The 63,239-nt window shown below is 31.4% G+C and overlaps 6 protein-coding genes, 2 long non-coding RNA genes and 1 pseudogene across 8 annotated transcripts; 4 read left to right on the forward strand and 5 right to left on the reverse strand.

The window, feature by feature from the left end:
* Positions 1-18,649: 18,649 nt before the first annotated feature.
* On the reverse strand, positions 18,650-19,794 carry LOC130512709 (uncharacterized). Its single transcript, XR_008946293.1, has 3 exons — positions 19,675-19,794; positions 19,051-19,171; positions 18,650-18,968 (listed from the first exon to the last, which is right to left on the reverse strand). It is a non-coding gene; the product is annotated as an uncharacterized LOC130512709 (long non-coding RNA).
* An 814-nt stretch (positions 19,795-20,608) lies between these two features.
* On the forward strand, positions 20,609-21,413 carry LOC108859833 (auxin-responsive protein SAUR32). The gene has a single exon (XM_018633743.2). It carries the CDS (start codon positions 20,785-20,787, stop codon positions 21,142-21,144), a length of 360 nt encoding a protein of 119 aa, XP_018489245.1. The 5' UTR covers positions 20,609-20,784; the 3' UTR covers positions 21,145-21,413.
* A 4,767-nt stretch (positions 21,414-26,180) lies between these two features.
* Positions 26,181-28,209, forward strand: LOC108858686 (PTI1-like tyrosine-protein kinase At3g15890; annotated as a pseudogene).
* A 950-nt stretch (positions 28,210-29,159) lies between these two features.
* LOC130512376 (uncharacterized) lies at positions 29,160-31,066 on the forward strand. Its single transcript, XR_008945888.1, has 3 exons — positions 29,160-29,789; positions 29,869-30,596; positions 30,738-31,066. It is a non-coding gene; the product is annotated as an uncharacterized LOC130512376 (long non-coding RNA).
* Positions 31,067-34,768: 3,702 nt separating this feature from the next.
* LOC108860184 (NAC domain-containing protein 66) lies at positions 34,769-36,786 on the reverse strand. The gene is given in 3 exon segments (XM_018634088.2): positions 34,769-35,619; positions 35,622-35,726; positions 36,613-36,786. Coding segments are annotated over 3 exon segments (975 nt in total). The 5' UTR covers positions 36,785-36,786; the 3' UTR covers positions 34,769-34,921.
* Positions 36,787-42,798: 6,012 nt separating this feature from the next.
* LOC130494956 (uncharacterized) lies at positions 42,799-43,312 on the reverse strand. Its single transcript, XM_056985828.1, has 2 exons — positions 43,016-43,312; positions 42,799-42,912 (listed from the first exon to the last, which is right to left on the reverse strand). Exons 1-2 carry the CDS (start codon positions 43,310-43,312, stop codon positions 42,799-42,801), a joined length of 411 nt encoding a protein of 136 aa, XP_056841808.1.
* A 1,305-nt stretch (positions 43,313-44,617) lies between these two features.
* On the reverse strand, positions 44,618-45,238 carry LOC108858687 (uncharacterized). The gene has a single exon (XM_018632572.1). It carries the CDS (start codon positions 45,236-45,238, stop codon positions 44,618-44,620), a length of 621 nt encoding a protein of 206 aa, XP_018488074.1.
* Positions 45,239-55,506: 10,268 nt separating this feature from the next.
* On the reverse strand, positions 55,507-56,370 carry LOC108859396 (uncharacterized). The gene is made up of 2 exons (XM_057011185.1): positions 55,681-56,370; positions 55,507-55,578 (listed from the first exon to the last, which is right to left on the reverse strand). Exons 1-2 carry the CDS (start codon positions 56,241-56,243, stop codon positions 55,575-55,577), a joined length of 567 nt encoding a protein of 188 aa, XP_056867165.1. The 5' UTR covers positions 56,244-56,370; the 3' UTR covers positions 55,507-55,574.
* Positions 56,371-59,412: 3,042 nt separating this feature from the next.
* Positions 59,413-60,052, forward strand: LOC108860896 (uncharacterized). Its single transcript, XM_018634744.2, has one exon. It carries the CDS (start codon positions 59,463-59,465, stop codon positions 59,793-59,795), a length of 333 nt encoding a protein of 110 aa, XP_018490246.1. The 5' UTR covers positions 59,413-59,462; the 3' UTR covers positions 59,796-60,052.
* The last annotated feature ends 3,187 nt before the right edge of the window (positions 60,053-63,239 follow it).

A 63,239-nucleotide genomic window follows, 5' to 3' on the forward strand; every position in this document is an offset into this window, starting at 1 on the left:
TGATATACTCACTCATATAATCTCAATGGTGAAAGAGAATTCAAGTCTCGAAAGGCTAACCAAATGATTTGATGCCTACTGAGTTTTGATGAATGAGTGTGGCGCATAATTTTTTTGTGTCATGAAGGACAGATTAATGTTAGTCTTGTTCACATCCAAGATACGTTGTTGTGCTCATTCTCCTCAACTTTTTTTTTGGACAAATCACCTCAACTTTATCAACTTCAAACTTTTCTTCATCACCTCCATCTCCTCGGCCTCCATTACCAATATTCCTATTTCGTATTTCTCCCACCCTCATCAAATTATCAAAGGTCTCATCTATGTGGTTTCGGCGCCTTAACTAATTTCTCTGTTCCTCCGCCGTCAACAGAGAGAAAGAGGAAAATCAAATTCCTTCACTTCTCCTCCATAAGCAGAAATAACAACGACTGCCTCTACTCACCTATGTTTGTTTCCCATTAGCCATTGGCAACTTCCTTCGACTATAAAATTTACAAACTCTTACACGCCGTTTTCACATTCGAGGTAGGAAGAAGAAAAAAAAAATGTAAGAAAAGGGTATTTTATGGTTTTAGTGTGACTAATTATATGATCTCTTTTATGGTTTTAGTGTGACTAATTATATGAAAATGTATGCGAAACTATCCTATGAGTGAAAAATGTTCTATTGTAATATTAAATGTACATAAAATGACGTATAATTTAATACTATCACTACAAGAAAACGCATGCCTAATGACCAAACATTACGACTACCAAAAAGTGGTCGTAAATTACGGACTGGTGTACGACTACGTTACGACTAACTATATATTAGTCGTAAAGTCGATGTAAATTTACAACTAATATAATGAGTCGTACGTTAGTCGTAAAGTTACATCTAATGTACGACTAAAATTATATGCAGTCGTACATTAGATGTAACTTTACGACTAAATTACATTTAACGAATTTACATCTAATTAACGACTAAAGGAGTCATAAATTAGTTGTAATATTACGACTTAGGTACATCAAAATAGTTTACATCTAATTAACAACTGATTTACGAGAACAAAGTTGTACTTTGGTAGTTAAGTTATAATTTAAACGTAAATTAGTTGTAACATTGTACGTACCAAAATCGAAATTTCTCTATAAATATGATCTTATCCCTCATTCTTAAGATGCACAAAAAAAACAAAAAGAGCAAAAAAAAAACGGGAAACAGTTAAGAAAATGTCTGAAAATATTTATGCGCTTCGGAGTTAGATGTATCCGCATAAAGATTCAACAGGAAAAGTAACAGACGAATTTCTCAACGGAGCAGAGATATTCATGTACCAGGCCGGACAGACGCCTCTCACAAAGGAAACGGGTAAAATGTTCTGTCCATGTCGTAAATGCAAAAAATACGAAGTTTGCTGCTAGTGAAACCGTTTGGAAACATATAGTAAATAGAGGATTTACTCCACATTACTATATTTGGTTTAACCATGGAGAGGGTGATAATAGGAATGAAGCTAGTAGTAGTAATCATGTTGAAAATGTTCGTAACAGAGATGAACCACATTTGCCTTCTGAAAGTGTTATTCAAGAAGATCATATGTTAGATCATGATAGAATGCATGATATGGTTACCGATGCATTTCGTGAAACAACATCAGTAATAGAGGAGGTTGAAAATGCAGAGGGGCCTAATTTGGATGCAAAAAGATTTTATGAAATGCTAGCAGCAGCAAATGAGCCAATCTATGAAGGTTGTAGAGAAGGTTTTTCTAAATTATCTTTAGCAGTTAGGATGATGAATATCAAAACTGATCATAACTTACCTGAAGTTTGTATGGATGCATGGGCTGAGTTGTTTAAAGAGTATTTGCCTGAAGATAACTTGTGTGCTGAATCTTATTATGAGATTCAGAAACTTGTTCATAGTCTTGGCTTACCTTCGGAGATGATTGATGTGTGTATAGACAACTGTATGATATACTGGGGAAAAGATGCAGAATTGTTAGAGTGTAAATTTTGCAAGAAGCCAAGATATAAACCGCAAGGACGTGGACGAAATAGGGTGCCGTACCAGCGGATGTGGTACTTACCAATCAAGGATAGACTCAAGAGATTATATCAATCTGAAAAGACGGCAGCGTCGATGAGATGGCATGCAGAACATGATCAGAAGGAAGGAGAGATCAATCATCCCTCTGATGTCAAAGCGTGGAAACATTTGAATAATGTCTATCCTGATTTTGCAAGCAACCCCCGCAACGTTTATCTTGGGCTCTGCACAGATGGCTTTTGTCCATTTGGAATGTCTGGAAGACAATACTCTCTCTGGCCAGTCTTCTTGACGTCATACAACCTTCCACCAGAGATGTGTATGGAAAAAGAATTGCTTTTCATGAGTATATTGATACCTGGACCCAAACATCCCAAAAGATCCCTTGATGTTTTTCTACAACCTTTGATTGAAGAATTGAAGGAATTGTGGTCAACAGGCGTGCAGACATATGATTGTTCAACGAGAACAAACTTTACAATGCGAGCAGTTCTACTGTGGACTATTAGTGATTTTCCTGCATATTGACCTACAACGATGTAGAAGTTCAGATTCAGGAGGTCCAGACTCAGCTGACGCAACAAAATCCGGATGGTCCACCGGTCCAGCTTTCTGCCATCGAACAAGACCGAATTTTCGAGCAGGTAAAATATTCGACCTTTTTAATTTATATACATGCATATCTTTTTTTTACATATGTACTAATAATATCTATTTATAAATTATATATAGGTTGCTCGGAAGAGAAGGGGACGTATAATTGGGATCGGGAGTGTGAATGATGTTCCCATGGCGAGAGCTGAACACGCTGCTCAAAGGGAAGAAGACTCCTCGGTTCGGAGGGAGTTGGAAACTGCGAACCAGAAGTTAGCCGACCACAACGACAAATTTAAATCGATGGCGAACATGTTCGATATGCTTCTAGAGACAACTATAAACGTCGACCCGTCGGTTACAGCATCGTGGAAGAACCTGCGTCCGACCTTCGTCCCCAACCCGATTCCGTAAGAGCAGGAGGATTTGACTCGGCGTGCCGAGGAGAGGAGTTCTGAGCTCTTTTATGATTTTAGTGCTTAGTTTTCGGTTTTAATTATTTTGTATTTTGAAAACTTTGAATTTATGAATGTTATATTATTATGTTTTTATGAATTTAAATCAAATTCGAAAAATATTTTATTTTTTAAAAAAAATTTTTTTTGTAAAATTGAATTATTAAAATTAATTTTAATATTTAAAATCGAATAATTAAAATTACAGATTCGATGTAAGTTAGTCGTTATATTACGACTAGTTTACCTCTATTGTACAATTAATTCTTTACGACTACTTTACAACTTATACATAACATCTACTTTACGACTAAACATTTACGACCCAGGTACGACTATATTAATTACATCTACTTTACGAGTAAAGGTTAACGACCCGAGTACGACTACATTTATTACATGTAAGATACGTTGTTGTGCTCATTCTCCTCAACTTTTTTTTTGGACAAATCACCTCAACTTTATCAACTTCAAACTTTTCTTCATCACCTCCATCTCCTCGGCCTCCATTACCAATATTCCTATTTCGTCGTTTCTCCCACCCTCATCAAATTATCAAAGGTCTCATCTATGTGGTTTCGGCGCCTTAACTAATTTCTCTGTTCCTCCGCCGTCAACAGAGAGAAAGAGGAAAATCAAATTCCTTCACTTCTCCTCCATAGGCAGAAATAACAACGACTGCCTCTACTCACGGATGTTTGTTTCCCATTAGCCGTTGGCAACTTCCTTCGACTATAAAATTTACAAACTCTTACACGCCGTTTTCACATTCGAGGTAGGAAGAAGAAAAAAAATGTAAGAAAAAGGGTATTTTATGGTTTTAGTGTGACTTATTATATGATCTCTTTTATGGTTTTAGTGTGACTAATTATATGAAAATGTATGCGAAACTATCCTATGAGTGAAAAATGTTCTATTGTAATATTAAATGTACATAAAATGACGTATAATGTAATACTATATATTATATTTTAAAAAAAAACATCAATTAATAGTTGTCTTGCAGTTCCGGGTCTGACTAGAGGTTAGGTCTCCGGGGATTAGTCGGTTGGGTCACGGCCCACCGAATATCCCGGATTAACAAAAAAACCAGTTGTCTTGCAGTTTAGTCAAAAAATAGATGCATTTAGGGGTGGGCGCTCAGGTATCCATTCGAGTTCGCTTTGGGTCTATTCAGGTTTCGGGTTTTGGGGATCAAATATTTTAACCCAATTTGGGTATTTTTAAAATTTGGTTCAGGTTCGGTTTGGATCTTCGTGGGTTCGGTTCAGGTTCGGATAACCTATTTAAGTTATTTTAAAATTTTTAAAATTCATTATTTACTTTAAATTTCTCAAAATCTATGAACAAATTAATATATTACATATAAATTTGAATAACATATGTCAAAATATGTAAACTTAGCATATAAATTGGATTGGTTTGAATATTTGGATAGAGAATCAATAGATATTTCAAATATTTTTAGTGTTTTGAATATAATTTAGCTATTTTAGACATTTACTTTTAACTATTTGTATATATTTTAAAATATTTTGAGCAAATTAAAAGTATCTTATATATTTTAGATGTTTTTAATATACATTAAATCTACATATAATTAATATATTTAGGTATATAAATCAATTTTGGATACATTCGTGTACCTGAAATACTTCGGTTCAGATCGGTTTCGATTCTCTAAATACCAAATTTTTTAATTCATTCGAATCTTTAATTAATTTTGGTTCAAGTTCGATACTACTTTTTTGGGTCGAGTTTGGTTCGGTTTTTCGGATTCAGATTTTTTGTCTAGCTCTAGATGTCTTGCATTAAATTTTAGAGTTACTATTAAACTTCTTTATATGTATAGTAAGCCTTCTCTTTCCATATAAGTGCTATTTAAGACTTTTACTCACGAATTAAGAAAATATTTTCTATTTTACCTTTATTTAATAATACATTTGGTTCATTTTAGTTGTCGTTTTAGGTTTGTACATATAAATTAAAAACATTAAGTTTGTGTATTTTCTATATAAAAACATCATTATCTATACACATAATCACATTTGAACCAATGAAAAATAGAATAACATATAGAGTTAATAAATTTTGCACTGAAAGTTTATTCTATAACGCAACTAAATTGAAACGGATGTAGTACATTATTTTTTTTTATTTTACTAATTAATGAGCTAAAGTAAAACTAAAAACTAGAAAATATTTTTAATAGTTCCACTGAAATGTAAAATACACTTATACTTAAACAAATTTTAAGCTAAAGTGACAGTCAATATGACGCAAAAGAGTATATTTTTAACTATAACTTATTTGTATATTAAGGGTTATCATTATGTAGTAAACAATGTAAATACCCAAAAAAATATTATATACATGTATTGGCTAATTTGGTGATAAACTACCTAAACGATCATTTTAGTTTTAGTCTTTTAGACTATATGTAAAAATATTTATAATTTATCTGGTTATGTACTAAGTTTTATTGTTGCTGCATTGTATATATCTTTTGCTCGTGTTTATACATGGACATTGCATTCATTTTTTAGAATTAGCTACAAAAATATTGCAGCACCTGTCGCGGACGCTTTCTAGCAACAGTTTTGGTTTTAACTAAGATACAATATATATATATATGCTTGATGATATAACGAGGAAAATAAGTACATTGAACCCGGACGAGTTAGTTCAATTGGCAGCATCCCAGACATTTATCTGAGAGGTTATCGATTCGAGGTTCGGACGGAGAGGAATGTCCAGGACTATAACTTGTATAGATAAAAGCTGGCTCTTGACCTAAAAAGATTATGGCCGAAATTCTTGGTTTAGAAAAAAAAGAAGTACATTAAGACCTTTAAACTAAAAAGAAAATGGACAACAACAGTCCAAACAGATGTTTCCATATATGCCAAAATCGCCCATGTAATTTTAAATCGAAGACACCCACAACATATAACACATATTGGCCGGGCGTGTTCAAATTTCGAATCTTGTACATAAATTAAATTTCTGTTTAAATCTCCAATATTACAGCTGGCTGAACGATCGTATTGTTTAATACTCCCTCTGTTTTTAAATGATAGATGTTTTGAGATTTTCACACTTTTTAATAAAACATATTAAAACTTACTTATTAGTGCATAGTTTTTTGTTATTTTATATTTCCTATATTTCTAAACCAATAAGATTTCAAAAAATGCAATTAATTTTTTTGAGATTCACAATTATTTATAATTAGTTGACAAAAATTACATTGAAAATATGAAAAATATATCTTTTTGAAACAAAAAAATTTTCTAGAACATACATCTTTTAAAAACAGAGGGAGTACGTTTTTCTCTATGCATTATATTTCTACACAGATACAACACATGTATTGATTGGTATTTGGTTGACAAAAGGAAAGACTTTTTGGTCTCGCAAAGGAGTTCTTCGAAAAGCACTTTCTCTCGTTCCCATTTTCGAGAATAATTACAATTATCACAGGGAAGAGGGTTTTAAAATAGATTTTCTGACTTTTGACCGAAAAAATAGATTTTGTGACTGTGGTTAACTTATTCATGATATGAACTGGCAGATTTAGTTTTAATAACGTGGGGTTTTGGGCTGGATTCGTTCTTTATTGACTACACGTCTACCATCTTAATATTGTAATTCTTTTTTTTGGTCTAAATGTTAAGGTATTTAAGCTAAAAAACATCTGTTAAAATATCATATAAAATGAAACAGAGAGAATATTAACTAATACTGTCAATAATCAATTTCACCGTAAAATACAAATGAAAAAACGCAGTAATAATAAATATAATAACATTATAAATAAAAGAAAATATTAAAGATACACTTTCGCCAAAACCAAGTAAAAACATCGCTGTAGAATACACTAGGTGTGATATTCGTGTGACCCCATAAGGTCCAAATTGAAGTTTCTCTACATGACATTATTTACTATTTTTCTACTCTTAAAAGATAAATACTTTAAAAATATTTGTGCCAAAGAAAAATATTTTATGTATATGTATTTTTATTAGTTAATAATTAATATTATAAACTTAACACACAGAAAATAATATATTTACATCAAATTTTAATATATTTTAAGATGTGTAAAAACATATAAACATACATTTTTAGGAATAGAAAAAATATTAATCAATCAAATAACTAGTCCAATTGGAGTTAAAACCAGCTAGTGTCCAAATATATTTAAACTCATTTATTCTCATGTGTTTGCATTTTTAATGCATGTTTAAAATATATTCTCTAAATAGTGTTGAATATTTAGAAATCCTCATTATCACTAAATAGAAAATACACTGAAAACATTAAAAAAAAAATATTTCTTCTAAAATATCTATATCTCAAAGAAAAACTGATGGAGTGTTAGATATATATGATGTCTTTTATTCAACACTATGCATCTGCCCGTTTTTTTTTTGTTGAATTAAGAGCATCTTCAATGTAAAACTCCATTTTTTCCTCTAAAATGGAGTAAAAATGGATATGGAGTAAAATCGCTCCAACCCTACTCCATTTTTCATTCCATAATGGAGTCATGAACAAACAAAAAATAGATTACTCCATTTATGGAGTAAACTTCAAAATGGAGTGAGATATGAAGTTGGGTTGGAGCATATGTTACTCCATAATCACTTTTGTTTCATTTTGGAGTTAAAAATAGAATTGAGTTGGAGATGCCCTAAGAACCTCGAATCTATAATAGTTTATCTTTTTAAAATGGCATGTCAATTACTTACAGTGAACTTTTTTGCATTTCATATAATTTGAGTGTACAGTTTTTTCTATAAAAAAAAATGTTGATCGGAAATTGATTGAAAGAGGAAATTATATACTACTATAATTTAAAAGAATTAGAAAGCAGAAATAAAATGAGAAAAAGGTTGGAGACAATAAATGAAGAATGGTAATATTGGGCAGATCAATAACCCAACTACTCCTCTGACTAACTTTTATAGACAACCCTCCTTTCTCTTTTTGATTCCCTTCCATTTTTTCATCTAAAATTTTACTACAAATATTATTATTATTATTATCTGTTATAATATTCATTGTGTGGATGAACCATAACCAAGTACTTAACCAAGTACTAGACAAGTCCAACAAGTACAAGAGGAAGTGCAAGGAGGTTTACATCCGGTCTACATCGGTTCATCTACAAACCGGTCCGAGATTAGAAGACTCAGTCAACCTCGTTATCATCACCTTGACCAAGTCTTCATGTATGACATCAATGTAGTCAATGTAATCAATGTATAGATTTAATTCCTTGTAAAGCATTTGTAAACCCTTGTACAAACCACTATATAATGTGGTGTTGGCTAATGAGAAAACACACAACATTTCTCACAAATCACTCTCCACATTCTCTTTAGTTTATAACACGTTATCAGCACGAATGTGCTCTCCACCTGAGAAGTCTCTCTCCACCTGAGCTCTCTTTTCCGGCCACAAAATTCTAAATCCAGGCGCAACTTTAAACCGCCGTATCTCTCAAACCCTGTGGAGCCAGAAGACGATCCACCTATCAATCTGAAGCCCAAAACGATAAGAATCCGTTGCCGAAGACGGCTTGTCGATACGATCTCTGACGCGTCGTCAATCGCATAAACACTCCGCACCGCCGACTGATGGTTTTCCGGCCAGCTCCTCCACCTCTCTATCAACCAGCTCATCTGTGGATCAGCTCTTTCTCATGGTGGTCCATTCAGATTCTTGTGGTATAAAATGGTAAACTAATCTATCCATAAAATCTAAGAACACCATTATATATGAAAAGAAATCTAAGGATCTATATGAATCCATAATATTAATCTTGTTTCTATGATCCATTGATCCATAAGAAACTTGATTCTGAATTATTTTGAATCCATAAAAGTTATAATTCTCTAAGGTTCTAAGTATCTCAAAATTAGATTAAAATACCTAAAGATCTATATGAATCTTGTTTATAAAAACTTATGAACCATAAACTATTTGAGATAGCTTAAACCTATGGATGCTTTGGCCAATTTACCAGATGTGATAAACATGAATGTATAATCTGGCCAAGAACAAAAATCCATGAATCCTTTTCTGTGCCACTTTCGGCCAGATCTCTCAAATTCAGTCAACCCAAAATAAAATCGAAATTAAAATCATTCATTGCATATCCTTGACCAATAATATTTATTTTGTATCTGTCAAGATTTTTAAAACTTTTCTAAATGCAAAATCAGATTTTATAAACTGAAAATCGATTTTATAAATGCTTGCTTGATTTTATTAATTGCATATCTTTGACTGAAAATGTTTATAAAGTTTTATAACATATAGTCTTGTTTTAAATTGATATGTCATAGAATAAAATCTGTCTTGAAATCATTTGATCATATTGTTGCATATCAATCCAACCTTGAATAGATTTCATATCATGTTGAATATTGATCATATAGGTTGATAGTTAATCTTGATCTTTTACCATGCTTGAAATTGATGATTAAATTATATAGTAATCTTGTTGCATACTTGATTGCATCTGTTCATCTTGAATCATCTTGAACCAACTTTAAATGCAATTGTCATATTGTTTAAAATCTGACCATGCATAATTGTCATATTGCTAAGACTGATTTTATGTTTGCATATCATTGACAATCCTGATAATAGTTCATATAAATTAAAATGGTTCATATTGCTTGCATCTAAATGATTCTCACTGCTTGCATATAATTAGACCAAATCGGTTTTCATTTAAACTTAGCATGTTTGCTTTGATTGAAATTATAAACCTGTTTAAACCGATCAAACATGGATAAGTAAATTGTTAGATCATTCCCATATCATGAACTGATCATTTCCATGCATCTTCTTATCATATAGTTTTATTAAGAACTAAGCATGATTGTCTTTATTAAAATATAACCAGCTTTGAAACCAATTGATTTAAAATCTAATTGAATTTGGTTTAGTCATTTCCTGAAAATTATTAATTTTCTTGTCTTGGTTTATCCGGTAAAGGGGGGAAGGAATCAGTTATTATTTTATGATCTTTGAAAACCAAATATCCTTCGGTTTTAGTTTCATTTTATGATCTTTGAAAATCAAGTATTCTCTTGCATTAAGAATCACATTTATATTATTTTGGTCCAATGCTTAGGACAGAACATCCGATTAGTTCTTGATCCATGCATTTATCATTGGACCATTGTGATTGATTTTCATCCATATTGCTTGATCTCATTTAAAAAAAATAATAATAATAATAATGATTGATCCTTATTCAAAATTCTAAAGGGCTTGGAAACCCTATATGAAATTATATACATATATATAATCAATCCAAATATGAATTATAATTAAAAGGATCACTAGATGCAGTGATCAATTGATCATTGTCATACTAGAAATGCTTAAAGCAAATAGATTATATGATTTGGGGGGAAGCATTATTGAAAATCATATACATTTGCTTGCATAAATTCTTGATGCTTGAAAGCAATGTTAAATATTCAGATGTTGAAAATCATCTTGAAATCTAAATCTTGGTGACTATATCTAAATTTCTCACTTTTGAGATAGATACAAGGCGATTTTCTTAATCATACGCCATCACCTTACTGAAAGTCTCAATGATCAATATCTCACTATTGAGAATCCTCTGGACCTTTGGATAGAACTGAAATCCAAATATGATCACCATAGTACGGTGCTATTACCAAATGCCCTATATGATTTGAGGGACCTAAAGACCCAAGACTATAAGTCTGTGGATGAATATAACTCGGCTCTATTCATGATAGTCTCAAAGTTGAAACTGTGTGGAGAGACTATCACATATGCTGACATGTTAGAGAAGAAATTCTCTACATTCCACAAGCAATGCTTTGCTTCAGCAATAATACCGAGAAATGGGTTCCTCCACATATGCAAATTTAATCTCTTGTTTGTTGCTAAGCAAAACAATGAGTTACTCATGAGGAATAGTGAGATGAGGCCTCCTGGATTTTAAGGCATTGCCTAAGGCACATACGGCCACAGAGCCATATGAAAGAGTCAAACCATGGCCATGCGAAAGGCCATGGAAAGATGACAAGGGTGTGCGTGGATATCACCCACAGCATTAGTCGAGGCCGAGGCCAAGGTTATCAACCTAGCCGTGGGTATAATTCCGTGGGAATAAGTCCGATTTTAAAAACCCAGGCCTCGACCAAAATCTGCTTGCCATCAGTGTGGGATGAATAATCATTGGGCCAACCGATGTAAAACTCCCAAACACCTTATTGAACTCTACCAGGAGAGCATAAAGGGAAAGAACCCTATGGCCCATTGGGTCCATCTAGATGGTGCGAATAATTTCGACCATAAGAATGATGATCAGCTTGAATACGAGACCTCATATTGCCTTAATAAAGGCCAATTAGATTTCGAGATCATTTTACTTTGTGTTTGTTCTCTATAGTGGACCAAGCCACATTACATTAAGAGACAAAATATATTCTTCAAGGTCATGGCTAGTCCAACCTCATGATGCTTAAAGGCACACATCTAAAAATCTCTGATGCATTACATTCCCCATAAATTAAAGTGGAATTTATCAAAGTTTCAAAGACATTCATATGAATGGTCTACATATTGAAACTATGGGCAAAGGAAAGAAAGAATTCCTTATGATTTATGAAAATGCCCAAGGCCAAAGGAAAGTCCTAGAGACTATGCCTACTATATCTATAGGCCTTCTTTGAGCCAAGATAAATATGATTGTGGGTTAATACCCCAAATCACTTTCCAAAGAGTTCAGAGAAGCCTTTAACATATGGCACGACATGCTCGGCCATCTAGGCTCTATTATGATGTGTAATATACTCTTGAACTCAACTGGACATTCCTTGAAAGAAAGGAAAAATGGTCCGACCAAGGCATTGCCTTAAAGGCATTATATTCACCCTATAAGACCCATTGAATTAAAAAGAAAATATGGTTTCCAACAATGGGCAAAAGAGAATAAGAGTACCTAAATTAAAATCGCCTAAGTGGTCGAGACTACACTCTCTATTGATCTAACGATCAATATGATAATAAGCAAATAGCCAGGGCAATCATAATCATGTTTGATTGACCTACGAAAATTATCACTTAGATGGCATTTCCATACTTAGCCATCTGAATTATGATGCAGAGATTTAAAAGGGCACAAAAGCTATCCCATAAGATCTCACGTTTGTGCAATTTATATCTATGCACAAGGGAATTTATTGTCCCAAGCACTACGAATTAGAGTATGTTCATGAGGGGGAGAGGTAAAATCCCATGATACATGACCATACTAAAATTCGTGAAACATGGTCCACAACCATATTTCATATTGGTTGAATTTATCATATTATGACAATTACCTATAAGGTTCAAAATCTAAAAGTCCATATGCTTGGGGATATCATGAGTTATAAAAGATTAACTTGCATCAGGTCATAGATATTATATCAGGCCATATAAGTGATAATAAATATTCCCACCTCAGACTAATACGGGTCATGAGTCCAGACATATATCATATTAAGATATTATGAATAAATCCACCACAAATATATGTGCCATCTAAGATCATATTATCTTAGAATCTCATAAGGAGGATTGGGAATATATATGTTGGATATATATTATGAATATACTTTCTCCATAAGTTTAAAAGAAACCTTGAGCCAAAATGGGTGATTTAATCATAGGCCAAGGAACAAGGATTACATAGAGTTTATGAAATCCCAAGGATTACATAGAGTTTATGAATCCCAATATCCAACATTTGAAAGGAGAAGTAGTAAGCTGGTAAAGAATGGTATCAACCATCATTGTCTTGGCAAAGATCCTCGGACTAGAAAAAGATTTATAGACGTCTATATGCTACAATGATAGCAAAATAAAATGCCAGACACATTGACCCGAGAAAGAATGACTATGTCATCCCAGCTTAGCACCACACGGTTTTGATGTCTTAAAGACACAACCAAGTTGCTACAGAGTCTAAGATAAGACCAAATATATGTTCCAAAAGGAACCTCGGAAATTAAAGAAAGGTGCAAAAAGAAACCGAGGTCATATATTTTCCAGACTAGCCCGGGATGGCTATGGCTGAGGTGCCTACTGATGTGGTTCGGGACGCTGAGCCTCTTGGTACCGAGGGCATAGTCATTGACTATGATGAGATCTCAATTAATTATTTGATGTCTGGAAATGGAAGGAAACCATATATATATAAATGTGTCGACACAATACATTCATAGAAAAAGCGCGAATATGTAGCACATGAATAATGAATCGAGGATCATGAACCCACGCAAGAGTACTCATAATAATGAATTAAGAAAGAAAGAAACGTGGGGTTTCTAAAAGTGACAGATAAAGGCGTATTGAATTGGCCATGAATATGTAAACGCCATATGATGCCCAGTGAATAAGATAAATCCTGAAAGAAGGATAAAATCGTGAGACAGACCAAGGGAGGTCTATATAATCCAAAGTGGTGGATAATACTACATATGTCACTACATATAATGTCTGGAAGAAATTCAAAATATGTAGTATGTTATATATGACTCACTAGATGATAATAATATTATTGGTACCTAAAAGGTTTACCAAAATATACTGAGCTCAGAATCATAAGATGAGAAAAGAAGTTCTCATGAACAGCATTTTCCTAAAGCTGTCCATGGACTGAATTAAATTGCTACATGTAAGCAAATAAAAAGGTTCTATAAGAACAATTCAAATCAGTCCATAGAGGAATTTTAAAATCCTTGTGTTATACTAACCAGCCTAAGATAGGTTAAATGGTTATTCATCAAACCTTAGAAAGGTTATAGACCATCACCACAAATTAGCCAAATTTTGGTAATACTTATGGTTGGTCAAAATTCTCAGCATGAACCAACCAAGCTGTGGTATGAATGAATAAGCTATCATAAGATAAGCTATAAGATTGGTCCATGATAAAGCTGTAAACCATGGATGTCATTAGACATAAATTTGAGGATCAATTAGATCAATTCTATGTCATGACCGTGTCCGGCCTAGATCAGTCCAATCGTCCATATATATATGTGTACGAATTGCCGGCACACTAAGACTGCAAAATGTCTTAGATCGATCATAGATAAACTATGGATATAAGGATCATGATCTAACAGACATGACCTATGTATAAAGTTGCCTATGGAAAATAATATTATACTCATAAAGCTAAGGCATGTCCATAAGTCCTAAAGAGCTAAGTAGCTCATACTTGATATAATGATGATCCATATTATATAAAGGATCTAAAGTATTAGCCAGCCAATATTATGGCAAAGCATATAAAAGTGATTTGGTCAAGGACCATAATCAAAACGACCAGAGTATAATATAGTACATTTTATCTAAAGTACTAAAGTGGTCGATACCAAAGTGGTACATTTTCTAAAGTACCATCAGGATTCTAAGAGACATGATATGTCTGAACAATACAAGATTGTTCAAGTAAGAATCCATGAACATCTATTCAGCAAGTGATGTTCAAATCAGGGGGAGTAGTATGTGTTGTACTCTTTTTCCTTAACTATGGTTTTATCCCAATGGGTTTTCCTAGTAAGGTTTTAATGAGGCAACATTAAGCATATTATGAACTCATATGGTTATGGCATCCAAGGTGGAGTGTTATAATATTCATTGTGTGGATGAACCATAACCAAGTACTTAACCAAGTACTAGACAAGTCCAACAAGTACAAGAGGAAGTGCAAGGAGGTTTACATCCGGTCTACATCGGTTCATCTACAAACCGGTCCGAGATTAGAAGACTCAGTCAACCTCGTTATCATCACCTTGACCAAGTCTTCATGTATGACATCAATGTAGTCAATGTAATCAATGTATAGATTTAATTCCTTGTAAAGCATTTGTAAACCCTTGTACAAACCACTATATAATGTGGTGTTGGCTAATGAGAAAACACACAACATTTCTCACAAATCACTCTCCACATTCTCTTTAGTTTATAACATTATCATTATTATTATTATATTGTCATCTTGCGATTTGATAGTCTCTTAATATGTATCCCTTTCACGGTCACTGGTTATCATCATCTTCCTTCTTTCCCCCCTCTAACTTGGTCGTATAATAAGATCTGGATGGAGTCGTTTTGAAAGCTCGCTTACAAAAAAAAAAAAAAAAACTTGGTCAAAAGTCACAAGAGCTTAAAAGAAAGAGAAACCAAAATAAGAATTCTCACAAATATATAGGTCTGCAATAAAATTTAAAAGAAAATGAGGGGGGGGGGGGGGGGGTCTGTCGACTATGTTTTTGCTATAACAAGTGAAATACCATGGTAAAATGAGAAATCCATTGACATGTCTCAAAAAGTTAATCCAAATGTTTACGTTGAAATCTTGAAACTTGAAATAATTGTTTTACACTGTTGACCAAGTAAGAAAAAGAAAAACTTGTATATACACGAATAAATAGCTGTGGGACACATCCAGCCAGAACCCATGTTTATTTTGTCTTGTATAGTTCTCTCTCCACTACTTCCTCTCATGAGTCCTTCTCTTCATAAAACCCTCTTATTTACTCATCCTTCTTATCATTCTCGTCGTACTCATCATCTCCGCATTCATTTCTCTCTTCCTTGATCCCAGCCGGATCTGATGGGGGGAGGGGGGCGGGACAACAAAAACAGAAACAGAAAAGTCTGGTTATAAAAAAGAAAAGGATTTTTAGAGGGATTTATCTTTTGAGGGGACTGTTGTCTGGCTCGAGGACTCTTATTCTAACTCAATCTAATTTTATAAAATCGGCTTGATCTGATGATTGATAAGGGTTTTAATGTCTTCGGACCAGGCTTCATTCCCCCCAATTATTACTTCCTCTCAATCCTAATTAACCAAGAAGTCTCTTTATTTTTCCCTTTCTTTGTCATTTTCGGAGCTAGGGTTTCCGTCTCTGAATCTATTTCAATGTGAAAATTTTGATCTTAAATTATTTTTGTATAATTAATTTATGGGGTAATTTCTGGTACGTCATCTGGGTTTCAATTGTGTTTGTTTGTTTCTTCTTTAATACAGTAGATTGGTGTAATGATGAAGGAAACTGATTCATGTGAGAAACAGAAAAGTCTATCATCATTACTAACTTTTTCTCGTTTTTCTGTTCTAGCTATGATTTTGTAATGATAAGTTTTGTTGTTTGTTTATTGTATGATGATGTCAGTACGAATTATAGTAGCATTAAAAGAGTAGATCTATTGATGGTCATAATCAATGATGAGGAATCAGTTTCAGTTTCAGATCCGTCTGTTTACAAGAAACTAAACAGATCTACTAGATCTGAATCTTCAAACAACTACGACTGTATATACATATACACATTTACTAGTCTAGGGTTTCTTCATTCCAACTCTCAAAATAAATAATTATACTACAACTCCAACATAATTTGTCTTATTCCTTTTGTGACTGATATGCATTATTTCTACTCACTTTCTTATACTTTTCCTTCTGCAGTACTTCAAGCATATGGAGGATCAAGGAACTCGATTTTCTTTTTCTCATTTTGAATATTTCTAATGTCGCAATATTGAGAATGTCATTTTTTACTAACAGCTGTTTTGAATGCTACTCTTTTCTTTCTATAAGTTGAACTAAATAATCTTTTTCAGTTGTTACTAGTTCACCTAATCGTTATTACGTCACCTATTATTACACTATACTTGTTATATTAGTTAACTTTTGTTGACTTTAATAGACTTCAAAAACAGTAGATATATTTAGTAGTACTATTGCTTTTTTTTGTTACAAATGATAAAGAATCGTAGTCAATACATTGAGGTATATAAACCAGTTACCGTCAATCAATATAATCAACATCTTTGTTAAGAAAGTTATCTTCTGATGCACGTTGGGTTTAGATATATTGTGGAAATGAAAGTAAAACACTTCTTGGTTTTCATAACCCCTGTGAAAAAGGTGAAATTACAAAGCGAAAGGCATAAAGTGTGGAACGAAGGAATGTTTTTATTTTTTACATTCGCTGGATCAGAGCAGGAATAAGTGAGATCCCCTATACTATATTTGAGAAGTGATTTTGCCACATGTCTTCTCTACAATCATTCTCACAAAAATAATATGACATGACTACTATAATTGATGACATGTTTTATAGATTAATATGACATGGATAATTATATTTAATGTTAATTTATATTTTTGGTAAACTTTTTAAAATATATTAATAACTCATATATTACATTTATTTTCGATTTATATTTTTGGAAATTTTTAAAATATGGTAATAACTCATAAATGATCATTAAAATAAATATATTCAATAAAAATTAAATCATAAAATCAAATTAAATCATAAAATCATAAAATCATTAGTTTCTTATATATATCTACAGATTTTATAAATATTTTTTAATTTTAATTTTTGACAAATATGAAATTTTACATCTCCTAGACTACATTTGAGAAGTGATTTTGCCACATTTCTTATCTACAATCATTTTCACAAAATAATATGACATGGCTACCAAAATTGATGACATATCTTATAGATTAATATGATATGAACAATTATATTTAATGTTAATTTATATTTTTGATAAACTTTTAAAATATGGTAATAACTCATATATTAAATTTATTGTCGATTTTTTATTTTTAGACTTTTTTAAAATATGGCAATAACTCATAAATCATCATTAAAATAAATATATTCAATTATGGCATTTCAAATTTCAAAATATCATTTAAACTAAAAATATTTCAAAAATATATACATATTTTAGAAAATTATAAAAATTAAATCGTAAAATCATTAGTTTCTTATATATATCTACAGATTTTATAAATATTGTTTAATTTTAATTTTTGACAATTATGCAATTTTACATATTTATTTAATATATTTAATTAAAATAAATAGATATAAAAATCTACCTAAGATTATAATTTTAAATTTTTTTTTGCACATTCTTAAATATAATTCAAAATAAATAAAATTGTTTTATCTTAATTTTAATGTTCAGTTAAATCAAATTTATATTAAAATATTGATAAGAAAAAAAATTTATAATAAAAATTAAATATAATTTATATTTATGTGTTAAAAAATATTTTAAATTTTTTTTACTGCACATGGTGCAGGAAAACACCTAGTATACTTAAAATAAACAGATAAATGTTAGAAATAAACACCAATCTAGAAGAAATTGTGTGGAAGATTACAATGTAAAAAGTAGAATTTGATTTTTGTCTTCCAAAAGTTTATCTTTTCACTAGTGATTACACAAATCACAAGTCTTTTACATTTTGTCTTTTTGACTTTGTTTTCATTTTACAAGTTGCTAACTTTCTATGTGCTTTATGAACGAAGACTTTGACTTTAATCTTCTTAGAGCATCCACAACCATGGACTTGTTAGATGAGTCCTTAAGATTATTAAAGTAATTTTTTTATTTTTGAGTAGCTAAGGACTCTAATGTGTGCAATGGTATTCCTTAATTAGGAGTTTTCCATAACAAACTTGTTTTCTCTTTATCAAAACGAACAAAGAGTATATACATGTTCCAAGCATATTATGCACTCTCTAAAAGCTAAAAGAAGTAATATCAAATCTCTAATACTAAATTCCCGAGACATTTAATCAAAGGTTTTAACTCTCACCTCTGTTTGTTCATCTCACTCCAGCCGCCTTCAGATTGTGCTTCTAGTTCTGCAATTCTCTGTAATGACGCTTGCTCTATGCACACACGGCGTTTGCGTTCCTCGTCGAGCAAAACATCTTGTACCTTAGTTCAGCCATTTCTTGAGTAAGGTCTTATGCTTCTTCCTTCGCCTTCGGTTTCTCCTGCACATACCAAAACTAGCTAAGATTAACCCTATTGACCAAAACATAGCAAATAGAAATCCTTTTAGTTTTTCAAACGTACTTTCAGCTTCTTCACAAGATCTTCCTGCAGCTGTATCTGTTTCTCCATATCCTCCATTTTATCAATCAAAGTTATATTCCAGGGAAGTTCTAGTTTCTTGATGATTGCATCAAAACATTCGCTGTCAGACACAACACCAACCAACACTTGTTGATTACAAAGACAAACTCAGAACCAAACATTAAACCAACTTCATTCAGCCCCAACAAATCCGGTCTCCACAACCGGCTAAAATGGTCGGTGATGACCAGTGGGCAGAACGTTTTTTTGATAAGACCCGGAATTGCCCGAGACCCATACCTAACTGAAAACTACTCTAAGCCAACACAAAGTCTTCTGTTCAAACTAAACACACGCATGCACACATGGCTCAGCTCAGCGAAGAAGCCCTCTGCGTTTAGAGGTTGTTGTTCGTCTTTAATACTATTTTCAGAGGAGGCGATTATCTCTCTCAGCTCTTCGTTCTGCTTCTCAAAGGGCTCGGCCTTCTCTTGCGCCTTTCGAGACTGAAACTGAAGCTCATCGATTATTCATTTCAAGTGATCTTTCTCTTGGATGCTTTGAGACGAGAATAACAAATAACCTAATCTTATCCTTAAATCTACAACACAAGAGTCGATTTACCTTGGAAGATCGTGGCTTGGAAGATCGCAGAAGAAGATGGATTGAAATCGCTTCCGTCGAGAATGAATTTTTTTTTTTTGCAAAACGAAACCCAATAGTCACCGAGCCAATCTCCCACCGCCACGTACACTAAGGATCAGGTCCTTCCAGACCTTATTTACGGACTGGTCCTTAACTATGTTAGTTTTAATATTAATATTTTAATCACTTAAACCTAAAGATAGCCGCTAAGGATTCGTGACGTTACTCTGTTGCGGGTGGTCTTATAACCATGTTTTCAGTGTCTGTCTGTCTTTCTAGCTACCTCTATAGGATTTGATGTCAAATTTAAACCGGTGTCCCTTTGTGTCTTTACATTTATGTTCTTTTTTACACCATGGTGAATTGTTATTTTTATTTTTTTCCCAATGGTTATTGATTATCTGTGGCGCATTATTATGCAACCTTTTAATACTTTTGAGAAAATACATCCTCGATAACACTTAACTGTTGTCAACTATTTTTTTTATTTTCTGATTAATTTGGTGCTGAAGTTTTTGATATGTATAATGTATTTCATGATTCTTAGTGTTCCGTTTTCTCTTATCAAGACATATCTGGTTAAAGATTTTATGGATGTTATAAACAAGATTTTGAAACATTGGTAACTGGAACTTTATATTTGGACTCTTGTAGTGAAGGAAAAGGCCCAATTCTACTGGCAATTTTCTTTCATCTTTTGTTTCTTTCCAACTTTGGACCAAAAGGCCTAATTAGGCCCATTCAGTGGGCCTCAATAAGTTTATGAAATATGGTTAGCATGTACTAGGAAACGAGAAACAAATTGAATCTAACAAATAGAAAACTAAAATCCTCTTTAAAAAATTTCGGAATAGCATATATGTTTCCCTTTACAAAAAGTCTCACTTCTGAACCTTCTATTGTTTTATCCCAGTCAGCAAAGCTCATTAAATCCAATTTTTCTTATCTCCTCCACAATAAAAATGGGCCACTTTATTAAGTGTCATAAACTCTCTCCCTTCCACTTGAGAACCCTTGGCCTCTCTCGAACCGTTTTCCAAGCCAATTTTTTTTCCTCAGTTTTCTTTTCTCTTCATCGTTTTAAAAATTATGGGTTCCCGAGTGAAAAACCTCAAGAGCTTCCATTCAAATGGTTTTAAGAACAACAGAAAACAAGGGATCAGAGATGTTCCAAAGGGCTGTTTAGCAATCAAAGTGGGATCAAGTGAAGAGGAGAAACAAAGATTTGTTGTTCCTGTTTTCTATTTTAACCATCCATTGTTCATGCAACTCCTAAAGGAAGCAGAAGAAGAGTATGGATTCGAGCAGAAAGGTAACATCACGATCCCTTGCCACGTGGAGGTTTTCCGGCATGTTAAAGACAAGATCCATAGAGAGATATCGGTTAATTATCATGGTAATCATCATGATAATAGCCATAACCATCTTGTTGGATGTTTTAGAGCTTAATGATGTGATGGTATAATATGAGCATGAATATAAAGATGATACAAGCAAGCACTAGCGGTACAAAAAGATATTGTCTTTGCTTTTAATATTTCAGCTTTTGTTCCTTTTTAATTTTGATTTATTTTAGTTGTTTGATATTCTTGTGGAGTTGTGGAGCCAAACACGGCCTAACCCACAAGATTAATAGTAGAAGTGCATGTTGTTGGTAAAAAACGTGAGATTATGAATGTTATTTGTTCGATTTATAGTTCTTATATGTTCTATATGTTTATGAACGATTTGAAGTCACTAAAAAACGAGTCATGTGTCCGAGTCTTTGAGTTGTTTGCGAGTCCGAGTCTTAAGGCCACTAGTTAAATTTGTTGTTACAGTCATTAAGATCTCCTATCTTTTAGAAAATCGTTTTTCAAGTTCTAGGACGTTTGTTAGACATAAACTCCCTTTAAAGTCAAGTCTGTATGCTCTCACGAGCTTTCTTTCAGTTAAGCTAATAAACGTACTATTCAGAATATTTTTTTTGAAAAGAACTATTCAGAATATTGGTGTCTCGGTTCTAGATACAACACGATTATCGCGACGGTAAATATGATTGTAGGAGGCGATGACGAATAAGTTTTGGCAATTTGCGTTTAATATTTTGTTAGGAGACGTACAAGTTTGAAAAGTGGAAAAGGGATAATCACTAATAAATCAAATTGTTTCCACTTGTTAGGAAAAATCACTAATAAATAAATTGTTTCCACTTCTTTTGCTTAAATAAATTGTTTCCACTTGTTAGGAAAAATCAAAGATTCAGTTTATCAATTTTACAACTGTTCATTTTAGCAAAAGAAAGTAATAGTAATAACTAGATTTTGATCCGCGTTTTTAAACCGCCAATAATTTTTTCTTTCCAAATTTTATATACATATGTAAAATATTTGTAATTTCATGTATATATATATATTATTCAACTTTATTTCAGATTTGAGAGATCATATGGAGTTTAAAATTGTAGAGTGTTAGTATTGAAAAACGGGTTAAACCTACCTTACCCAATTTATCCGCTGTGGGTTGTGTCATTTTTTTGACTTAAACTTTTGACATGCATGACCCGCAAGAAAAATATATAACACCCACACCTACTCAGCTTAATTTTGCGGGCAACCGACGGAACCCACAGATAATTATTTAAATAATAAAAATAATTATTTTATTTATTTTTTCAAAAAATAATATAAACAATATATATTTTTAATACTGAAAACTTATATCTTAAAATATATTTGATCCGCATCTATACCCGCGATTTAAGAAGATTTGGAATATAGTATATTTTCATAGTATATCTTCCTTTTAAACAAAAATATATAATGTAAAATCTGTTTTTGATAATAATTTTAAGATAAGAATATATTTAGTAGAATTATTCACGGCTATAGAAAATTTTGGGAACCTATATTTAAGATGAATATATTTTTGAAAAATGGAAGTTATAGAGAATATTATTGGAATTTATTTGATTTGAATCCAAACAATTGATGACTTTCTATATATTATGTTTTAAATAAAACCTTTAAAATAGTAATGAGTTAGAAAATATCTATACTATTATTTGCGAAGTAAATTTTCGTAACGGAGCTCTCACATTAAAAGTTAGAATGGTTAATATCGATACTACCCTTAAGGAATAAAATATATAATTAAGCTAAAAATGAGAACGAAAATTAATTTATTTGATTAGATAATAGATTAAAATTAAAATTAATAATAGTAAGAGTTATCCAAAATCTAAAAATATTTTAAAATCTAAATATAATTCATATATGCATGTTGTGTTGTTATCTGAATTTGTTTTAAATATAAAGTTGAAAACATAAAGTATATAACTAAATATTAATCAAATAAAATTTTTAATTTTATATAATTGAAAATAATATTAAGTGACTTTTAAGATTTATTTCTATATAATAAATATGTGTACAAGAAAATTTCAAAAAAAAATTATAACTAATATGTAAGAATTTCAAATGAAATAAAATAATAATTCATTATCATAGTCTTTTAGTTAGTAACACATATATTAATGAGTAATTATAAAATATTTAGTAATTATGACTTAATATAATAAAAATATTTTTTAAAATAAAAAAGATAATTCATATACATATTTTGTTATTATCCAAGAATATCTTTAATAAAGATTAAACAATTATTTCTATATATATTATCATCTAAAAGAATATCTATTAATCATAAATAAAATTAGTAGCAAAAATATATCGTTAAAAATATTTCTACTATATATATGAAAGCTTTCAATAAATTAATGAATAGATATTTTGATAAATAAATTTCATATATTAATAATTTGATATTATGTAAAAAGATTAAAGATCATAAACAATAACTTATCATGATATTTAATTAGTAATTGTAAAATGATTAAGCCCGCTTGAGCGGGCACAACACCTAGTATTATTTTAAAATCTGATCTTCTTGAAATCGATTGAGAAAACACTGGAAAAAGCCAAATGACGTTCACTATCAAAAGACTTAAAAAGTTTGTATTCGAGAATCAATTTTGTATTGACAATTTAAATTTATTTCAAAAAGATGTTTACATGAATTAAAATAAAAAATAAAAACTGGTCTGAAAGAAAATATTATTATTTCAGAATCAATTAATTTACTATTCGATGGATCATATATTTAAATTATTGGGCTATTTTTGTTTAGTTGGACATTATTATTGATCGGGCTTTTAATTTCTTTAAACCACTAAAGGTATTTAAAAAAGGGATATTTTGTAATTTCTTTGAAAATTCAGACATAGATTCCTAAACAATCATGTGTTTTAATAGTATAGATATTTCTTTATCTTTCCATTGTAACGCCTGGTTTATACGTCGGCATTAAATTTGATTGACTCTATAAGTAAATTATTTGTCCATAGAAACTTGCACACAAAATATAAAAAAGTTAGTCAGACTCTGTTTTATCTCTATAAGTTTATACTACTCGAATATTAAAATTATAGATATGCCTAACACAAATAGTTCTTGAATTTTCTCTCTAGTTATTCAGAATAACTGGCGCATACTTTTTTGTTGTCTCTCATCTGCTAAGATCAAGTGGTAGTCGAATCTGATGCGTTCCGAAGAGGCGTTCTGTCTGACTGGATCAAATCTATATGAGAAAAATACGCTATTTCTTGCCTCTTTTGTTAGAGATTGCGCTTGCAAATTCCTAGTTCTAAGTATGCTAAAGTCCTAGAAACCATCTTTCAGGAGACAAAAGGATATTAGCTCGAAGGCAAAGGCTGGTCAGTCGACAAAGTTATCTAACATGTCCACCAAGTCCAAACAATCTGTCTCCATGTGGATCGCGGCACAATAGAACTCTCTTAGGCAAGACATCTCCCAAATGAGACCCTCCATTTAGTCATGGAGTGCTGATAGGCTCTTCTAACATCTTTGCAGTCCAAATCTCTCGATTCTCATTTAATCCTTGTAGAGCCATCCTAGTTCACTGACCGTACCATTGTCGATCTATGATGCGGAAAATCGGGCGTTGAGTTAAGAAATATTACATTAACTGAATTAATTAAATCTTACACTAAAATATAAAACTATAAATTGAAATACATAATTAAATATTAAACTACAAAAAAATACCACATTATTCCATAAAATGTTTATGTAATGTTCTATCTTTAGTTACATAAAAAAATATTTTGGATAATATTTTAGAGATTTTAGAGGTCCATGAGAAAAATTACGTGAGTATTAGTGTTATTGTAATATTTAAAAACGTAATAGTTACGTCTTCATGTACCATTTAAAAAATATCAAGTTTCTTTTGAAATATTTTTATTGTCTAATTCTAGTTTTAAAATAATATAAATTATATTTTAATTCTTTTATTTAATTTTATATGTAAAAATTGAATTTGTTAAAAGAATCTGAAATATTTAGGAGATATAGAAGTTTTAAGGATTAAAACGGCAAACAAAAAATACTTAAAATCAAAAATGTGATGTGTAATTAATTGTAAAAAAACAAAATGCAAATAAAAAGATGAGATTTCAAATTTGAAGTTTTGAATTTCATAATTCTAAATTTAAAGTTTTGAAGTTTCTAAGCAAAAACTCTATATTTGAATTTATAGAGTTTTTTCTGGAGATGTTCCAATTTAGTTATTTATACTTCCAATTTTAATATAGATAATAATAATAATAATAATAATAAATAATAATAGTAAGCTACATTATCGCGGTATTTCACCTGTTAATTGGCACATTCTTTACAATTTGAATCTTATGTGTTATAGCATATCTGGGATAAGAAAATATTATGGTGTGTTGGAAATTTGGAATACATGAAAGTAAGAAACAAAAAGTCGAATAAACATTTAAAGAAATACAGTTGTTGGAAATTACGAGATTCCCAAATTTCCGTAAGGATAGTGGCAAACGAATCCACTAAAGCTCAGCGATCATGAGTCATGGCGTGTAATAAATAAATGGCTAGGATTCAGTTGTCGGTCGAGTGTGTCCACTAGTGGAAAACCTTTATAATATATTTTTTAATTATGGTTATTACAATAATCAACATATTACATACCTCTAGAAAAATACTACCCTTTTTTTTGGTAAACAAATACTACCCTTTTCTTGGTCCTATTAATCTTTTTGATGTTAAAGAACATTAGACGATAATCAAACATGTCAGTTGTGTAGTGTTAGTAAATTGTATTGTACAGTTTATTTCATAATTGTCATATCCAAGCCGTACCAGAACCGAACATTAGGTAAAAAGTTCTGAAAAAGAACACAGAGTATTCCGTTATTAGAACTATCTATATATCTTAATATATAAAATAGACTTCTCTGGCACCTTAAGCAGCCACGTCGCCTCTGGAGATGAGGGCATTTTGCGATACGTGTTGCTTCTTAATTGGCCAAGTGAGTGCACGCATCTATATATATGTCACGCGCGTTGCTTGTCTGTCTTTAACAAATTGTATATGTTCGTGTTTTTGTTTTGGGCTTCTAAATGTTGTCGACAATTCAAGCCCATTCCCATGCGAATCCACTACGCCTTTCTTTTTTTAGACACAAACCACTACGCCTTGCTTTTGTCGATCCGTTGCGTTTTGTAGTTTAGGGTTCCTCTGTGTTCTTCTTCTTCCGGCGAATTCTTAACCTCCGAGTTTTCGACGTAGCAAAACACTCCCTCTCCTACCCGTAACGCCTCATAACTTCTCTACTTCAGTCATTTAATTCCAGTTTTCCCTTCATTCTCCCACTCCTCCTTCATTAAAATTTCAATAAGCCTTTTCGTTTGCTCTGAAACGGCCAAAATCCCCACCTATATATATCTCACCTTCTTATCATGCAAACTACAACTCGAACCAAATCCGAAAACATTCGATTTCCAAGCAACCGATTCCAATGGCTAAGAGATCATTAAGAGATATTCATCAGAGTTAGCCAAAGAAACTGCATTTGCACTTGATTCACTCAGCTATCACTAACATGTAATAGTCGTAGCTTTTCCTTCGCTTTCTCTAATTCTGATTACTGTAACAGCTAGAAAATCCTTTGTACTAGCTGTTGTGGAAAAGGATTTGATGGGTACGTATCTGTTTATTTCTTAGTTCATTGATTCCGATAATTTTTAAAATCTTATTCTTTAATTCATGGTTTTGTCTGATCTTTCCTTTGGTTACTGTGAAAAGTGTTTTCGGCTAAATCTGTTATGGAGTTCTTCCTGATTGTGTGCAAGATTTTTTTTCAGTTTTGGAGTCTATTTATGCTCCAATCTTCATGCCGTCCTTCGTATCTAATGGTTTTCATGTGAAGTTTATTTCTTTTGTTGGAGGTTTCTAGAAAAAAAACACAGATACTATGTTATCAACTTCACTAATCGTTGAATAGTTATGAAGATCAGTTATGGCTCAGTTTGTCATTTCTTGATTTGTTGGTCTGAAAAAGAAAGATAGTGATGTCACGCTTACACAAGAAAAAGAAAGTGGAAACAGAGCCGTCTAGGAAGATATTCTCATTGAAGGAGCTCCACTCAGCCATACACATCTGTAACTACGACAACAAACTCGGTGAAGGTCGCTTTGGCAGTGTGTATTGGGGTCAGCTCTCCAATCATTCACAAGTATATTCATCTCAACGTTTTTTCTCTTTAACTGAAACTGTTATGTAGAATGTTCTTCTTTAATCTTGTGAGGTGAAACAATCTGCTGGCCTGTTCCGTATTTTGTTGATCATTTGTGTTCTTTCAGGTTGCAGTCAAGAGACTCAAGGCATGGAGTAACAGAGAAGATATATCTGTTGTTGAACTCGAGATTCTTTCCCGTATTCGGCAAAAGAAAATTTTGAGTGTTCGTGGGTACTGTGATGAAGGACAGGAACGTCTTCTTGTCTATGATTACATGCCGAACTTGAGTCATGTCTCAAAGCTTCATGGCCAGTATTCGGGATAGTGGTCTCTAGATTCGATCACTCGGATAAAGATTGCCATAAGATCTGCTCAGGCCCTTGCGTGAGTCTCAAGCTCTAAAACCATTCAAGAATAAGTTTAATATGTTCTTAGTTTCTGACATTTTTAGTCTTTTGCTCAGATACCTATACCGTCATGCAACGCTGCATATAGTCAAGGGAGATGTCAGAGCTAGAAACGTGTTGCTAGAATTTGAGTGTGAACCTCATGTTATGGACTTTGGAAATGGCAGACTGATGCCAGATGATGACGAAAAATGGAGCTACTAAATCCAGAAGTAACAATGGGTATATCTCGCCAGAATGTGTTGCATCAGAGAAAGAATCAGAAGTCGAAGACGTGTACAGTGTTGGTATCTTATTGCTAGAACTGGTTAGCGGTAAGAGACAAGCTGGGAGGCTAAGCGCAACAACAAAGCATGGTATAACCGTGTGGGTGTATCCGTTCACTTGCCTCGGATGTGATGATTAACATGTACTGAATATTGTACTAGGAAATTAATAAACCTTTGCTCTCATGGTTTTTCCTTCAAAAGAAGACCATGTGAGCTACTCCGTTGTGTCCGCTACTCCGCTGTATGCCACGGTCAAATGTCTCAAATATCTTGCAGAGTTTATCTTGACAAATAATAAAGTTATACAAATCCAAAATCTTATTTATAATTTTTTTGGCATTAAGTATTCACGTGTATACAATATCAACATTTTCCTACCTCACCCATCACAAAGCATCAACAAATGAATTCAAATCATCCACTATTAATAATTGACAAACTTCAAATTTCCAAAGGCGATGTCATTACCCATCCTGACCAATCAAGAAGATTTAAAATTATTGATGACAAAAAAAAAAAATTTAAAATTATTGTGATATACATAAAATAATTTATTAATACATGTACAAATCACTTCATGTGTTCTCTTTGTTATTTAATTTTGTACACTTTGAACTTATCGAAATTTTGAATAAAAGTCGCAATATAAAAATAAAATCTTCAAATAGATCAAACTTTCTGGTATATAATTAATAAAAATTGTAATATAATAATAAAATCTTCAAATAGATAACAATAATCGCCAGCATTGAATCAAGAATATCGTAACAAGGCTTCCACCATTTAATTAAGTGGAACATCTCCATCTCAATTCCATAATTTATTCCAAAAATGAAATGCAAAATAAAGTATGAACCAAAGAATAAAAAGTTACTCCATTTTATTGTCACTAACCATTATCAATAGATCAAAAAACAATTGAAATCATTAGAGAATAAAATATACGAACCCGGCGCGTAGCGCCGGAATACCACTAGTATAACAATAAAGTTGGGAAATCTGCATTTTCCCGCTGCCACGTCACCCTGGAGAGAGGGGCGTTTTGCACCACGTGTCGAGACTATATTAAATTGTGTGTGTCACGCATTTTTATCTCTCGCACGCGTCTGCGTATACTATGCTTTTATTATTGTTTCGGTGTAACCTTATTAATCTCTCACTACACGAAACCAAAAATTTTCGCTTCCGTTGTATTATTTTATTTGGGCTTTTCGATTTAAGTCCAGGCCCATTGTGGACTTATCTTTTGTTTATGTCCAGCCCCAATTTATCATTTGCTGTCTCAGAGAATGTATCTAGGTCACAGCGCCGTCTTTGATATTGTTAAGAAGGCGCCTCTGATGAGAATCTAGAAACGCATGCGGCTATATTTAATAGGTCCTTTAATCCGGGGAGTTAACAACCTTCATCCCACTCTCCCCACTATGTACCATTAATCAGAGCTCAGACCCTTCATCTTCAAGCGGCCAAAGTTCTCCTATAAATTGCCATTGTGCAGTGATGAAGACGGCCATATCAATGGAAACTACAAGTCTCAACTCTGCTAATTAACATCTCCAACAATGTTTCCTTCACCATTTTTCTTATTTGGAAGGCGGCCGTTGTTCAACTATGGCGGAGGTCCGTCTTCTTCGCTTTTGGGAGGCTCGAGATATTACTAATGGGTGTCACGTTAGAGCGACTACATACAAAAACATGACTCTCAGGCTAAGGGTCAGAGAGGCTGATAGGTTTAATGAGAGGTTTGGAACAGGGGAAGTCGAGAGTGGTGGGACTTTGATTCTTTAAGACAACATCAACACTAAGATACAGAGGTAAATTGTTTTTCTTTTGCGTCTTTGAAACCTTTTATTGATATTGAGTCTACAGTGATATTACCCTTATGGTGTGCAGGATCAGAACATTGAGAGGGGCTGTGTTTTAGAAATGCGTAGAGATGCTCTTGAAACTATATGGGACTTATTGCATGGTGATGCTTCTCTTACGTGATAAAGAAACCATATAATGTTGCTTTGCTATTTCAGATTTTCTTTTGCTTTTTAATGTGTTTTGCAGTAACGTTTTATAGTTGTTTTCTTGGGGCTGTCAAGGATTGAACTTATGTATTGTCCAAGAAAATAACATAATTTCTATTTTGTGTCCATGTCAATCTGCCTACGTTAGTTTGACTCTGAAACTTGTAAAGCTCGCATGTCTTAAACCGTATGCGGACTAAACCATTCCATTAATTTTTTTGGTTTTGTTACCGGTGTCGTCGTGTTTGTGAACTTGGCATGACTCAGGCATACAAAAGCTTCCTCATATTATAAGTATTTTAATCCTAAACTAGGCAAGGCAATTAAATGTAAAAAGATTCCCAGTCACGAGAAAAAATGTTTTTCTAAATATATGAAATTACAAAATCTTTTACTCTATTTTGTACACATGTTAAATCAATAATCACGTCACGTCCCAAAGTCTTATAGAAGAATGACACTTCTTTTAACAGAAAGACAATGTTCTCATGTTCCATAGGTCAATTGAAGACTAATAAAAGAGAGCGAAGAGTCTCTTAATGGAAGACACTGTTCTCCTGTAAAATCTTTTTGAAGGAACTTCAGAAGACGTTGAGTCAACAAAAGGTAACTTCTTATGCGATATCGTCTATCTGAACCGATGAATAGTTGTTCTAGGAAGTCTTTTTTTTAGTTTCAGGTTCAGTCATGCTTTATATTCCTCCACATAAGACTTAAATGATCTGAATATACCTTCTTCTGTTCCAGATTCTCTTGAAAACTTAAAGAGCAGCAGTGCTAAAGGCAAAGTTATTACATATTCAAAAGATGCCATTTCCAAATGGTTTCTTACGGGGGCAATAAGAAAACGAGACATTCACTATCTGTTTGGAGAACTACAAGTCTACACTCATGGGAACAGCATATGCTCTCTTATTTGTGGGGACAACTTTCATTTTGTGGGGACAACTTTCGTTTTCTTATTACGGGGGCAATAAGAAAACGAGACATTCACTATCTGTTTGGAGAACTACAAGTCTACATTCATGGGAACAGCATATGCTCTCTTATTTGTGGGGACAACTTTCATTTTGTATGCATCGATCAATGGCTTCATAAACTGTCCGGTATTTAAAGAGACTAATTTGTGATTTAAATCTTACTTATCATTTCCCAATCACCATTTGTGGTGTGCAAATATAAAGTCCAAATCATGGGCTACGATAAAAGAGCTGCGAACCTTCACCTTTTTAAATACAAAAGAATGCAATTTTAACAAAAATATTAAATAACTCAACGAATAAAAATATAGAGATTTAATTTGGAGATATAAAATAAAAATATTGTACATATACAAACCAGATTTACTGGCAGTTGCCATGAATTTAGAAGTGCTTTTTACTGTATATTTTGATTTAAGATAAGATGTGTGTCATTTATATTCAAGATGACATGAAACAAAAACAGTTACTTTCGACACTACAAGATCAAATATATTATAAATAAAACAATATATCTATGATAAATTTTACAAACTAAAATTGCACAAAAAATCCAGACAATCTGCGCGTAGCGCGGACACACCACTAGTACATACAATATATGACATTTCCTGATAAGGGGATAATCAAGAGAGACACGGACAATAAGGTGTCTCAATTAAAAATTTGTGACTCAGACAAGATCATCTATCCCCTATATATTAAAAGGAAAGATTTTAAAAAATATGAACCTCAATTTTGTATTAATTAAAAATACACCCCATCCTATGTGGCAGTTTATTATGCTCTTAATTGTCTGACGTGGCGGCTTTATAGGCGATTTTATTAACCTTAGTCTAATATTTCGGTCGCATTATATTTATAGTATAGTTTAATATATCATAGGCTATATAGTTGTATTTATTGTTTCACAGACTTTCCTTAAATAAAACCTACGAAATTACCTAATGTGATTAAAATATATATAGCAATTAATAATTTTCAATTATAAAGATTTGATAACAATCTGTATACTTTTTCTCACTTTGCTTATTCTTTAATATTAAAATAAATTACATAATTATATTAATCATATAATAAAAATCTGGATTTTTTTTGTGTATGTTGTATTTCGAATTTTTCAAAACGAGTATAAATTACTAAAACTGTTAAAAGTCTCATATAAACTTTTAGGATCAAGGTTTTAATTTTTTCTATATTAAAATATAATGATTATAAGACCATATGAAGAAATAATTTTATTTTAATATTTTTATGTTAATATACATATATATATTTTTCATATCGTTTAAATTAAACTATACATCGTATGAAAATACATACTTATATTTTGATATTTGCATTGAACATATATTGAAACATTAATATTTTAATTTTTAAAATGATTATAAATTATTAAAACTACTAAACATTTCACATTAAAAAAATTCATTGGTGTAAAGTTTTGTTACACAAATATGCAAATAATCATAAAATCATATGAGTAGAAACCTCATTTTAATAAATATCCATATTAAGTGTGCTATAGTACTATGTTTATATCATTGAAATTTAATTATTTATCATATATGATATATAAGATTGATTGTTTTGATTTATTTTCCCTAATTGCGAATAAACAAGAGTGATGGTTAAATTTATATGCATACGCCAATTTATTACATAATAGTAACTGATTTCTTAGTTATTTAATCTATCTATTTATTATTTTATTATTTTATAATACGTAGAAAATTATAAAATAAATAATATATATAAAATACTTACTGTGCATAAAATGCAGATCTTAACCTAAGTATGTATCTCTTTAATTATTTTAAATCTTAAGTATTTTCTAAATTCTAGGTCAAAACAAACAAACGAAATGAGAATAAACTTCAAAATCAATATTTACATCGAGTAATAACAAAAAAAAAACACAACAAAAGAAAAAATTGAAGATAAATAGGTAGAGAACTTGCTAATACTCTACCAATCAAGCCCAATGACACTCCATCTATTTTCCATCATCATCCACTGAAAAGTGAAAAGATATATGAAATCGGATCCATTAAATTCTAAGCTTTGATCTATAGTTCTAATTACAATTGTTTATGATCCTACGTATAGATAATTATATAAAAATTTCAAAATTCTAAAATTTCAAATACATATAAAAACAATTATATGTAAATTTTAAATTTATCAATACTAAAATTTTATATTTTAATTATATATATTCACCATGCGTAAGGTGCAGGTCTTATCCTAGTTAGTATGTATGACGTTACTAAGCTATAAACAGTCTGGGCCTGGTCCAATATAGTTAGTTATACCAAGCAGAAGCCCCCACACAACCCACATACTCAAAACATATTGCACCTCATCAATTGAGAAAAAGTTGATGGCTCGAAATCCAATTTTCAAATGTACGTTACGTCTGTTATTTTGTAACAAGATCAACTGATCACAATAATTCAAATCTAGCTCCATGAAGCCAAAGTGGAATATGAAGTCGGGTATTATGCCTTCTGCTAACACCAAACACACATTACGAAACAAAAAGTTCATATTGGAATCATCCATTTTTTTTCGAAAGTAAGGTTGTGTACCCTGAAAAAGATTACTCAACAAAAGCAAAGAATAATGGTTGATTAAATATTAAAATTTAGAATAATGATCAGAGAGTGATTATTGATAGGTAGGCTAGTTAGCCCTCATTAGGCACTTGGTGCATCTTAATCCAAGTTTGTTGAGGTGAATAATCAGGTTATATATTAATCTGTTTCTAATGATGAAAGAAGCAACATGTCAACAAGTATTTAACCAACAATTTATCTTAATTTGCCTACGAAATATTCACTAAAAAACAAAAATTCAGTGTAATCGTAGGGTAAAACGATAGAGATCGAACATAAAAAAGTAAAGAAAAGTATTTATTAAAAAATAAATTATGCCGACGAATAAAATTATCAGATCTGACTTTGTCTCCCTCGAAATTATGATCATTTACGTTTGTTATGTCACATAGTGTTATACTTTTTCAGTGGGAAGTGTAATTGCTTTTGATATTAAGCATCCAAAATTAGTTAACGAATAGTTTCACTTCAATCCAGTAAAACCAAATTAACTAAAATCGAATCGAAATAGAAAAAAATGATTTAGATTAGGCAATACTGAATATATTAAATTGGTATATAAGTCGAATAAACCAAATAAATAGATCAACTAAAATATAGTAATATAGTTATATATAAATTATACAAGATAATTAAGAATATAAAAACTATTTTATTGATATGATCTTCATACATTAAAGTGTTAATTTTAGTAATTTAATATTTTATTTTAAGTTAAAATTCATGATTAATTCTTGTTAAGTTATATAATATTATGGATTACTATTTTTTTATTATTTTATTATATAACAACAATTATAATTATTAACTTAATATGTTTATTAATTATTTAAATAGTAAAAGAAAAAAAAAGAAAATAGATTATTTAAAAACTGAAATATCTTCATGTTATATAAAAGCCGATTAAAGAAACTTATGGCTTTTTGGTATAAAATCGAATAAACCGAAAATCGATGGTATATAAATCAAACCAAAGTAAATATAGTTTTAATATAGTAGTTATTTTTCTATAAATTGAAATACCAAAAAACCAAAAAACCGAACCGAAAAAATATTCGGATTGAACGTTAAGATTATACTAATAATTAGCAAAACTATTTTTCTTCTAATAAGTGAAAACATTAAAAATAAGCCACACAGAATTTTTATTTTATGTAATGATGTAACATAACCACTGTAATTATTACAAGCCTGGCCTTTTTCTTATATGTTTCAACAACTATGATATGATTATTACATCTTGCTACATAATGTTTTTTGTTTTGTTTTGGTAATTAGTAATCACTTCCTCTTTCATTTTCCGCTATTTACTAATGTTGGACATGTGGCACAACTAGTGTGACGATGGCGTCGTTCCCCCGAAATCTGTGTCATTCCATACATTCATCTCTGGTATATAATAATCAGGCGTTAATTCAGTATTGTAAGAACCATGCCGGTTTAGTCCTCGGAACGGTGATTGTGGGATCTCATAATATGAGTTGGGCCCATTCAGCTGTGAAGCAACGAGACGATCCAAAGCGGCCCAGCTAGTGACAAAGCTGGGATCCATAGATTTACTGACGTGGGAGCTGCTGACTTGGTCGTCCATCAACCGCTGGTAACTCGCGATGTTGTTAGGGCACTCGAGATTGGGAAGTTTGAAGAAAGGGTCTGGAATGGTCTCCTCTTTACAAGATTGCTCCATAACTTCAAGAAACTGACCTATAGTATCCTCGTTGAACGATGGCATTTTGATCGATCTCCGCGGGCTGCTGATGATTACAGTTTTGCAAAGACTCTTCTTCATGAAAACACGACACACCACCCATCCTTCGTCACCTCCTATGACTTCACACGTTTCTAGAGTGACTTCATCGTCAAGATTCGAGGAGGAAACTAATAGATTATCGTCGAGTCTATATTCGTGCATGATCCAGTCGGATTTTTGACCATGAGGGGCTCGACCTTTGTAGAAGACAAGCGTTTTCCGCATACCGATCCTATCACCATTGCTATATATGATCTTGTCACGTCCGGTTGCTTTCCAAACCCGACCGTGGTCGCTCGGTTTGTTCTTGTTCCCGTGGGATACTTCTTGTCCTTGTGGCTAAAGAAGTACCAATCGTTTTGTGGCGTTGTTCCAATCTTGCACATCTCTATATAGCAGAACAAGAGTTAGGTTCTTAACTCATGAATTGTAATGAATGATATTGGATCAAAGATTTGATAGGAATTCGTTTATTTTTCAAATTCTTTCTTATTGTATCCAACATTTACAAATTCCATATGAAATTTAAGTTTATCGGATTAATCATTTGGGTAAATTCTCACAAATTCCACTTTATTAGAAAATATGTTTTTTTCAATAAAATCTATCAAATGAGATTTGGTGGACTTCGATAATATTTTGTAATAAAAAATAATGTTCGAAATAATGTTTTCTATGATGATATTTGATTTTTTTTTAAAATACTTTACATTTTAAAAAATAAAACAAACTGTTTGAAAAGAAAAAAAATAAAAAAAATATTTGAAAATCGTTTTTTAACTTTTATATATTTATATATTTCATAAAGCGATACAATATCAAATAATAATAATATAAAAGATAAAATATTATTTTAAATAAAAATTTTTTTTTTTAAGAAATTCAAAAAACTCTGCAGTTTTTCAAAAACCCATAAAACTTGTAATTAAACTTTTTAAATTTACTCAAATATCGGATTTAATAAATTTTTAAATTCTCTTATATTCTTGATTCAATAAGCCGTAAGATGTATAATTTTATTTCTTCTGCCAAATAGTAATATTTGAATAATAAATCAATTAAATATGATAATATCTCGTTAGAATCCCGCAGGTCAAGTCGAACAAGGGTATATATTTTATTTTGTGAACATCCCTGAAATGAAATCACTAGTTTCTTTTTCTAACAAGATGAATTTTGTTTATGACTCAACCTGAACGGATTAATAAATTTAATATCAGCTCTAGTTATACGTTATGTGAAATTATATTAATAAGATAAGATATATGATGAACCTTGAATATCCCAAGGCTCGAGCTTGTTGAGATCAACATCACGAATAACATCGAGATCAATCTTGATGTTAGATATTTTTTTGCGGAGGTAATACTGCAAGAGCTCTTCCTCAGTCGGGTGAAACCTAAAGCCAGGAGGCACTTGTGACTGTCCGTTTACTGATATGTTCATTGTTAAAGACAGGAGAGAGGAGGAAAGAAGAAGATGATAGAACGAGTTTATAACTAACCAAAGTGTGTTTATATATAAATTACATAAACAGGCAAAAAAAAATCATGCATGAGGAGAATGCATGTGTCCCATTGTTCTCACTTTTTTTCTATTCTCTTTCTAATAAGTTTTACTTTTAAAATTGGAAAGTATTAGTTGTGTTTCCTGGATATTTGGTGTTTTCATGATGTCATAATCCGTTGGCATGTGCCGCCACTTACAAATAAACATATGAGATGAGCTTCTAAGAACTTATTTTAATAACTCTGAAATGTCTGTTATATTATTATATATTCCCCAATGGAACTCATGGTGAATATAATTCCTTGGAAAATTACCTTCTATGAGCTAACTGTGGCCCGTCGACGTGACAGAGAGATTTCGTTCAGGCAAGACAACACAAACAAATCTCTTGAATGACCTTCTTTAGTTTTGGTTTCAAGATAACACAAGCTCTCTCTGTTGAATACGTATTTGAGTTTTGATTTCACCGACCCGTGCCTCCAATCGCATAATCACAATTCAATGTGTGTTGCCAGTTGCCACTATTTGTTAACTCTACTAGTGGTTAACTCGTATGAGATTGAATTTACATTTTATCACAACCATTTTATCTTCTTCTGTCCGACTTAATAAAACATCCCAATTATATACAAACAGAGCTCTGGTTTAATGAAAAAGTCATTTGCCTTAGGCCCCCAAATAATATATAGATTTTAGGGCCCTTCAATCAATAACTTATTTATGGTATAGTGGTTAAAGAATTTTTGTACGAGGGTGTCAACTTAAGTATCAGTCAATATTTCTATAGTTGTTAGTTTGTTACCTAGAATTCCTATGATTTGTACCATATATTTTAAAGGTTACTAAGATTTTCTTTTGCCACACATTATTTTCTACTATTTCGTATGTTTTTTCAATAAAAAATTATGTATGTAGAAGAAAGAACTTATTAATACTATTATGTAACCTAAACTTATAATGTTTTGCGATATATATATATATATATATAAAGGTTTCTTTAAATTTTAGTTTTTTTTGCCACAAATTTGTTTTCTGTGATTTTTATTTGTTCATAAAGTTTATAAAAATTGGTGTATGAAGAAAAAAAAACATTTATGTAAGATATTTTTTCTATAATTTTTTTATTAGTTATATACCATCTCAAGTTAAATTATGAATGTTACTGTTAATTTAAAACTATAAGAATAAATGCTTTAAAAGATTTTTTTGCCTTAGGCCCCCTAAAGTGTTCGCACGGCACTGTATACAAATATATAATAAAGCGCCAAAAATCTTTAATTACAAAACTATTCACGTAATTCGTCACTCACAAAGACAAAAACATGATAGATAGAGGGTCTCTTTATCTCATTTTATTCAAAGATAAAAAGGTCATTTATGTAGTTACAAAAAAAGAGAAAACAAAGGTCCTTTTTTTTATTTTGTAACACTAAACAAAGGATACTTTAAAAAAAAAAACACTAAACAAATGTCCTTTTTTTTTGTTTTAAACACAAACAAAGGTCCTTTATTTGCTCCTTTTTGGTAGTATATCGTAATTACAGCGGGAGAAATAAATAGTAAAAGATTGTGACACGAGGTGGGACCAGGTCACGTAGCTATTGGGTAGAAGTAGGGCCCACGTGGGATCAACATGTCAACTGCAATGTAGGAAGCAAGCCCACATCGCTACTATGACCCTCGACCTTAAAAATCTCTATGGACAAGACATTAGTCATTTTTACAGAAAATAAAATAAAATTTTGAGGAAGGGCAACAAAGTGGCATGTGATGGAGAGTTCATTAATAAATCAACCGTTAAATACGAGATTAAAAACTAGTAGCTTAACTTTATGTACTTTTTCGATGTGGATTCAAGTAATACTAGTGGGCTTAACTTTACGTACTTTGATGTAGATTCAAGTGATATTAGGGGTTTATGGTGGCCGAGCATTTTATCAATTAATTTTGATTCGATTTGTTATTCATTAATACTATTAATTTTGGAACATGACCGGTTGATAAAGGTCAGGTCCAATTTAAAAAAATGAAATCTATATGTAACTGATTATTTTTGATTACGGAAACTATAACTACTTTCACTAATCTAAATACTCAATTTCGTAACATTCAATTTAATATAATCCCATAATACACGGAATCCACTTCTTTCCACTACATTATTTGCCGTTTTCAGATATTAATAATTGTTCTTTCTATTTATTTATAACAAATACAAATGCATTGGATAAATAACGGTTACAGCAAATTTCATATTAAAATTTATAGTAAACACATTAACTGTTTAACAGCGGACGTAGTACAATTACATGTATAAATCTATTAAACCCTCCATCAACATAATTTATAGACTTCTGTAAGAACTAGGGTTTTCAAGAATATCTTAATATTTTGAGACAGCAAAATATTAAATTTGAATTTATTATATATGTTATAATAAAAATATCTTAAATCTGAAAACCGTACCAACATTTCAGGAAATGAATTAGTATATTTTTAAGACTGGTATAACAAACACATTAATTTGTTATATTAATAATTTATAAAAAACTATTTGACTAATACATAACAAGTTCAAAACTTGGTTTTAGTTTTAGTTTATTATAAATACATTAAAACGAACATGTGACACACCAAATAAACGAATTATTCTATTTTGATTATTATAAAATTATGTTTATATTAAGTAGATTATAAAATATAAATAGGTCAGCCAACTTCATTGATTTTATGTTTATATAAAATTTAATTTTTTTGTGAATGAAAATGTAACTGATTTTCTAAAACTAAATCAATAGATCATGATCCTGTTTAAATAGGATAGATTTACAAAATTAAACAAAAATATTAATTTAAACAGTTAGTATATTAATTTTTGGTTTATAAAGAGTAATTTTAATACAAACTGAAAATTTTACATTTAATTTTTATGATTATAGGTTTTATAGGTTATTGCAGTAATTTTTATAAAAATAAGCAGACATACATATTAACATACTTCTATTAAAGAAAATTGAACCAATACAAGAGGGTTAAAAACAAATTAAAAAGTTTCCAATTTTAAACCATTAAAACAAACTAAAATGGGATGAGAATCTATATACAAATTAAGTGCAAAACGGATAAAATTTTTAAAATGTTTATGTACAAAATTTTAAAATAGATTAAATACAAATTAAGCGCAAAATGTTTAAAAGTTTAAAAATTATAATATACAAAATGATTTTATACTTCAATTAACACAAATATGATTGCAAAAAAGCGAAGACGTAAAAAATAATTAAAACAAAAATATACCCGCCCTTTCGAAGGGCGGGTGAAAATCTAGTTTTGATTTTAAAATTTTAGATATCCGTAAATTTTTGAAACAAAAAAATATTAAAAATTTGTATTTGCTAAAAAAAACTAATCACAAATGTTAAAAAATATCAGAATCGGATATCCTACCAACTTTGATTTTCTATAAATAAATGTATATATACAATTAAATACTCCCTCCGTTTTTTATTCTAAGTAGTTTTGCCTAGAAGCACAAATATTTAGAAATAGGCATTTATAACTCTAGCATTTAATTAAAGTTAAAAAAGAACCAATAACAAATCACATTTCTAACTTTGTTTTCAACTTTTTATTTAAATATTATTTTATTATATTACTTTTTGCATTAGACTTTGAAAACAACTTACATTATGAAATAAACAAAAACTTCTAAAACTACTTATACATAGAAACAGAGGGAGTATATAAGTTTAAATGTATAACTTTATATAACTATTATTTTAACATATTAATTTATTAATTTATTTATAAAATTAATTATTAAAGTATTAAATTGAGAAAACAATATAAAATCTTAATAAAAATGGAGTATAATTTTCTATAAGTTTATGTTTTATAAGAATATTTACTTAATTTAAAAAATTATGGAACGTATAGTTTCACTAATCTCTATTATATATTCTATATTATGTTAAATATATTTTTGTTTGGTATACAGAGTCTAGATGAGCCTGTGTTTTTAATGTCAAAAAAAAAATTTATGTTAAATATATTTTTTTGAAAACAAACTTGTATGTTTTTCTAACTTTATGTGTATTGTACAAAATGGATAAAATATCCGTCAATATTTGTGAATATTCGCAAATATTTCTAAATTTTTTGGATATCCAAAAAGTCGAATATATGTATTTTTCTGAAACAAAACAAATAAAAAAATAAGATATATGCGAAACAAATCTCAAATATTGAAAACTAAGGTCGTATTTGATCTGTGACCCTCCCTAGTTATTGTAGAAGGTATACGTAAGATGACGATAGGTTTGGCGAATGATGAGATGTACTATACTACATCTACATGACAATTCACAATCTCCTCATGAAAATTAGAATATGGAAAAGAAATTTTCATAGATATCAAGAAATGCTTCAAGCAGCGTTCATCGAAATAGGGTCAGTAATCTGTAATTTGTAAATCAAGCATGCGGTTCACTCGGACTGATTATAAATTTAAACGTATCCATACACATTCAAGAGAAGATATTGGATTCACCTTAATTTTTTTTAAAAATAATAATCTCATGAATCTAGATGAACAGCTGTTTTCAACTGTCTGCAAAGTATGTACGTACGTATGTTGTAGATTTTGAGTGGGGACTGGGGACCTATTTACAGACGGTTATTTTCTGTATTTTGTTCTTTTATATGGTTTGAGTTTATATAATAGACCAATGCTCCTTGTTTTTTTTTTTGGAAACTGGACCAATGCTCCTTGTTATTTAACCTATAATTAACATACGCAACATCATGAGGCAAATACCAGAGGGTCTGAAAAAAGTTGCTGTAAATGGAATGCTATCTTTATCCTTTTATAGGTTTTGAACTCAAAAACAATTTTCTTTTAGAAGAAATTCAAAACAAAACCAACGCATGTTGGCCTAGTGGTAAAGGAACTCCGGCTGGAGTGCCCGCCCTGAGTTCGATCCGCGTTGGCCACGAGAGTTTTTACATGGGCTCCTCTCGCTTTCCAGACCACTTCGCGTAACCAGGGGCCCTTAAGTGGAGGCTTAAAAATCCTGTAATGGCATGGGCTTAGGCCCGGTGGGCTAGTCGATCACGCTTAGTGGTCGGATACTGGATTATCAAAAAAAAAAGAAATTCAAAACAATTGATAATCATTGAAATTTGTTTAATGTTTTAATTTCCCGTTTGGTTATTTTAACCTTCCGATATGGTATCCTGACAAAAATATAACAAAATACATGGATATTTCAAATGATGACCTAGATAGAGGAACATATACGAGCTATTGAATCAAACATTTAAACTCAAATTCTCTTATTAATTTTTCAATGTTTTAGAAAATCACTCGAAACTAAAATTCACAACTTATGAGTTATGGTACATACTAGCATTTCTCTATATGTAATTTACACTTCCTAAACTTATTAGAAACACACATAAACAGATAATTTCTAATCATAACACCTTTTCATATTCCATGATCCGGTAGAAAAATAGTAACTTGCTCCTAAAGTTACTTCAAGTTTATCGTAACATTCTCCTACTTAAACTTGAAATCTCCATTTGACAAAATCTTGAAATCCAATTAGATTTCCCATCCCTTTAAACTCGATTATGTCAAATGCTTTTGTTAAGATATCTGTCTTTTGCTTGCTTCCTACGACATGTTCAACATCCATCCAACCATACTCAATACATTCACGTCTAAAGTGGTATCTTATTTGAATATGCTTGTTTCGTTTATGGAACACTGGATTCTTAGTTAAAGTTATAGCAGATTTATTGTCAATGCGTATCACCACCTTGTCGCATTCCTTCCCATATATTTCTCGGAGTAGATCACTGAGCCAAATTGCTTGCTTTGCGGTCTCTGTAGCTGCCATAAACGCAGCTTCGCATGAAGACAACACGACGGTTTTTTGTTTACATGATCACCACGTGATCGGGCAGTCATCGAGATAGAATATATATCCGGTCGTGCTTCTGCCATCATCAGGATCTACGTTGTGGCTGTTGTCACTGTAACCAACTAGTCCTCCATCATGCTTACGTGCAAACATTAGTCCATACAACAATTACCATGTAAGTATCGTAAAACCGATTTTAAAGTAGCTCCGTGTGACTGCTTTGGTGCGTACATATATCTACTAAGGTCCCCAACCCTGTAAGCAAGGTCTGTCGGGTGTGAATCACGTATCGGAGACAACCAATACTTCTACGATAATTTCTCTCGTCAATCCCTTCCTCGTATATTGCTTTTGACAGATTTAAGCATGTGTCCATTGGCATATGCGTTGCATTACAACCTTTCAGCTCGACCTCTTTAAGTATCTTTGTTTCATATCTTTGTTGGCTCAGGATAATACCATCTTCATGCTGAGTTACTTCAATTCCATGGCAATATCTTAGTTTGCCGAGATCACTCATCTCAAATCTTGTTGCCATTACTTTATTGAACTCGATGATCATATTTATGTCTGAACCAGTAACAAGCAGGTCATCAACATAGACAGCCACGATGTTCTTTGCGATATAGCGATGGTCTTTTAGAGCACTTCTCGAACTCTAACTCACGGAGGATCGAGTTAAGTTTCTCATTCCATGTCCTCGGGGCTTGCTTCAAACCGTAATGTGCCTTATGTAGTATGTAAACCTTATCTTCACTTCTCTTAACCGTAAAACTCTCCGGCTGTCTTATGTAAACTACTTCCTTTAGTTCTCCATGTAGGAAAGCAGTTTGAACGTCAAGATGGTGTAATTCCAGCCGTGTGTTGCAGCTAAAGCGATGATCAATCTAACGGTTTCGATGCGATATGCTTTAAATCCTAGTTTTGTTCCTAAATGGACAAGAGCTTTTGATCTATCGTCTAGATTTCTTTGGTGAACCGAGTCGACTTTCACATATCCAATGCAACCAAATACTCTTAGATGCTCGAGATTAGGCTTCTTTCCCGTAAAACATTCATATGGAATCTGCAATCTCAAAGTTCTTGTTGCTGCTTTGTTGATAAGATATGTCGCGTGTCTTAGTGTTTCTCCCAAAGACAGTTTGGGACATCCATATGCTTTAAGATACTCTGAGTCGTTCCAAGAAATGTAATTTCTTCTCTCGACCACTATGTTTTATTGTGGGGAATATGGTGCCGTAAATTGTCTTTTGATGCATGTATCGTTGCAAAAATCTTCAAAGTCCTTTGAAGTAAACTCATCTCCTCTATCAGTTCAAAGTGTTTTGATCTTGGCACCTGTTTCTTGTTCGACCAACGCTTTGAAACATTTAAATCTCTGGTATGCTTCGTTCTTCTCCTTCATTAGGATCGTCCACATATACTGAGAGTGATCGTCTATTAAGACAAACACATATCTATTTTCCCAGCCGTCAGTGCTTTAATAAGACCACACAAGTCTCCATGTACTAGCTCTACAATGTTTGATACTCGCAAGGAACTAGATTGAGGAAAGGATCTTTGAACTTGTTTCCCACGCAAACATGAAGCACGCGTCTCCTTCTCAATATTGAACCGTGGTACACCGATGACCAAAAAATTTTGAAGCACTGTCTTCATGTTCTCTATCCCAATATGCCCCAAATATTGTGTGCCACTTAGATGATTCCCTTAGGTGTATAAGTTGAAGACACTTGGTGGTTTCAACTTCCATCACCATTTTATATAACCGATTTCTCGATCTCTTGGCTTTGATTCAGAACTTCTCGTCTCTATCAAACAACATCAAGTAATCATCTTTCATTCAAATCTCACACCTCGCTTCAGTGGCTTGCCCAAGACTTATGGTGCTGCTCTTTAGGTCATGGATAAAGTAAACATCGGTAAGTATATTTCTTTCACCGTTCTTTGTTATGAAGAGCATTGATCCTTTACCTTTTATGTCTATATGTGAATCATCGTCAAACCTCACATTTCCCATTATTATCTCATCAAGCTTTGAGAAGTAACTGAGATTCTCAGTCATGTGGTTGCTAACTCCATTGTCTAGATACCACATATTATCTCCAGCTGAGTTTGTTTCAAACTTGCTTGGCGTGATGTTCTTCTCATTAAGAAATACAACTTCGTGCATCATTAGTTCATCGTCTTCTTGTCTAGTATCCTCTTCGATTTCATATGTTTCTTGTAACTTAAGCAATATGTCTGGACAAGACAACATAATGTCATGTTTGTCACACCTGAAGCATACCACCTTCGATGTATCTTTCTCTTGTCTGTAGTAACCTCCGTTATATCCATTATACTCGTAACGACCTTGTCCTCTTCCTCGGTACGTGTAGCGTCCTCCTATTCCTCTTCCTCTACCAGACTTGTATCTATCTTGGTTTTGTTGTTGCGATTGTGTGTCTGTATTAACGTACATGAGCTTGCCTTGACCTTGTTCATTTAGTTTCTCGTCTTCTTTGTAAATTATTTCTTCATAAGCCTTTAATCTTCCCACAATATCTTCAAAAGATGTTTTGTAGTATAAACGATTCTGATATGAACTGGAAGAGTAGAGCTCTTGCTAGATCATATTTTTCTCCTATATTCACTTCTGGATCAATAGTTTCCCAAACTTTGTGAACCTTCAATGCTACTTTCATCTTCATCATCCAGACGGTGTAGTTGGTTTCCGTGAGAAGCGCATATTGTATATTCAACGAGCCACTCGCCTTAATGTTGTTGTTTGGAGCAACAATCTATCTAATGTATATTTATTTATTTTTATTCTTTTAAGAGTGTTCAATTCAATAGAAGCTCTTATATTAATTATTGAATCGAATATTTAAATTCAAATTCTTTTTAATCTCTCAATGTTTTAGAAAATTATTCAAAATTAAAGCTCACAACTCATAAGTTATGTTACATACTAGCATCTCCTTAATTATATATAACTCACACTTTCCTAAACTCATTAAAAACATATAAATAGATAATTTTCTAATCATAATTCTCTTTTCTATTCTATGATTCAGTAGGAAAATAGTAACTTGTTCCTCATCTTTTTTTTTTTTGTGAAACTGCATTCATTAAAACATGAAAATAACTTGTTCCTCATCTTACTTCAAGTTTATCCCAACACGAACGATCTCTCATCGTGAATTTACGCTAACAAATAATATGCTTATCGCATTCACGTATTGACATATCCTAAAGAGTGTTGGTCAAAATACTACAGTATGATCTGTGTCGGTATCTTTTGAGCAGACGTGTTCGTTAAAGTGGATTAAGAAAATGAAAATAAACTTATCTTAGTCAGTGACCAAAAAAACAAAATGTATATTTGATTATTTTCTAGGAGACGAAGAAAGTTTGCATGGGAAGCAATCTTAATTGATGTATTATCGTCATTTTTTTTTGTCTACGTCGTCAAAATTTTCAAACGTTATGGTGATATATCATTTGACTATATAAAAGTACTCGTGCTCGTCGGACGAGGGTAAAAATGAAGTCTACACCCTTTTGGAGAAGTTCACCTCTTGAATCAACGTCAAGATTAGCAAATTAAGTTTAATAGATATAAAGTTGCTGCCAAAACAAATTCTGTATACATATTCAACAGTGATAATACTGATTCATTCCGTAACACTATAAGTAAAGTGCTGGTCAAAACCAATTTGTTATATGGTGTTCATATGCAATTTTTAAAGTGACAATGAAAGAAACAAAAATCAAAATATATAATACGATTACTTATGTTAGAAGATTTGTAATATCTCTGAATTCTGAATGTTGAAACAAATCGTAATTTGTTGGTACATATCTGATGTCAATCTCTTGGTATATTTATAAATAAGAATTATAAACAGTAATAAATAAACAAATCTTTAAGTTATTAGCCAATAGCCATACTACAATACCATAGGGTATAAACTAATGACGACGTCTCATTAAGGAATGTTAATGAAACTTGAATTCTTTAGGAGGACTAGATAATGAGAGGAAGTTCCAAAAGAGTGCAGAAAACTAAAGCAATAGGGCTAGAAAAAAATCATATGAAATCAAAGGGAAAGAATATGTGAAATGGACGTACGATCTGTCATGTTATCATGCTTCTAAAGTCTCCATTAATGTGCAAAGACCTACCGTTGCCTAAAGTTATTTGCACGTGTTCCTTAAAACACTCATTTACGAATTACGATGTAACAATTACATCTCAGTTTTTTTCGGTGATAACGATCATCTTTTTGTTTTTTGAAAAACGCTGATAACGATCATCTTTTATGCTTGTTCTTATTTATTTTAACTTTTAAATACTTCTGAGTAAATCCAAATCGTTATTAACATGCAATAACCGTGTAAAAAAGTTTAGGTAAGAGCATCTCCAACCCAAGACTTTATTTTAAGAGAAACAAAACTTCAAAATGAAGATTTGAGGGTTGATTACTCCAACCATAAATCCTCAAAAAAAAATTTATAAGTTTATTCATTTGCATTATAGTCCTTGATATTAACAAAAGTTACTAAATAAAAATAAAATTTCACAAACAAATATAAAACATACATTTAATATATTATACAACACACAATATTACAATATTATATAATAAAAGATAATAAAAATTCCATATATAATAAAACAACATACATATACACAAGTTTTAGAAAATTACATATAAAATATCTAAATGTTTATGTAATATGCTTTAATTTGTGTGAAGTTTGTTTAATGTATTTTATTTTGTGTGAATTTTATTAATGTAATTTTCTATTGTGTGAATTTTATTAATTGTTATGTAATATTAATTCTATTTTATTTATTTTGATATAATTAGTTATTCTAAATTAAATAATTGTAAGGACCAAAAAAAAAAGATAGTTTTGAGGTTGTGAATAGTGAAATTTCAAAATTTGAGATTTCACTATTCACAGCTCCAAAATTTGAAGATTTGAAGTTTGATTGGAATGACAAAAACCTCAAAATTTGAGGATTTGAGGTTGGGTTGGAGATGTCCTAATACTATAAGTTACAAGTGAAAGTCAATACTTTATTTTATGATATTCGGGTCTCTTTCTCGGTTTAAGTTTTTAGCCTATGTATAACTTTAGAAAGACTCAAACGGAAGAAGAAAAATTAACTAATTCCTCGTCTTGTTCTGTAGATATTGAATCAAGATGTTGTTTGAATACTTAGACAAATCTTTTTCTTTTTGGGCCACTAATACTTAGACAAATCTTATATGTGGTTTTGAGCCTTTAAGGGATGAGGAGAAAAAAAAGGAAAAATTAGTTCATTTACTGCTGTCAGTTGATCGTGGGGAAGATGACTCGTGCGAATTTGCCGTGAATGATAAGAAGTCCAGCCTCTATGTTAATTAGTATATTCTTCGTTTGTGAAAATGCTGTTCAACTTTGATTCTTGTTAGGTTGTACAAATTCTAATTTTTATATTGAGAAATTTTTTTGTTTTAAGTACTTGTAACTAATGTTTTTTTAAGGATGTCTAGAGGTGAACGTGACTTTCTTATGCGTTCGTTTCTTTCGGTCTTTCTTTTTGTTTCTAAATATTAGTTGATAAGATCATGATTAATAGGGGTTCTCAAAGTAGGGTTTTTAGAGTATGTTCAATCGTATATACCCACAATAGGATCTCTTATATACCTTTTATTAATAAAATAATTATATAACTAAATTTACTTTAATAAAATAAAATAAACTATTCACAACAAGACATGTAGAAGAAAAATTAGAGACAAAATTAAGAAAGGATAATAGCTGTCTTAAACCGATTACGTCGTGTTGACAAAGTCTTATTGATCAGACGAGCTCGGTGATTTTCCAGGTATAGGGAGCGATTTAGGCACTACCTCGGCCTTTTAGATCAAGCTCAACCACTGTTAGGATAATCACCTCCCCCAAAAGTCGTGTTGACAAAGTCGTATTGACGGAGACCGATCAAGAAAAATTACAGCTAAGAGTTGGATCACATCTTATGTATGGAAGATAGAAATCAGAGCTTATCAAAGATGAGATAAAATCTGGAAAACTAGAAAATTTTAGAGAGACATTAGAGAGATAAACTTAGAGAGAGGTTTTTATGAAATTATTTGATACAGGTTCGATCTATTTAGTATATTAAATGTCTTAAATAAGATACACATCTTATTTTTATTTCTTACTTTTGAATTACTTTTTATATTTTAGTAGTAAGAATTTACTTAAGAAATTTGCAATAAACATTCTCCGGTTCTTAAATTACGCTAAAAATCCTACTTTTAAGAACCCCCATTAATTATGGTCTAAAGTAGCAGTATTACCCAAGTGACCAAGATCGAATCTAACATCGAAACAATTTGAATTTCTCTAGAACAATGTTTACAAAAGGTGATACAAACACTGCGGTTGAGCGGTAAAAGGATGGGTCTAAGACGATGATCCGTTTCAGGTTCGATCTATTTACTATGCAAAACTAAGTTATACTCCCTCTGTTTCAAAATAGATGAAGTTTTAGGATTGTGCACGATTATTAAGAAACTTGTTTTTTAATCTAAAAGGTATCATTAAAATATAAATTAAAAATTGTTCAACCAATCACAAAATAGATTACATTTTATCATTGGTTACACAGTTTTTGATAAAGTTAAAAAGTACATTGATATACTAAAACATCAATTATTTTGAAACATCAAAAACTCTCTAAAACATCATCTATTTAGAAACGGAGGGAGTATTATTTTTAGATACTTGTACGGATATGAACTTGTGTTTTCAGATCCATTTGCATATCCAGAAAAATAGTCTATCCATAGATTATACTTCTTTTAGGAATTAGTCTAAATATTCCATAAATCTGGAATATTCTAGATTAATAAAAAAAGAGATGACACAGAAAATAAATCCATTCAAAGATAAATAGATGATAATAGGAATGCAAATAGAAATTTATTTTAGAAATAAAAAATTTCTAAATATATTAAAAAAAAATCCAAAAAGAGGATGCTAAAACCCATGAAAAATTCAGAGTTTTAGAGCTAACAATTTGCATTTTAATCGAAGTACGTAGTCGAGCTCAATAAAGTAAATTACATCAATTTCGTTAAACCGTTCATAAATTTTACCACACCTTTCTCTAAGGACAGAAACTTTTAGAACTACCCCTATGCAGTATATAACTTTAATTGGTATAATTGATGTCAAAACAATAACAATATGCTATAAAAATTATATGTTGCAGAGGTGATATTTTTATAGATCTATTTAATAAGATAACTGATAAAACAATATATGATTCACATATAAAATTATTATAAAAATTAGTATATGATGTATAGTTTCTTTGTTTCTAAATTATATAGATGTATTCATATTTATAATATATATTAACTTTATACTTTTATTCACAATAATAAAACATATTTAACTATTTATACTTAATATATATTTTAAATGTAGAATATTATTCTTTTAAAAATATATTACTTTATTTTATTTATTACTTTTTGGATCCTAATATAACTAAAAATAAATTAAAAGTAAATTTTTATTTTTGGATCCTATATAATTTTTGATATATATTATAAAATAGATTGATTGTAATTAAATTATCTTAAATTTTTATATATTGTAAATGTAAATACTATACCAGAAATTTGATATGAAATCAGTAGATAAAGAACATTTTTGAAAATATTTATATATGCAGGCTATGCGCCTCAACACTTCTTCATCCTCCTGCATTATGAGGATCTATGTTTTTATATACACCTACCGGTGTTTTTGTTGTCCTTTCGTTTATTTGGTTCCCAAGCCATTTGGCATTTGCCTTGAATAACAACTAGATTTTGATCCGCCCTTGAAAGGGCGGATATTATTTTCACTTTTATAAAATATATTATTTGTTTGTAATTATTGAATGTATTTATTTTAGTAAAATATTTTTTATAATAAGTTCGACATATAGAGTCTTTCTCGTAAACTATGTGTTTTTGGCTTTGTTTTATTCTCTCTCTAATAAATATATTTATTTGGCTTGTTACTAAAATAAATAATTTTAGAACGCAAAATGTATAATACTTTAATATTGATATTTTGTTTAAACAATGTGACATATTTCTATATTAATTAAATTATTGTATTTTTATTTTTTATACAAATAAAAATATTTGTGTAGTTTGTTGTTAAAAAAATTGATTTTGAATGCAAGTATACAGTATTTTTATATTAATATTTTGTTATGTGCAGCCATTATATTTTGTTCAAATATAAATCATTTTCAAATACTTTTGTTATTTGAACATTTTTAGTTTCCTATACATTAGAACAAAATTCATACAGACCCGGGAGATTCAATTTGAAACTCACACATAAATTTATATCCAAAAATGGCCTAATATCAAAACCAAAAAAATCTATACCCGAAAAAATTGACCAGTACCTAAATGGGTACCCAAATATTTATTTCTAACGGATTCCGTAAACAAATAAAAAATATTTTATGTGTTTGGCTAAATTAAGTGAAATATAAAATTTTATTCAGTAATATTTGTAAAATATTAATAATGATCAATATATGAATATCGATTTATTTCAGTAAGTTTTGGAATTGTAATTAATGAATTTTAATTGATTTGAAATGCAGTGGTATAATCTGTAAATAAAAAAAATACAAAAAAGGAAGTACCTAAAAAGAAATATCAAAACCCAAAAAATATATACCCGAAAGAAACGACCCGTACCTAAATGGATACATGAATGTATATGCCTAACTGATTTTGTAAACAAATATAAAATATTTTTATGTGTTTGGATAAATGAAGTTAAATATAAATTTTTATTTACTAATATTTTTACAATATTAATAATGATCAATATATGAATATCGATTTGTTTAGATAATTTTGAAATTTTAATTAATTAATTTAAATTAATTTTAAATGCAATGGTAGAATCTATAAATAAAGAAAACACAAAAAGGAAGTACTAAAAAGAAATTTCAAAACCCAAAAAAACTATACCCGAAAGAAACGACTCGTACCTAAATGGGTATCCGAATGTTTATGTCTAACTGATTTTGTAAAAAAAATATATATATATATTTTTGTGTTTGGTTAAAATAAGTGAAATGTTTTTTTAATAGTAATTTTACATATTAATAATGATCAATATATGGAGACATCAATTTGTTTAGATAAGTTTGGAATTATAATTAATTATTTTCAATTGAATTTAAATGTAGTGGTAAAATCTGTAAATAAAAAAATTACAAAAAGGAAATACATAATTTTTTATAAATGCAATGACTAAATGTGTAAATAAAAGGAAGTAAATATACTGCTATTCCTTTTTCCAAACAATTCTCATTTAATATTGTTATCCGTGTTTCCAAACAAATCTCCTTTTTAAACTCTTATCCAAGTATCCAAACACACCGAAATTGTACTTCAGCTTTAATAAGATAGATATGTTGATTTTGCATCATCAATGACAAAAAAATAATTGGTAATTGTTGATCGGATAATAAAGAGCACAATGTTTTTTTTTGGGAAAATCGTATAAAAAAACCTCAAAATGTCATTTACTAGCACTTTAAACCTTGAAGTTTTTTCACTAACATTTTTAACCTTCAAAATGACATTTGTATCATAAAAAACTTCCAAAGCAAAAAGTTGACCGGTTCAGCAGGTAAATTTCCAAAAATAATTATTTAATTAATAAAATAAATAAATAAAAATCCAAAAAAATAAATAAAAATCGAAACTTTAATAAAATTTATGAAAATCAAAAAAATAAATTAAAATTTTAGAATTTTCATTTTTGGAATATATGAATTTTTTATTTTTAATTTGATGTCATTTATTTTTTAATTTTAATTTTCTAAATATTAATTAATTTTCTGATTTGTTTCTATTAAATTTTACGACTTTTGTTTAATTTTCTGATTTTTATTTAATTTTGATTATTTTACTAATTAAATAATATTACTAATTAAATAATTTTTAAATAATATTATTTAATAAGTAAAATAAAAAATAATAAAATTAAACAAAAATCGTAAAAATAATAAAAATTCATAAATTAAATAAAAATCAGAAACCATCATTGTCACTAGTGATATATTTGAAATTGTTATTGTCCACGATGATATGATATATTTTTTGAAAACATATTATAATTAAAAAAAAATATTTTGAATTTTCTATTTTTCAAAAAAAAATTGAACTTTTTATTTAGATCTTCTCTATTTAAATTTAATCTTATTTATTATTAAAATTATAGTTATTTTTATTTTGTTAAAATTTTAAAAATTATTTAATTTTATAAAATTTTAATTTAATTTTTTATTATGTTTTCATTTTTTTGAATTTTATTAAAAGTTTCGATTTTTATTTATTATTTGAATTTATTTATTTTGTTTATTTTATTAATTAAATAATTATTTTTAAAAAATTACCTGCTGAACAGATCAACTTTTTACTTTGGAGTTTTTTTATAATACAAATGTCACTTTGAATGTTAAAAGTGTTAGTGAAAAAACTTTAAGGTTTAAAGTGCTAGTAAGTGACACTTTGAAAGTTTTTTATGCGATTTTCCCGTTTTTTTTTTGTAAAAGAGGAGCACAATGTCCATGCTAATATTCTTTCAGTCAAGCCTTATATACATATTATAACAGCCTTGATGGTACGCGAAGATAAGGATTATAACCTAATTAGCAATTAGCCTAAATTGTATTATGTGCTATTTTCAAAAAATAATTCTAGTCTCCACGTAACTAGTTTAAACTTAAAATGCACCGTTCTATTATCCACATTGTTATAAAGTATATATAAACACTATCTAAAGATATATCTTATTACGATGGCCAAGAGAAATTAATCGCAAAACTCAAATATGTATTCACATCGGAATTTTCGACATTTTATGTATTTTACTATAATTGTTTAAGGTATATTTTAGTAAGAAAATGTTAACATTGTTACAAAAAAAAAAAAAAAAAAGAAAATGTTAACATCTTCCAAATTTCCTGGTTGTTGACGCAGTAGGAGAGCTGAAATCGAATCATTGTTAGATTTTTAATAAAATCTTTGTCGTCTAATATTTGTGTTCTTCCACTCTCTGGTATCTCATGATGACGAGTGAATCAAAAGTATTTAAATAATCTGCATGCATGAGAGAAAGGTACGTACCTTTTGGTTTCATTATTAAATAATTAAATATCATCAATTACAAATCTGAACCATGTGTTGTCTTTTCAAACAGATGCTAACATTGTGAATACGTATACCATATTTAAACATTGTAATAATTAAAATATGGTAATTGTGTAAACAACATCGTTAATTGTAGTATAATACATGCATAGTTGGCTAATTGCATAGGCAGGCAGTGATGGAATCTATTTAGCTGTAGAAATATATGTTAATATATATAACCTTTTTGGGTAAAAATGTTAAGATTCATTACCAAGTTTAAATTAATATAGATAACATATATATATACGTACATGCATGCATATCAATTCCTTTTAGTTTCAAAACATTTTTTTCATTTGCTTAAAATATACTTTTAGTTTATGATAGAAGACGTACATACACACTAATGGATGTGAAATATCAACAAGTATAAATTAAATTAGATTTGGAAAAATTAAATTACCATCTTTAGTACTAATTAAAGATGGTAATTTAGTTTTTCCAAATCTAATTTAATTTATACTTGTTGATATCTCGCATCCATTAGTGTGTATGTACGTCTTTTATCGTAAACTAAAAGTATATTTTAAACAAGTGAAAAAAATGTTTTGAAAATAAAAGGAATTGATATGTATGCATGTACGTATATATGTTATCTATATTAATTTAAACTTGGTAATGAATCTTAACATTTTTACCCAAAAAGGTTATATATATTAACATATATTTCTACAGCTATATATATTAACATATATTAAGTGATGCAATTCAATTGTTTTTTTTGTAGGTACTTCAAGAGTGCATTAGAACTTTACATTAACAAAAGAATTCCTGTTTAATTCGGTGATTTAACGTAGAGGCAATTAAGATCCACATTCACATACATATAAATTTAAAGAAAGAGGATTGTATTAAACTTTAATAATTCAAAGTCACTTTTTGTTAAAAAGAATAATAATTCAAAATCTCGAATACTTTTGAGCTAAGTACATGGTCAAGTCTCGGAACCAGTTGTACATGAGTGTGTTTTTTTCTGAAACACTTTTCTTTTTTGAAACACTTTTTTTTGTCAACTCTTTTTGAAACACTTGGTGAATGTTTTCTACTGTTCTCTCCGTAAACAAAACAAAAAAAACAGAGGGAATATTAAACTGTTTCGGGCCAGGTTTGGGTCCTTGGGCCTGAAGTCAAACACTTGGCACCATACTTTAAACAGAAATTATTAGGCTAACAAACAGTTAATAATCATTCCAATATAGTTTACAAACCCAATGTCGGCCCAAAATAAGTTTTTTTTTTTAAAGTACCCAAGTGGACAAATATGTCTCTCAATTTTCTTTTCTTTTGCTCTTTAGTCTTTTAACATTTGATAAGGAAAAATTAATAATTTAAACGATTTCATCAAATTAATTGTTTCATGTGAGCCGCCGTATATGTATCAAACAATTCTAAGCTGATAAACTTGTAATCGTTCCAAAAAAAAGAAGCGAAAAACAACATTATTTAAATGCTAAAGCCGTGAAACAAATTAAAAGATAATTAACGTAGAAGAATTACATAAACGTTAGTTTACACATATTCGAAAGTTCACCTTAACTGGCCTTTGAAACTACTCGTAATGCTTAACTGGTCTGAAGATAATTAACGTAGAAGAATTACATAAACTTTAGTTTACACATATTCGAAAGTTCACCTTAACTGGCCTTTGAAACTACTCGTAATGCTTAACTGGTCTGAATTGGCTCTCCAGTTAGCTCCGCCGCGATGACCACCGCACTTCGCCACCGTCCTCACACTTTCCACAAACGCTTCTGTTTCTACATCCTCCGCAAGAATTTCCGCCAACTGCTCCGGACTTATCACAAGCCTCACTTTCCACACCCCGCTACCGCCTCCGCCGCCGCCATTCGAAACCGCTTTCACCGGCGTTTTTCCGAAAGACATTCTGTACGGCGTTGCTAATTGGTCGGTGTAGTGTTGTTGAGCGGTTGAGGCTGTGGAGGAAGAAAGAGGGAGGAGGTAGTATATGTTACCGGGAAAGAGCTCTTCGCCGTGTAGAAGCGGCGGAGATGAGTGGCGGATGCTTAAGGTGTCGTGGATGACATGGCCGGGAAATTCGTTGGTGATAAAGTCGGCGGAGATTGGAGGATGAAGCTCCATGACGCCGCCGTTTGGAGTCACAACTCTTATTAACAAATCATCTTTATCGTATAACTTTCTTGAACCACCACTGCCTTTGCATACGCAATTACCCATTATCGCATAAACTAGTTATAATTGTGTGTACAATTTTAAGTATGGAATCTAAGGAAGTACACACAAGACGGAGAGGGTTTAAGACGAAGGTTTTCTTTTAGAATCTTTATGGAGTTGAAGTATTAACCTTTTACAACGTCAAAGAAAATAATTGTGGATGGTCCACCACTACTTTTCCTGGTAAAAAAGAAACGAAGATCCTGTGCTTTTAATATCATCACATTGTGATTTTGTCCTAAATTCATCATAAGGGTTAATCATATTCCATTTTTATAAATATAGGTTTTAAATGGCGGCCAGATGAATGAATACGAACATTACATTTCTTAAAAAATTTACCATTTGTAAGGAACAATTTATCTTTTCTACTCCTTTTTTTTTTCTTTTTGTCACGAGTCCTTTCTATTCCTTTTCATTGTTTTTATTGTAGAAAATTACAAAACAAATTTGTTTCTTAATAGTTTTGATAAATATCATCCGTTATCATTCCTACAATTTTATTGTTACTGATCATTTCCTATTTTTTCTTGCGTTGTTGCGATGATTACCAATTAAACTTATAGTATATTTGTAGAATCATTTAAAAAATTACAAAATGAAAAAGGTTCTACAAACCAACTATAAATACGACAAATAATTACCAATGATTCCCTAGTTATAATTCTTTATTCCCTTTAAAAACGTATGAAACCACTTTTTTTTTACTAATCTAGAAATATTCTAGACTTGTAAAAAATTTCAAACTAATCTCTAAAATGAGGGGTAATTTACAAATATAATCGTAAACAGAGTTCGTATTCGTGTAGATATCCAAGTACAATATAATTTAGTTTTGGCGTAATTAATAGATCGAACTTGAAATATATTAATTGATATAATGTACTGATAAGGGTTAATAATGTTCACGTGAAGGTCAAAAGGTAAAACAAAGGCCGACAAATACAAAGACCATGATTTATCTTTCTGCTGGAATTATAGGTAATTAAGTAAAAATCTAATGGGATTTTACTATTTCACTTTCAGCTGAAGCCACGGAGAATGGTATCTATAAATGGAACGTTCACGTGTTAACTATGGACCAACTTCTCTTTTTATGACCAAAAAATATGGGCATGTCTCTTGCATATTGTTTTGGCTCTAGCCGATTATTTTTAATGTGTGGATCCATGCCCTACAACAACATAACATTTTGTCTTCTTATTTGATAGGAAAAGGAAAAATAAAGTTGTGGAAAGAAAGGTGAATTAAAAAAAAATAGTGAATAAAATAGTGCCACCTTTCGGTGCACTCAATTACGTACCAACAATTTCTTGGCTGGTCATTATTAATTTTATGGGTCCTAACGGGTAATGGCCAATATTACAAGTTTTTTTTTGTGTTTCTTAGCATTTAACTTCACTTCGAGATTGTGATGAAGATGTGTGAGAGCAAGAGCCACTCGATCAGTGTTAGATATACATACGATATTAGGATCGGCAGAATCACACGTTTACCATAACGGCGCCAAATATGTATGGCCCTTTACCAACATACATAATGGGCCGAAGATCTAACAAGTAGAATTACGTAATGGGCTAAACAAAACTACGTTATAAATGTATGGATAAATCACGGCATCGGCTTCTTGGATAAGCTGTGCGAAAAGAAATCTTATACATAAATAAATTGTGTGCACAAAGAAAAAACAAAAAAAAATTAAACTAAATCAAGTCCAAGTGTTTCACAAAAAAAAATCAAGTCCAAGCAGAAAAACGGGGAGCTTTACATGGCATATTTCACATGTAAATATATTTTTTTCCAATTAAACGAGAAATAGGTGATCATTGTTTAATTAATCACATGAGAGGTGACAAATCCCGGAGATAAACACCGTACTTTAAGATGGTTGACGCGTGAAACACACCCTGTGTTATGTTATGGGCTGATTACTTAAAATCCACGTAAGCACATACGTGAACCAGAACAACACTTAAACTCCGTCTCAAGAGTTTTCAATAGCCATCTCTCATTTCATCTAACATACTCGCATGCCCCATGCATCGTAGTTTACATCCTTACTCAGTGCCGTCCCGAAAGATTTTTTGGCCTAAAGCAAATTTATGTGGTAAAATATATTTAGTTTTAAATATATTGTGGTCCAAAATATATTTAATATTTTCTTTTTAAAACATAAAATGATATATTAGTTTAGATATATATAAAATCTTCAGATGAGTATAAGATTGGTAGTATCTGTTTTTATAATTTTAAATCACTAGTTTATTTGAACTATTATTATCTTTGGTAACAAAGAGAAAAAACTAGAAAACAAATGAATAAAAATTTAGTTATTCAAACTAAAAGAGAAACACACATGTCAAATTGAAAAAGAATAGTTGGGAAAATATTACAAGTCCAACATGTTTTAACTTTGAAGATGCAATACTCCTACTGAATAATGTTTTAACCTAACTATAATCATCATTCAAAAATAAAAATGTGGCCTAAAAATGTAAAATTATTTTGTGGCCTAAAGCTCTAGCTTCACCAGCCTTATGGCAGGGACGTCCCTGTCCTTACTCAACTCCTTCCTCATACGCTTCGGGAATCAAACTCTTTAGACCAGAACCAAACAAATTAGAGTTTTTAATATTAAACCGAAAGCTACACCGGACTAAGCTAAGCAAACCAAATCTAAACCGTAAAATCCAAGTAGAATAACTGAACCTAAGTAATTTATATTTTTAACCAAACATGTACTGAAAATATATTATATTGTCTGACAGTAAACGTGTTTAAATGTGGATACAAAAAAATACAGATATATAAACTTAAGAATTTTGTTATCAGTAAATATAATATATTTTCAGTATCTATTTAAACGTGTTTGCTTCTAGATAAAAAAGTGGTTACAGAATTAAAACTAAAGTTAAAAAAAAAAACTAAACAGATTTGACAACAAAACCGAGTACTCTTCTTGTCCAGGTATAGTTTGGGTCCTACTTTAACAAAACCGAAAAATATGAAATAGGATGTGAACCGATTTTTTTTTTTTTGCCAACTATGTGAAGTTGTGAACCGATCTTAACAAACAAAAAGTACTTGTCCACACCTATACTAAATATAATATGTTAAATTATAATCATCTCCGACTGTACTACATACATATACATATATATATAGCCATACACGTATCAAATTAATAACAAGCATTTGTGAAAGACAAGGAAGATTAAAAAGATGGGCAATTTTCTCCGGAAAAGCAGCAACGTGCACCCGGTGTTCGGCGACGGAGGACGGGGAGAAAACGTGGAGGCCGGAGAAAAGAAGGGTCACTTAAGGATAAAAGTGAGGATGAGAAGGGATAAACTAGAAGAGCTTTTGTATTTGGCTCGTCGTGGTGATCAATCTGACGGTGAAGTTGACGGTGGTCAGATGGGTTTCTTGATTCTTAAAGAATGTATGGAAGGTCGCTTACCGGTGACGGTTCTTAGCTCCGATGATGATGTTTCGCCTCAACAGTGTGAAAATTACTTGGTGTCGAGAAGATTGAGTTCCATCAAAGAGGAATAACTGAATGAATATGTGTGTTGATTCATGGATACCAAAAAATAAGCTTGAAGTTTTTAAAACTTTAGATTAGCGCGCACTTCAATAGCGTTTTTTTCGTTTCAGATCCTTCTAATTTATATTTTGTTAGGCTAAGAAGAATAAGAGAGTATGTTGGCTCATGCATTTTAAAGATACAAATGTAAATTTCTACATTTTCTTTTCGTCTAAGGAATGTAATTTCACATTTACAAAAATATGAATTCTTCATCTTAATCAAATACTATAATTACTTTTACTTCAAAATATGAAAGATACACTAGTATATAAAGTCCAGCTAGAAAAATTAAACAAGGGAAACCATCATGTCAAAGGGAATCACAATGTGAACCTTTCACAAATGAGAAAAGTTTTAAATAGATATCTCAATTATTTGAGATACTTAACTACTTAATAAAATACTAATGATTTGTTTTCACACTTAAGTCATATTAAAATACCAGTAAATTAAACATGCTCTAAAATCTCATATCATAAATATAAAAAACAAATACTATTATACTAATATACATATATACATATATAAAAAGACATAACTATAGTCATATAAGTTGAGTTATATTTTCATATTCGTTACATACTTATCAGCAGGGGCGGACGGACATGAAGCGGTACGGGGTCACGTGCTCCCTACTAATTTTTATTTTTCTCTCAATAGTATAATTTAATTTATCAAATATCATTAATTTAATGAAAAAAATTGTAGAAATGCCCCCATCAAAATTTGGTTTTTTGTTGCTTATAACTTTGTGCCTCCAATTGAAAATCTTTCTAGATCCGCCACTGCTTATCAGTTTTTAAGTTCACTTTAAACATTTCATCTTTTGAGGATATCTCAAAGAATAATCTATTACATACAAACTTCAAGTCCAATAGATAACTTTTAAACTCGAAACATCACAATCATCTCTAATTGGATGAGTAATATAAAAATCTACTCTTAAAATCGAGGTCGATGTCACGTGAAGTTAACTTTTAAATACATTTTCCACGATATTTTAGCTCCGGTCAAAGTCAAATATCGATAGCGAAGACTAATACGTGGAAACTATAGAAGTAGGCTGAATGAATGTTTATTAAAAGAGTACAAAGGTATTTATACAGAGTACAAGTAGGTCAACGTATTCTATAGTATTTACATATAGGTCCTCATATAGTTATATATATCTGTAACATGCCCCCTCAAGATGGCGGGAGTTGTCGAACGCCAATCTTGTCTCGTAGAAGCTGGAACTGAGCACGAGGAAGCGGTTTAGTTAGCCCATCAGCGAGCTGATCTCTGGTTGAAACATGAATAACCCGAAGAGCTCGACTCTGAATCTGTCCACGGACGAAGTGATAATCAATGGCTATATGTTTCATTCGAGAATGAAAAACTGGGTTAGCACACAAGTAAGTAGCACCAATGTTATCACAATAGACCGTCGGAGGAGCTGGGAGAGTAACGCCAAGTTCGGTGAGCAAAGAGCATATCCAGCGTAGCTCAGCTGCGGTGTTGGCGACGGCACGGTACTCAGCCTCTGTTGATGAACGAGCAACACCACTTTGTTTCATTGAACCCCATGTAAGAGGTTGTGTACCAAGATAGACAATGAAGCCATTGGTGGAAACGTAATCGTCCGTATCACCTGCCCAATCGGCATCGGAGTATGCGTGGAGAAGAGGCTTTGACTGTTTCTGAAGGAAGATGCCGTGAGTCAATGTGCCTGAGAGGTAGCGGAGCACACGTTTGACAGCTGCCCAATGATCAGAGGTAGGACAGTGCATGAACTGAGACAATCGATTCACGGCATAAGACACATCAGGGCGAGTAAGAGCAAGATACTGGAGACTGCCAACGATGCGTCTGTACTCTGTAGGATCAGTCAACGGAGTACCTGAGTGAAGCGCTAGCTTCGGCGAGGAAGGAAGTGGGGTCGAAACGGGCTTTGCGTGAAGCATGTCTGTACGCTGCAGAAGATCTGTCACATATTTGCGCTGCATCAAGTGAAGACCCTGTGGGGTACGAATCGTCTCAATGCCAAGAAAATAGCTAAGAGCTCCCATGTCTTTGATAGAAAACTTGGCTGCAAGAGAGTCAATCACGCGTTGTACCAAGGCAGCATTAGTTCCAGTGATAATTATATCATCTACATAAACAAGCAGGTAGACAAAGTTTCCAGCTTGACGATAGATGAATAAGGAAGTGTCAGCAAGTGAGTTCTGAAACCCAGCTCCCAAGAGATAATTTTTGAGCTCAGAGTACCAAGCTCTAGGCGCTTGTTTCAAGCCATAGAGCGCTTTCTTTAGGCGACAGACATGTGTGGGACGATCAGCATCTTGAAAACCCGGAGGCTGACACATGAAGACTTCTTCATCGAGATGGCCTTGGAGAAAGGCAGTATTGACATCAACCTGGCGTATTGGCCAATCTTGGTTAACAGCCAAACCCAAGACAACACGAATGGTGGTTGATTTTATAACGGGACTGAACGTATCAGTGTAATCAACTCCAGGCTGTTGATGAAAACCTTTAGCCACAATCCTAGCTTTATACCGATTAATGCTCCCATCTGGATTATACTTAATGGTAAAGACCCAACGGCATCCAACTATGTTCATCTGCTTGGTAGCTTCGACAAGATCCCAAGTCTGGTTCTCAGAAGTAGAGTTGAATTCGGCCCCCATTATCTTGCGCCATCGTTCATGTTTGATGGCTTGCTGCCATGTTGAAGGGATCCAGTGGGGATCAGACTGAAGCTCAGCATTGAAGTTGTACTTTGTCGTAGGCTTGACAATGTTGTTTCGAGAACGTGTAGTCATCCTGTGTCTGACTGGTGGCAACTCTGTAGTTGTCGTTGGAGGTGGAGCTGGAGTAGGGGCTGGAGCAGGAGCAGGAGCTGATGTATCGGAAGCAGCCGTAGCTGGAGGTGGCAAGACGGAGGTAGTGGGAGCAGGAGCTACAGTCGGAACAGAAGCAACAGTCAGAGCAAGTGGTGGTGGCGGTGGAGTTGCAGGCGCAGTATGAGTGGCAGGAGCTTCAGTTCCTTGGAACACGTCCGCTTGCACAAGTGGTGAAGAAGCACAACCAGGAGCCTGATTGTTCGCAGTTGACGCGGGTGTCTGTATGAGTGAGGATAGGATAGGGATGGTGGAGTAAGGCTCAGGTGATGTGGGTATAGGTTCGGGAGTAACAGTGGGTTTTGGCTTGATAAGATCATGATACGGGAACTGTGTTTCATTGAAACGAACATGGCGCGACGTATATACCCGATTAGAAACAGGATCTAGGCATAGATATGCACTCTGTGTGAGAGAGTATCCAATAAATACACATGGGAGAGACCTGTTTTCTAGCTTGTTGGGCGCATAGGGACGCAACCAAGGGAAGCATAGGCAGCCAAAGGTTCGAAGTTTATGGTAATTAGG

This window comes from Raphanus sativus, chromosome 5, assembly GCF_000801105.2.
Source record: "Raphanus sativus cultivar WK10039 chromosome 5, ASM80110v3, whole genome shotgun sequence".
In the NCBI taxonomy this organism is placed as follows: Eukaryota; Viridiplantae; Streptophyta; class Magnoliopsida; order Brassicales; family Brassicaceae; genus Raphanus; species Raphanus sativus.

Coding starts and splice junctions, on each gene's coding strand:
- LOC108859833 (XM_018633743.2), top strand. CDS start 20,785: ATGGGTTCCCGAGTGAAAAACCTCAAGAGCTTCCATTCAAATGGTTTT.
- LOC108858687 (XM_018632572.1), bottom strand. CDS start 45,238: ATGTACGTTAATACAGACACACAATCGCAACAACAAAACCAAGATAGA.
- LOC130494956 (XM_056985828.1), bottom strand. CDS start 43,312: ATGGCAACAAGATTTGAGATGAGTGATCTCGGCAAACTAAGATATTGC. Junction 42,913..43,015: donor TTACAGGGTTGGGGACCTTA/GTAGATATATGT, acceptor TTTGCACGTAAG/CATGATGGAGGACTAGTTGG.
- LOC108859396 (XM_057011185.1), bottom strand. CDS start 56,243: ATGGGTAATTGCGTATGCAAAGGCAGTGGTGGTTCAAGAAAGTTATAC.
- LOC108860896 (XM_018634744.2), top strand. CDS start 59,463: ATGGGCAATTTTCTCCGGAAAAGCAGCAACGTGCACCCGGTGTTCGGC.